This window comes from Sturnus vulgaris, chromosome 30 (assembly GCF_052056855.1).
Source record: "Sturnus vulgaris isolate bStuVul1 chromosome 30, bStuVul1.hap1, whole genome shotgun sequence".
In the NCBI taxonomy this organism is placed as follows: domain Eukaryota; kingdom Metazoa; phylum Chordata; class Aves; order Passeriformes; family Sturnidae; genus Sturnus; species Sturnus vulgaris.
Window position 1 is genome coordinate 5,959,656 of NC_142272.1, and position 71,743 is coordinate 6,031,398.

Consider the following 71,743-nt stretch of genomic DNA (forward strand, 5'->3'; position numbering starts at 1 on the left):
ATCCCTCCTCCAACGTTCTGTATATCCAAGGATTGTTCCCATATGAAACTTGCCAGGACAGACAGCTTTGGCTGGCCTTGGCCTCTTGGGGGCCACCTCTCATCTGCCTTTGAAACACTTTGGGGCTGTGCTTTTCTTCCCATGGAAAAAAATCTTTCCAGTCCAGGCATCCAAGGCAAATATTGGGAATTCATCTCCAAAATTCTATCTATCTAACTATAGCTCCAAGACAAAATCTGCCTGGACTGACAAGTCTAACTTCCCTTGGCTTCCTGAGGGCCACTCTCAGCTGCATTGAAACACAGGGGCTGTGCTTTCCTTCTTATGGAAAAGAACTATCCTTCTCTTCCAGGTAGCCATGGTAAAAATTAGAATTTGGCCTCAAAAATTCCGTCTATTGAAGGATTGCTCCCAGACAAATGCAGCCCAGACAAACAGGTCTGGCTGACCTTGGCATCTGGTGAACGCCTTTCATCTTTCACTTCTGGGATTCTGTGGTTTCCTTCCCACAGAAAAGAACCGTACCTCTTGTCCAGGTGCCCATGGACTCAAGCACTTGACCACTGTATAGGGACAAAGAAGCTCAGTGGAGTGGAGACTGAGGACAGCAGAGGAGAGCCCTGGGAGGGACTGAAGATCAGTTTCAGAGATGGTGGATCCTTTTGACATAGAGGAAAAGAGTCACAGAAAGAAAGAATTAATGCCAAGTGCAGCTAGGGTGGTCCAGAGTTGACACAAGGAGAAAGGAATTTCTCTCCCAGGGCAGGGCTGGGGTGCAGCACATCCCCCAGAAGGAATCTGGAGTAGCCCAAGGCTTTGTGTGTCCAGGCAGAGGCAGGCAGGAGGCAGAGCTGTCAGCAAAGGAAGGGGCCAGCGAGGTGGGGCAGCCGGGGGATGACGACAGCCTGCAGGGACAGAGGCGCAGGGCATGGACACCGTAGGACAGCCTGGGCTGCAGAGGGCACAGGGATGGGCAGCAGCTGAAAGGCCCTGACACAGCCAACTCCTGCAGCACTTGGGCCATGCAGGCTGGCCCTGGGCCTGAGGCCAGCAGGGGACAAGTGAGCCTTGCTGTGCTGGGGCCTCATTGCCTCCTTGTCCCTGCTCAGCAGCCTGGCAGGGGCCGCCCCATGGTGCTGCCCTTGGCATTGCACATGCCCAGAGCCCAGTGGCCCGGGAAGAGCCCTGAGCAATGAGGGAGGGACAGGATGTGCCTTGCCAGGGGCTGGGGCTCAGCCCTTGGCCCTTTGCATTCCTGAAACACATCCAGGTGTGCTCAGCATCAGAGACACCTTTCCCTTGTTTGTCCCCACCTGTCATCAGTGCCTCCAGTGTTCTGCTCTAACTGGAACCTAGGAACATTTTCTCAGTCATATCCCTCAGTGGGACCCATTAAAACTTCAAGAAACTTTGGAGTTTGAATATGACTGAATTCTTGAGAAGTTTTCCTTCAGCTCCCTCTCAGGTACTGATGTCCAGGGACTCAGCAGTGTTGGAAAATCCCAGCTCTACAGAGATGGGGAAACTGAGAGGCACTTTTTAAAAAAGATTTTTTTTCCATTATCAGTCTCCTTGAAGGGTGAAACATAAGAGAGTAAAACTCCATGCCACGCCATCAAAACCCAAGTGTTTTCTTGGTTACAACACCTTAGAAATGCTTTTCAGCCTATTAGCTTTTGCCACACAATGGTGGAAATAATTCTAACATCAATCACCAAGTATTCTACCCCATGTGCTCTTGTCACAATGCATCTTTCATGTTCTAATTCTCCAAAATATCTGATATTTTTGCAAGGCCATTGTTTGAAACTTGTTTCTAGTTCAATCTGTCTCTCAGCAATGTCTTCTCTATTCCAGGGCCATTCTGAGTCAGCACACCTTATCTCAGAGTTTGCATCCAGATGTACAAGACTGTGTGAGCTTTCAGTCAGGCTTTGAGAATCCTTTACAAATCCAATTCTCACAAATATCAATCACAGAAAGCTGCAATCACCTGTGCTCTAAAGACAACAGTAATAAAATACACCCTTGAAAATAGGAATAGAAATATCTAAGACGGTCTTTTTCTTATTTCTCCATAACTTGAGTTTAAAAACTTCTGAATGAACTGGACCAGACGGAAATCAAGGCAGAACCCTGGTTTGAATTTCAAGAATTCAGTCATAATCAAACTCTAAATTTTCTGATTCTGTTCATGTGTCCCACTGAGGGACACAACTGAGCAAGTGTCCCCAGGTTCCAGTGAGAGCAGGAAATTGGAGGCAGAGATGACAGGTGGTGTGGGAAATGCAGGCACAGGGAGCTCTCAGGGCCTTGTGCATACAGGCTCAGAGATTGAGATGGATCCAAGGTTTGACCTAAGACCTTGGAGAAATCTTGGTCAATCTGAGCATTCAAAGTAAAATAGATATAAAACAAGAATATAAGTTTTTAGTTTAAGTAGAACTATGTTTTAAGCAAACAGAAATATGCATTATGTAAGCAAAGCAGTATGTTAAGTAAGATAGTAAAAGATTGTAAAGCTTTGCAATAGAACCTGCAATAAAGTTAATTAGAAGTTTAAGATAGATCAATGTAGGTTTGTGAAGTGTTATAGGATTGGTTGAAAAATGACACATTACTGCAAAGCCATGAGAAGGAAAGCAATCAATGATTGGTGTAAAAGGATGCTGCCAAACTTCACAGAAGAATTTGATTGGCTCAAAAACGAACATAAGGCATTGTAACTAAGAATGAGGAGGCTTCTGATAGTTTGGTGTTGGATGTAACAGCTTTAATGTCTGACCCTTCTATGAGACTGACACCATGAGGCCATAAACCATCTTTGACAACGTCTCTCAGTTGCCCCATCTCTTGTAATATCAATCTCCCAATGCACATTTTCTTGACATCAGACATGACTAATGAAATCAATAGGGACTTATGGACACCAGGTCTATCCCATTAAAAGTCAATAGGGATTTAGGAACAGCTGGTTTATCCATTAATGTCAGTGGGGATTTTTCTGAAATTTGGTCCTAAAATGGGAAAATTTGGGTCAACTTGGGGAAAATCTTGGGCTGAATTCTGGGAATTTCTGCTCCAGGATTGCAGTGCTGATGCTGTGGTAGCCCTGGATGAATTCCTGGAGGCCTGTCCCAAATCCCTGATCCCTCACCTGCTGTCCATGTTGGAGCTGTGCCTCCAGGTAAGCCCAAAAATGTCCATTTTCAGCCTGAAATCTGGGAATTTTGAACTCAAAATTGTGATTTTTAGCACCAAAAATGTTGGACATCAGCTCTGCCCACTCAAGTGAAAAGGGATCCAAGGACACCAGGTCTACCCATTGATAGGGCTTGATTGGGAAGAGTTACTGTTTAAACTGGGTGCACTGGGAAGGGCTAAGGGAGGACACTGGGGTGACTGGGAGCACTGAAGCAAAAGTGGGACCACTGGGAGGGATTTGTAGAGATAAATGGAGATAAACAGGACCCCAGAGCAAACTCTTTGAAATCAATAGGAATTTAGGGACAGCAGGTCTACCCTTTAAAGGCAATGGTGTTTAGGGGTACCAGGTCTATCCAGTCAAAGCAATGAGGATGTTTGAGACACTCGTTTTGGGAGGTCCCAGGAGTTTTTGTTGATCCAGGTGTCCAAGGGGTACCCAGGTATATCCAGGTGATTTCTGGGGATACCGAGGTGATTTTTGGGGATAACCAGGTGTACCCAGGTGATTTTTGAGTGGGATCCAGGTGATTTTGGGCAGTATCCAGGTGTATCCAGCTAATTTTTGGGGATATCCAGGTTATTTTTGGGGCACCCAAGTGCCCTGACTCACACTGACAGGCCAGGAGAAGATGATGGCCACCGTCCTCCCAGTCGACATGGACACAGATGACTCTTGGCAGTTGTGGAGCTATCAGGGGCACCCCAGCATTCAGGGGTACCCCAAAACTCCAGGTGAGGACATCAGGGGTGGGAGGGAGCCCTGAGTTACCTCAGGAGAGGATGCAGTGCAGGTACAGCCAGGTGCTTTGGTGCATGGGGTTGGTGAAGATGGTATTCTGCAGCAGCTCCAGCTCTGGGGTGGGCAAAAGGGGCACCCCAAAATCTCAGGGGGACACCAGGGGAAACCCCAATATCTCAGTGGGGGCACCCAGGTATACAGGGGTTTAGATCTACCCATTAAAGTCAATGGGGATTTAGGAACACCGGGTCTACCCATTCAACCCAACAGAACCCACCAGCTCCCACTTCAGACGAGGGAGGGGCTGGGAAATTTCGGGGATCCCACAAAATTGTTGGAGATTTTTTGGGGAATCCCTCTCCTTCCTTCAGCCTTTCAGGGGACGGTGCCCTTGCTGTAGTTCCTGGTGGGCATCAGCAGCCACAGGAAGTGTTGCCAGGCTTAGAAGTTGCAGCTCAGCAAGGTCCTGGTGAAGGCCATCTCGGCCTTGAGGTCCTGCCTGGATGCAAGTGCCTACCAGTGTTCCCAGGTGTGGACTGGGAAGGCACCAGTATAAACCAGTAAGCACTTGGAGCCACTCCCGAGCTCCTGAGGCCTGTGGCAGCAGCTCCCAGTATAAACCTGTAAGGTCTCATGCACCCAAACCCATTCCCAGTGTAGTCTAGGGGCTCCTAGTGTGGTCCTGGGGCTCCCAGGTTTATACTGGGAGGGCACCAGTATAAACCAGTAAATACTACGAGCCACCCCTGAGCCCCTGAGCCCATAGCAGCAGCTCCCAGTATAAACCAGTAAGGCCAGCACAACCTGAAGTCACTCCCAGTAGGTCCCAAGCCTCATCCCAGTATAAATCAGTAAGGCCAGCATCCCCAGAAGTTGCTCCCAGTGGAGTGCCAAGCATCCCCAAGCCCCCTTCCAGTATGAGGTAGTACACCTCAGTTTAATTCAGTAAAATCCAGAATATCCCAGTATAACCCTGTATAAACCACTACAACCCAGTCACCCCCAGAAGCACATCCCAGTACAACCCAGTATAACCCAGTCACCCCCAGCACCCCATCCAGATATAAACCAGTATAACTCACAGTTGGCCAGCGGGTCCTCCAAGCCAGCAGGGGGCACTCACACACCCCGGTTCCCTTTCCCAGTAGAACCCAGTACAAATCAGTAACACCCCCAGCACCTCATCTGAGTATAACCCAGTGTAACCCAGTCACTCCCAGTACGACATCCCAGTATAACCCAGTACAGACCAGTAACCCCCCAGAACCTCATCCCAGTACAAACCAGTATAACCCAGTACAACCAGTACACACAGCGCTAGGTCTTCCCGGACACTCACACATTCTCTCCCAGTATAACCCAGTGACCCCAGCTCCATCCCAGTACCCCCTGGACCACATCCCAACACAAACCAGTACAAACCAGTACAACCCACTCATAGTTGCAGGGGTCGGCCACCAAAAGGTGCTCGCACAGTGCCAGGTCCTCCCGGCCAGCAGGGGGCGCTGCAGCATGGCCGAGCACCCAGCCCTGGTGGTGCCACACCCCGTAGGATTTGGGGCTCACCCCCAGGCACTGCCCAATGAATGACAGCTCCAACAGCACCCTGAAACCTGTATAAACCAGTCTGGACCAGTATGGGCCAGTAGAAGTGGTAAAAAACAGTAAAAAACAGTAAACAACAGTGTAATGCAAACCAGTAGTAACCAGTACAAACCAGTATGTACAAGAAAAAAACAGTATGGACCACGATAAACCAGGAAAATAGGTAAAAACCAGTACAAACCAGTGAAAGCCCTTGTCTGTGTCAGGAGCCAAGCTGGCTGGGCCCGGTAACAAACCTGCTGCCCAAAGTCAGTAGAAATGTTACGACCCATTGCAAAGACATTAACACCCATCCCTGCACCCACCAAATGATTTGTAAAGACATGAGCACACATCTTTCCTCTCACATTGATGGTTCCTGTGCTGCTGACAGTCTTTTAAACCCAGCCTTCAGCCTGAGCTCTCTGCTGTTGCAGTTCCATGCACAGAGGTTGTTGTCTCTCAGCCCTTCCATGGGCAGGCCGGTGTTCAGCCATCTCCAGGACAGCAGGGCCCCAGCCCACGTCACTGTGCCCTTGGAAGACAAAAACCATCACTCCAAATGTCCCCTTCTCCTTCTTCCCAGGCATTTGGGCCTGCCAGTGGGGTTTGCTGCTGGGTGCCATAGGGAAAAGGAGACCCCTGTGACACTGTGGGGCACATGGAACCAAATATCCATTGTGACACTCCAGAACCAAGGAAACCCCTGTGACACTGTGGGACACCTTGGAACCAAAAGTCCATTGGGAGACACCTGGGCCATGTGGAGCCAAGGAACCATTGTGACACTGGGGAAACTCATGGCACCAAGGGGCCTCTGTGACATTGTGGGGCCTCATGGAACCTGTGAGCCATTGTGACACTGCATGGCCTTGTGGAACCAAGGAGACCACGGTGACACTGTGGGGCCACATGGAACCAAGGGTCAGTTGTGACACTTTGGAACTAAGGAGCTCATTGTTGAGTACAGCACTTCATGGAACCAAAAGTCCATTGCGACAGATCAAGGCCTCATAAACTCATGAAGAACACTGTGACTCCGTGGGACCCAATGGACCCAAGTCTCCATTGTGTCAGGGAGGCAAGGAGCCTTTGTGACACTGCAAGGCCTCAGGAAACCAGGGAGTCCAAAGGTCTGAAATAATCTTTGCAGGGTTCTACCTTGGGAAAGGGGAACCTCCTTGGTGGCACCTTGGGCAGGGTACACACCTGAGGAGTGTGTCTTTTTGCAGTGGGGAAACTTAGGACTTTTAGATTGCTGCTAAAAAAAACAGGAAAACCCCTTTTTTCCAGAGTGCAGGCAGTTCTCCAAGCAAAGCAGGTCCTAGGTGAGTGAGGACAGACAGGATGGGGTTGGGGAATGTGGAGCAAGGTTGTCCACACTGGCTCAGACCTCAAGGCACAGCTTCTGTGAGCAGGCCAGACCTCCTGAGGAGAGACCCTGCATCAATATCAATCACAGAATGCTGCAATCACCTCTGCTCTAAAGAGAATAGCAATGAAATACACCCTTCAGAATAGGAATGTGTATTTCTTAGAATCTCTTGGAAATATTTCTCCATAATTGGATTTGAAAATCTTCCTAATGAATGGCACCAGACCAGAGGGAAATCAAGGCAGAGCCATGGTTTGTCAGGAATTGCTTGATCCCAATCAGCACCATGATGCATTTGGTGCTGAGGCCTTGAACCTCAGGGCCTGAGAGGAGATTGCACAAACCTTTCCAGGAGTCCAAGTCAGAAGAAAAATCCAAAGTGTCTCAAAGCATTAATGGGTCTCACTGAGGTCCATCCCCAACACAGGCTCCTCATGGACTCCTTGGAGGAGAGAACTGGAGGCCAGGATTGCCCAAAAACCTCTCAGAGACTCAGAGAGGAAAGGAAAATCCAAAATACATTTAAAACCTTGAGTATCTCAAAGTATTAGTGAGTCTCACTGAATGTCAAAACAAAGCTCTCACGGGACTAATTAAAGTAGATAATTGGGGGCATCACTGCATAAACTACTAAAATAATTGGTGTAAAAAGGGAAACACCAAGTACCTTAAAAAATTAACCCTGAGTATCTTGAAAGATTAATGAACCCCATTGAGTGTTGTTACTGACAAAGGCTCTCGAGAGACTAATTAAAGCAGATAATTGGAGGCCAGGATTGCACAAAGCTCTCAGAGACTCCAAGGCAAAAGCAAAACCCAATGTCCTTGGAAAAACCTGCAGTCCCTGGGAGCATGAAGGAGCCCCCCAGAGCCATTCCTGACCAAGGCTCCCCAGGGACTCATCCCAGCAGATCCCTGAGGCCACTGGGATGTGGGGGGATGCTGAGGGCAGGACAAGGGGTGCCAGTGGCCAGCCTTGCTGGGGCTGTGTCAGGAGGCCCCAGTGGCTCAGGACAAGGTGTCTCCTCCCAGCCCTTGGTGGCACAGACCCTGCTGTGCCCCAGGGCACCAAGACTTGGCTTCTCTTTGTCCCCACCTGTCATCTCTGCCTCCAATTTCCTGCTCTGACTGGAACCTGGGGACACTTTCTCAGTTGTGTCCCTCAGTGGGACTCATTAAATCTTCAAGAAACTTTGGAGTTTGGTTCTGACTATAATTTCTTGAGAAGTTTCTTCAGCTCTCTCTCAGGGATTGATGTTCAGGGCCTCAGCACAAACCCCAAGAGGGTCATTAAAATCCTTGTGCTGTGTCTGTGCTGATGAGCTGGGCTGGGCTCCTAGCACAGAAGACGATCCTGGCAAACAAGAAGAGCTTCAAAAACACATTTCTCTTGATGAGCAGCTCTTCTCCCAGCCTAACAGGGCTGGGGCACTGCCTGCAGCCACCCCAGCCACAGCACAGAGGCACAGAGAGCTTCAATCAGTCAGGGCTGGGAAGATGCTCACAAGTGCCTGGGGCAGAATCACTCCCAGCCCTTGACACAGGAAGCCTCTGGCTGCAGGATAATGCAGCTGCAGCTCCTGCACTGATCTCCTAAAGCTGCAACATCCCAGTGCCTGCAGACTGTGTGAGTACATTCTCTGATGATCTCTTGTGTAGAGCAGCCAGGGGTGCCCAGGGCTGTGGTGCAGAGCAGGGTCCTGCAGCCCAGGGCGCTGTGCTGGGGCAGGGACTCTGCTGCCTGCCAGGGACAGCTCTCAGCCAGCCCTGGGAGCTGCTCCCAGCACTGGGGGACAAGGAGTGGGTGGAAGGAGACAGCTGGTAAGGCTTGGGAAAAAAAGTGTTCTGCTTATGGGGTGAGGATGCTGCATTGTTCAGGACTGCTCCCAGCATAACATTTAACTCCAGAATAGTTCTAGGTAGATTACACAGAGAGCACAGTGAGGCAGGGGCTGCATAAGGGAAAATCCAGATTCTGTAATTTACTGCTCTGGGTTGCCTAGAATGGAAATTGCATATAGATATTAATCTCTTCAGGGTGGGAAAAATAGAAAATCTTTTTCTGGAATATTAATAAACAGGCATTGACAGAAATCAGCACAGGGTCCCTCACAGGCAGCATCAGTGTCACTTTTCCAGCCTCCTCAGGGTTACTATGATCTTACCATCAGAGCCTGCAGAGGCAGAGCCGACCCTAGGCAGTGCCCTGTGCTGGGAGGGGTCTGCAGGGCAGAGCTGAGCCCCCAGGGCTGGGCTGGGCTCTGGCAGCACTGGCAGGGCCCAGCCCTGGGCACAGGGAAGCAGCTGCTGGCAGGGACAGCTCCAGGCAGCAGAGCCCTGGCCAGGCAGTGGGGGGAAAGTGCCACCAAGCTGGGCTGGGATATTTCAAGTCCTCTCCAAACTGAACTATTCCATTATTACTTTTCTTACAGATCGCCATGGCAAGACAAAACAAATGTCCAACAGCAGCTCCATCAGCCACTTCCTCCTGCTGCCATTGGCAGACACGCGGCAGCTGCAGCTCCTGCACTTCTGCCTCTTCCTGGCCATCTCCCTGGCTGCCCTCCTGGCCAACGGCCTCATCATCAGCGCCGTAGCCTGCGGCCACCACCTGCACACCCCCATGTTCTTCTTCCTGCTCAACCTGGCCCTCAGCGACCTGGGCTCCATCTGCACCACTGTCCCCAAAGCCATGCACAATTCCCTCTGGGACACCAGACACATCTCCTATGAAGGATGTGCTGCACAAGCCTTTTTCTTTCTGTTCTTCATCTCAGCAGAGTATTTCTTCCTGACCATCATGTCCTACGACCGCTACGTGTCCATCTGCAAACCCCTGCACTACGGGACCCTCCTGGGCAGCAGAGCTTGTGCCCACATGGCAGCAGCTGCCTGGGCCAGTGCCTTTCTCTATTCACTGCTGCACACGGCCAATACATTTTCTCTGCCCCTGTGCCAGGGCAATGCCCTGGGGGGATTCTTCTGTGAAATCCCACCCATCCTCAAGCTCTCCTGCTCCAAATCCTATCTCAGGGAACTGCGGATCATTGCTGTTAGTGTCTGTTTGGTATTTGGTTGTTTTGTGTTCATTGTTTTCTCCTATGTGCAGATCTTCAGGGCTGTGCTGAGGATCCCCTCTGAGCAGGGAAGGCACAAAGCCTTTTCCACCTGCCTCCCTCACCTGGCTGTGGTCTCCCTGTTTGTAAGCACTGCAGTGTTTGCCTACGTGAAGCCCCCCTCCATCTCCTCCCCATCTCTGGATCTGGCAGTGTCAGTTCTGTACTCAGTGGTGCCTCCAACCCTAAACCCCCTCATCTACAGCCTGAGAAACCAGGAGCTCAAGGCGGCAATGTGGAGAATGATAACTGGATGTTTTCAGGAAAATTAAACTGCTTTCCAATTTCTGCATATCGCTTGTAATAAACGTTGCCTCTGCTTCTTGTTGGTTTACTTGTTGGTTTGTTCTTTTCTTTCCTTTGTTTTAGCATTTCAATAAAGTCTACAAAGAAATGTCATTGCTTGTGCCGAAATTTCAATTTGCTTTTCTCCATCCCTTCTGTGACCCGTAGACTGTGTAAATGAGGGGCTGTGCTCCTGGTAACTCAAAAGAAACGAAAGAATCTCTCTGTCTGCAAAGTTTTCTCCAGACATGCCCCTTCTGTTCCCTTCTCTAGAGCTGCAGCAGCAATGTCTGTGTGCAGAGCTGGGGCAGATCAGTGCTGGCACAGCAGCTGTGCCCAGCAGCAGCAGCTTTTGGTGTTGCCAGTGCTGCTCCCGTGCCACTGCCCCGCTGCCCTCCTGGCCCTCGTGTTGCTGCAGGGCCTGAGTGCTCTCAGGGCCGGGCACAGCCCTGGGGGTGGCAGTGCTGGGGCTGCAGCAGGGACAGGCCATGGGCACTGCTGGGGCAGCGCTGACGCCTCAGGGCAGAGCCTGGGGGCTCCAGGCTCCTTGGCCAGGCTCTCTCCACAACACTTGGCCAGCCCAATGCTGAGCACAGAAAAGCCCCGGGAGCAGCCCCAGGCTGGCCGTGGGCAGGCTGGGGGCAAACAGCATGGCTGGTGCTCTGCAAGCTCCCTGCAAAGGTGAGACCCTGGCAAGGAGCAGCAGAGCAGGGGCTGATCCATCCCCACTGTGCTGGACACCCCAGGGCAGCGTCCCAGAGCGTCCTCATGCACCTGCCAACAACATCCCCCCTCTGCAGCCCTGGCCTCTCCCCCAGCTCACACAGGAGCCGCATCCTTGCAGGCACACACACGGCAGCACTGGCTCAGGAGCCCCTGTTTGCATTGCACACAGCAGGCTCAGCACCCCCATGGTGCTGCTGTGGGGACATGGAGCTGAGTGAGCACAAATGCCATCAGCCCCTGGGGCCAGCAAGGGCTGGGGGACGGCAGGGAAACCACTCAGCTTTGTTGTGGCCTCTGAAATCAGCCAGAAAGTTTGTTCCCATGGGCTGTGAGTTTCCTGTCCCACTGCAGACATTGTTGCTCAGAGCCAGGGCTGCCTGCCAGGCGCCCTCAAAATGCCCTGAGTATTTCCTTGCCTTCACCTTTGCTTTCTTTCCTCTTTCTTGATCCAGATTTTTTCCTCTTTCCCATCCCTGTCCCCTCCCTTGTAAACAGCCCATCCCTGATTGCCATTTGCTCTCTGGCCCCACTCCCCATTTCAATTCCTGAGCTGGCTCCATGGGAACATCCCTTGGAGAGCAGGATCATCCTCCAAGTGCTTCAGGGATTGTCTGCAGGCTCCTGCAGTTCCTCGTGCTGCTCCCTTGCCAGAGGCACCACAGGCCAGGGGGGCACATCTGGGCTGCTGTGTCTGGGTGTGGGGCTCCCTGTTCTGGGCAATAAGGAAGGGCTGGAGAGGCTCTGCAGGACTGACAGGATGGGCTTTGGGGCTGTGTGGAGAAGCTGAGGGACCTGGGCTGCTGGAGCTTGTGAAGAGGAGGCCCAGGGCTCATCCTGCAACTGCTCCATGGTTGGTTTCAGAGAATCACAGAATCAGCAAAGCTGGAAAAGACCTTGGAGATCATCAAGTCTGATGATCTGACCACCCCAATGAGCACATGCACTGACCACCCTCACTAACCTCACCAATTGGCCATTCCCCAATGACCACAATCTCTGACTACAACCACTGACCACACTCCAATTAAAACCCAACTGACCCCATCCACTGACCACAAACCCTCACCACACCCCCACTGACCACCTGCATCAACCACATTCACTTTCCACACCCACTGATCACACTCACAGACCACCTCCACTGACTACACCCCAATGGCCACCGGACCACTTCCACTGACACCTTCCCACTGACACCTTCCCACTGACACCTTCCCACTGACACCTCACACTGACTAGCCACCTGACATTACCTGACCACACCCATTCACCACAGCCAGTGACCACACCCCCCTGACCACACCCACTGCGAAGACACCAATGCCCACACCCCCCGGCCACATCCAACTGACCACCCAAGTGACCACACCCACTGATCAAACCCACTGACCACTCGATATGGCCACACCCATTGACCACACCCCACTGACCACAACCACTTACCACACCCAGTGCCCACACCAACTGACCACACCAAGTGACCATGCAACTGACCATTGCTGATTATATCACAACTGATCATCTCACAACTGACCACACCCACGGACCACAACCCACTGAATTCTCCCACTGACCACACCCACTGCCCACTCCTGACCACAATCCACTGACCACTCAACTGAACAAAGTGACTGAGCACCTGAGTGGCCGTACCCTGACTGATCACATGCCACTGACCACACCAACTTACCACCCCTTTACTGACCACATCCACTGCCCAGACACCAATGCCCACACTGCCACTGACCACAGCCACTGATCACCTCCCACTGACCACCCTGTCCTGGTTTGAAAGACAGCTGTCTACTAGGGAAAGCAGGGCCTTCCCTTGAAATGGAGAAAGTAAATCCCTCCCTCTGAATTAGTATCATTTTGAAATGAAGGGGCTGTCAGGCAAAGATATGGGGATAGGAATAACAGTTCTTTACTAATATATATATAACAAGGCAAAACAAAACAACAACTATGAAATTAACAACAAACAGAACAGGAACCCAGTAACAGTTCTCTGTTCTCTTGGCTGCTGACTTTTCCCCTCTGGTGCAGTTACCCTCCCAGCTGGCAGTGAGCTCTGGCAGGTTCCTGGTGAACAGGGGCAGATCCTGCACAGCTGCAGAGGCACTGGGGTGATGGTGGCTGTGTCCCAGATGGGAAGGGTGGAGGAGAGGCTGTGCTCACGAATCCTTGGAGCAGTGTCAGTCCCAGTGCCCCAACAGGATGCTTGGAGATAGCAAACTGAAGCAGGAGAGCGTCCTAGCAGGGGTGTGGGGTCCAACACCAGAAGAGGCAGCTCCTGGCGTTGGGATAGCAGGGTGAGGTTTTCCAGTGGCCTTTCTCCTCCAATAGCCAAAGCAAGCGAGTGCCAGCAACAGCCCCCCACCCTCCTTTACCCTCTTCTCATCTCACACTGTTCCCCCCCCTCCACCCCTGCCCTCCAAGAGAAACTCCTAAAGAAACCAGGGAGTCTTTCCCTCCCCCATCTCAAAGTCTCAAGGACCTAGCCAGCAGTGATCCTTAGCATATCAGTGGGAAAAAATTCCACAGGCAGAGAGGGAAGGGAAAAAACAACTCCCAACACCTCTTTACCCATGGGTTCTTCTGTTCTGGGGGTCTCTGTGGTGGTCCCTGGTGGTCGTGGACCCCTATGTTCCAGTCGGCCCGGCTGAGTTGACAGGACATTGAAGCTGGTGAACTTCTGTGGAAGGAGCAGAAACCCTAACAGAGCCTCCTTGCAAAGCTATCCCTTAGATAAGAAATTGCTTACTTAGAATGACTAATACTAGAAATATTTCCCCCCTTTGCAAACCTCACTTTATCTCCCTGTGATATAATTGGTCCATTTTCAATCCCCTTAGCAATTGGTCCCTTTTCTCTAAAATCCCTAAGTAGTTGGTCCGTTTTACAATCCCCTAAATTATTGGTCTGTATTCAAGACACCCTGACCCTACAAAAGCCCCCGTTAGTACCTTGTCCATTGAATTGCTGCCTGGGACCCCTTCGTGGAAGAAATAAAGTGTCTGTGGAATCTCCCTGCAGCTTCCTCGGTCTCCTTCCTCTGCTGGCCAAAGGTACTTTGGAAGCAAGGCTCAAATCACAACATGGGCTGAAGGCCTGGACTCCAGGCATTGCTTGCATCCTCGTACCTCGTGGCTGAAATCTGCCTGAGACACCAGGAAAGGCTGTTCCTTGTGGGACATCTTATCCGGGCACGTTGTGGCAGCTCGGGGCCCAAACCCCAAAGCCCCGACAGCTACAAACTTCCAGTTCCCCTTCTTATACAACAGGCATTGTGCAGTTTCCAGAGGCCAAGGGTTCTGGAGAATAAGGGTTGTGTCAGCTCACTTGTGTGGGCAATTTATCATCTGGTAACATGAGGTCACAGAGTGGGCTATGACATCACAGAGTGGGCTATGTGAGGTCACTGAGCAGCTATGGCATAGAGCAGACAATGACATCACAGAGCAGGCTGTGACATCACTGGGCTGCTTTGTGACATCACAGCAGGGCTGTGTGACATCACAGCAGGGCTGTGTGAGATCACTGGGTTGGTCACTCTGCCCCAGCCCCCCCTCACAGTTTCCCCAGACAAGTCCAATGCTGTTCATGCCCAGCAGGGTCCCCTGTCCCCCGGGATCCCCCTGCTCCACCTGGAGCCACAGCCTCCCCCAAGGATGTTCCACAAATCAACCCCAGAGCCTGACACGGGGACAAGGGGCCAGGGCTGTGTGACCAGGACATCAAGGCCGTGGATTATCCAGGTCACTGGGGCCTGGTTTGGGTTGCCCAGGGCAGGAAAGATGTCTGGCAGCTGGAGCAGGGTGAGGGAAGGGCCTCCAAGGTGGGGCTGGAGCCCTTTGGCTGTGAGGAGAGGCTGAGGGAGCTGGGCTTGTCCAGCCTGGAGCAGGGAAGGCTGAGGGGCTCCTCATGCCAGCCTGGCAGTGCCACCCAGGAGCTGATGGAGAACACAGAGCCAGGCTCTGCACTGGGGGGTCTGGAGGGGACAAAAGTCAATGGGTGGAAGGGGAATGAGGGGAGATCAGACAGGACATGTGGAAAAACTTTGTTCCCATGGGCTCAGACAGGTTCTGAGATGCTGCCCCATCCCTGGCTTTGGGATTTTCCAATCCACACCAAATCAAGGCTTGAACCACTTGGTCTGATCCAGTTTCTGACAGGTTTGGCTGCAGACTTGCTGAGGTCCCTTCCAACCTCAGCTCCCTGATGATCCCAGGACAATGCTGCTCCCGATTTTGGAATGGGCTGGAGCAGATGTTTATAGGACAGGAGCCCTCTGGGACTGTAGGGGACCTGCAGCTTGCAAGGTGCACGAGCACATCTCATTAGCTGGGGCATTTGAGTACTTTAAGAAATGTCAAAATTTCCCACCAAAAGAGAAGAGAAATTTCCTGGATGTGTACTGATTGCAGGACAAGAAATACTGATCTTCCCCTGTACCTGTGTTACCAATACACTGTCTATTATTTCATGTCCCTCTTCATTTGGGTGTTTCCACCTCTCCTGTTTAAATGGCCATGTCTAAGGACATCTCTTCCCTAGACCAGCTGGCCTTGCCAGCTCCTATGGCCTTGCCATTGCTCCCAGATTTCCTCCTCCCATTGTTCTCTGGTCATTCCACATTAGTCAACATCTTAATTGTGTCTACATCTATCACAGAATCACCCTTTCTAATGTCTGTGTCTAAAACTGTTCCTGTATGAAAATCCCTTGTTCATGGTGGATACATCAGATACTGCTTTGACATTGCACAGAGCTGAGGGAAGAATTTTGAAGTTTACTGAATTTTATCATTTGTATTTTTTTTATGTTGGCCAAGAAGAGAAACCTTCTGTGCCTCTGAGTCTCACCACTTGCTGACCCCCAAAGGACACAAACCTGATGAGTTGTGGTTCCCACTGCAGTGCTGGCACTTGCACCTCCCTCCATCCCCACAGCAGAGCTCCCTTGTCCTACAAAGTCCCTGGCAATGCAGGGATGAGGGAAACAGGACAGGCTGTGGGGATCAGGGGCAGGGCACAGCCAGGGATTTGGGGTGGTTGTGAGCCCAGGGCAGGTCCCAGCCCTTGGCCTTGGTGAACCTCATCCAATTGTCCTGGGCCCACGGCTCCAGCCTGTCCAGATCCCTCTGCAGAGCTTCCTGCCCTGCAGCACAGCCACACTCCCACCCAGCTTGGCCTCACCTGGACACTGACTGAGGGTGCCATCCATGGCCTTGTCCACATCAGCAATAAAGAGATTTCACTGCCCTGGCCCCAATCCTGAGCCCTGGGGACACCCCTGGATGTGACTCCATTGCCCAGCACTCCTTGGCCTGGATTTCTGTTTTTTATGGAGCTGTGCCTGCCTTTGGTTTTTGCTCGCAAGAAATGAACATCCCTCTGTGTCTCAGGCAGCTCCTTCTCCAAGGAAAGCAGGTGGGAGTTGGTGCCAAGGAGCTGAAAGCTGCAGGCACAGCCTGGAGGGGAGGGAGCTCAGATTTGCACAAGGCTGCTCTGAGTGCCAGGGGTTGGATGGGGGAAATGGTGGGGTGGGGGTAGGGACAGAGTGTGATTGATTGTCACCCATAAAGGGTCTTGACTTTCATATTTTTTCAGACTGCATTAGGAGGTTCTTGGGATCAATATCAACTAGAGATTGCTGGTATCAGTGTATAGACTAGAAAAGAATCAACAGGAAAATAAAAGATATTCTGTCATTCTTTTTAAAATGTAATGGATTCATTTCCAGTGTGGAATGTGGCTATGAAAGCCCTGCCTGGGCTGTGCCAAGCACGACAGACAAGCCCTGACCCCATCTCTTGGGAACGTGGACCCGTGGCCTCACAGGATGCTCGTGGCTGTCCCCAAGCATTGGAGTCTGGGGTGGGAATGGTGAGGGCAGGAGAGCAGCAGGAGCCCTCCAGAGCTCTGTGGGGTGGGAGAGGAGGTCACCAGCCCTGGGGCTGGAAGGAAATGGTGTCTTCTCATGGGCCTCAGTGGGAGGGACAGCAGCCACAGCCAGGGGACACAAATCTCATTGCTGCTGGCAGGGGGGTCCCAGCCCCCCAAGGCCTTTGGTCACCCCAGTGCAGCTCTCCGAGCCTGGCCTAGGCCTGTGCTGGTTGCCTGACAGACTATACCTGATGCCTTTAGTTTTAAGTGTTCCTATTCTCCTTGGATGTGCTTTTCTGATGTGCTAGGGTAATGAAGACAAAACAGTCCTATTCTAGTTAAGAACTCAAGGACAGTTTCTCCAAACTTCAGGCCCTAAGCACAAACAACATGGAAATGTGGAGGGTGGGTTCATGCAAATGAACCAAAACCTATAAAAGTGTAAGATTTTGTGACCAATTCCTCCTTTCCTTCCATCTCGGAGTCATCCAGGCAGGGGTCACGACTGTGGCACTTGTATTGCTGGGGTGTGGCTTTTGGAGGCCTTTCGTGGCCTCACAATAAATACCCATTTTATTCCCTTTAACTCTGTGTGTAGCCTCTGTTCCAGCCCCTCAAGGCATCAGAGCTGGCGACCCAGAGGGGACAGTGAAGGCATCTGGAAAACCCCCTGGACTGAAGTTCTGCCAGCAGCCCCGGAAAGGCCCAGCAGAGCTCCAGAGGTATCAGAGCCAAGAACCCTGGGGACAGAGGCATGTGAGTGACCGAGTAAAATGGTATTCTGTTTAGCATCTGGGTTAGGTGCTAGGAGGGTTTGTGGATTATAATTTTGTAAATTGTAACTTTGTTTGGGGAACCTTAGAGTTCCAAGTAGAATTGTTTTGCTCTTTATCCCTCTTCTTAAAGAGCAGGTTTAAATTGCAGCATCTAGAGCCAGAAGGCGGCGTAGCATTTGTGCTGTGACTCTGAGAGTTGTGAGTTCTACCCCGACTCTCTGTTTGTGTCTCTTTGTCGGAGAAGGGAGACGCGGACACCAATTCGGTCATCAGCAAAGTCTCGTTTATTGATACGCAGAGTGGCGATTAAATACAGTGCTTAATTAGCTCATGCATAGTGCAAAATCTGAGCTCATCATTGGTCTAGCTGTGCGGCTTAGCTAAGCACTTCGGCATTCATGTTTTTCTCAATTCTGCGTGTCTTCCTTATCTCAAGGACACTGTATCCGTGAGACTGAGGCCCACTTTGCTAGCTTTACTAAGTTGATCTGACTATGGCCTTTTTCTTCCAGCTATTCCTGCACCAGGCTCTCTACACTTCCCCCGTTTTCTTTTTGAGCTAGAAGAGTGGCATGCCAAGCTTTGCTGACAGTCTTTTGAATAAAATTTTGTAAGCAAGTTATCAAGCAAGGTAGCAGTAAAGCTAAGCACAAGAATATATCTAACACCATAATAGCATACTTAATAATGGTTCGAATCCATCTTCCAAGACCTAGGCTTTTTAACCACTCGTCAATGCCCCAACCATCTTCTTCTTTTAGGTTGTGTAATTTCTGCTGCATGTTTTGTATCTTTTTGTGGATGGACTCAGAGTGGTTAGATAAATTCATGCAGCACATTCCCTTGAACTCCTTGCAACCATACTGGCAACCTTACTAGGCAGGTTTTAAAAGGATTTTGTACTCCCCCTAGACTTAAGCAGATTGATTCTTGCTTTGTTATGTTAGCGAATGTTACCCATACGTTCTCCTGAGGCGCATGCTGCATTGAAAAAGATTTTGTGCGAGCAAAGTTAGCAAGCATAAGCAGTGCAATGATCATCATTTTGATTTCTTTGGCGGCCTATTCTTTTTACGCCCTGTATTGCTCCCTGTTATCTGTAGTTGTTTCACCTCTTCTATACTTTGATTTAATACTTCCTCTGGGTCTGTACCGGGCTTAATTGGTCCTACCTGAGGCCAAGGCAGGTGTGGGACTTTATGTCTGCATCTTGCAGCGATTTGCATAGATGTGCTGCCTCTTAATCCAGTTGGTAAATTAAACACTGTTTTCTGTTCCACCCACGAGCAGTCCCCACAGCCCCCGCACTTTAGGGCTACCTAGGCTTTACACCATGACCCCCCACACGCACAACAAGGACGGCTGCTGAGAGGCTGTTCTTCTTGGTGGGCGTGGCTCTCAATCCAATCAGCCCAATTCGGTGGTGGCTGCCTTAGCGCCTCACGGGCAGCGCTGTTATAGCGTCCCAACTTATCCATTCTAGTACCCGTGTCTCCCGCGTTTTCTTTTGTAGCTGTGTGAGTGCACCGAGTAGGTGGTTGGCAGTACTCTAGATGGTAAGATCGATGGGTGAGGAGATATCTCGGCGGGAGACAAACCTCTCATCGATGCAGCGTATAATACCCTTGAGGGCTTCATGTTGTTGTGGGGTCACGGTTACGGGTGCGGTTGGGTCAGTTCCTTTAAGTAGTGGCCTGAGGGAGTCTAACAAGGAGTTGGGTATCCCAACAATCGGCTTGAGCCATTGCAGATCTCCTAGCAGTCGCTGTGCCTCATTTAGAGTGGTGATTTTTGTTGCAAGCTGGAGCTTCTGCGGCCGTACGATTTGGTTTGTAATAGACCACCCTAAGTACTTCCATGGTGTGGATTGCTGTATTTTTTCTTGAGCTATTATGAGGGATGCCTTTGCTAGGGCACTTTGAATTTCCTGCATCTGAGTGTCTGTAAATGCTGATTCTTGAGCAAAGAGGATATCATCTATATAATGATAAATAATTGTGTTGGGCCACTGTATCCTCAATGGTTGTAATGCGGCATCAACATACAGTTGGCACAGGGTAGGCGAGTTTTTCATTCCTTGTGGAAGAACAGTCCATTCATACCGTTTATCAGGTTCTTCTCTGTTTATTGCTGGTAGGGTGAACGCAAATCTTTTAGTATCTTGAGGGTGTAAGGCAATAGTGAAGAAGCAGTCCTTTAGATCAATGATTAGAAGAGGCCAATGCTGTGGGAGCATTGCTGGGTTGGGGAGGCCTGGCTGTAATGCCCCCATTGCCTCCATCTGATTATTTACTGCTCTTAAATCATGTAGAAGACGATATTTTCCTGACTTCTTTTTGATCACAAAAATTGGCGTGTTCCATGGGCTTGTCGAGAGTTTCAAATGTCCTTGTTGGAATTGTTCTTTTACTAGTTGATGTGCTTGTATTAGACTTTCCCTTTTTAGAGGCCATTGCTTAACTATTACCGGTTCATTGGTAGTCCAGGTGATTGGGATTGGGAAAGTCCAAGCAATGGCAATTACCCCAAAGGGTGCTCGTTGGATAAAACGACCTCCATCTGAGCCAAGATGTCCCTTCCAATCAAGCAATGTACCGATGGTGGTAACGCAACTACGGACAACACAGTCACCAAATCTTGCCCATCTATAGTGACCCTTACTGGAGGTGTTTTTCTAGCGAGGGTGAATCCTCCGACGCCTGTGACGGTATCCGTGGTTTGCAGTGATGGCCAGTTGTGGGGCCATTTTTCTGGAGAGACAATGCTGGTATCTGCCCCAGTGTCTAGGAGTCGCATTATTTCTATTGTCTCTCCTGCATAGGTTAGTTTCACCTCCTTTTTGGGTCTGGTATGGAGATCCATTGTGAGCATAGCAATACCTGATGATCCGAATCCTTGGTCTCCACGTGGGGTTTGTCTTTGTGGTTGAACACCCCGGCTCAACTGTGGAAGTGGAATAAATTGAGCAATACGCTGACCTGCCTCAATTGTCAGAGGAGGAAAAGGAGTATAAACCATTATTTGTATTTCTCCCGTGTAGTCTGCATCGATGACACTTGGTAGCACAAACAGTCCTACAATGGAGCTCGACGAGCGTCCCACTATTAGTCCTCCATGAGCTTGTCCTTTGATATTTATCGGGCCATAAACTCCCGTTGGGACTTTGACGGAGCGAGCTGTCATCAAAGATGTTTTTACTGCGGCTGCCAGGTCGAGTCCTAGGCTCCCTGCTGTGGCTGGTTGTAGACAGGAGATGGCGCTGGTGTCACGGCGGCTACTTGTGACCGGGGCCAATATGGTGGCGGCCGCCGGGGGCTGATCGGCGGCGCCTGTCGGGCCGCGCCGCATCCACCCGCATCTGTAGCAGCGCGTCGAGGGAGGCCGGTGGTCGTTTGATGTGGCTGGGGCCGCCGTAGAGGCACGGAGCGGAGCAAGAGCGGCTAACACCTGTGATTGTGTGGACTCGGCTTGTTTCTGCAGTCCCAAGCCTAATTCTTTTAGTGTATTAACCAAGAAAACCTGCGCCCCTGTCATATACTCTGGGACTCCTGCCTTTTCAATAGCAGCAGCAGCCTTATCTACAAAGTCCCTAAAGGATTTATTTCTTCCCTGTTTTATCCCCATATACATGGGTATGCCTGAGTTATCTTTGACCTGATTGATGGCACTCCTTACTAGACGCATGGCTTCCCTAACCTTGTCGGGTCCCGAAATCATTTGAGCTTCTGTCCTGCGGTATTGACCCAATCCCATCAGTTCGTCTATGGTAATTCCAGCTAACGGATCTCCCGGGCCCCTCTGTGTTGCAACTGACTCCTGAACAAGAGCTTGCCAGTGGGCGTTGAATAGCAACTGCTGATGTTGCGTGAAAATCAGTTTCACTATACTTCTCATATCATTTGGCAACAGCAGGTATGTATCGAACAAGAAATCTAGCATCTGCTTAGCTGGCTCACTCTGGAAACCAAACTGACTCACTGTCTGTCTTAGCTGGGCTAGCAGCTTCCAGTCGGGAGGCGAATACGCTCCCACTTGGACGGCTTGTCCCTGTTGATTTATTCCCTGTGTATACGTGACGGGGAAAACCCAGGTTTTCGCTGCGTCAACAGCGCTCTCGTCCCCAGTCTCCAAGCCGTGTCTGGCTAGCATACTCCACGCCTCCCCCCGCCGTCTTGCCATCTCCTCCCACAGGTCGCTTTCCGCCCTAGGGACCGGAGCTGGCTCCACGGTGGGCTTAGGGGCGGTAGGCTCAGACTGGCAAGGGGATTTTTCGCCGCCGGTCTGGGGCCCTTCGCTGTCGGAAGGCGGGGTTACTCCGCCTTCTGCAATTGTCTCCGCCGCCGCGGCGGAATCCTCCTCAAGCTCTTTTAAGGGGGGTGCCGAGGGCCAAGCGCAGCTGGCCATGTCTGTCATTCCTGCCGCCTCCCCAGAGATAGGTATTTCTACTCTGGTCGTGCTGGGTGCTCGGGGCTCATTATCACCATACTGAGCATTCCTTTTATATGCCTCTACTGCCTCCCGAGCCGCCCTTCTCTCTGCTTGCTGCTTTAGCAGCGCGTTGTGAACTACCCGCCAGATCTTCCCCAGCTTTTTTGCTGTTTTATCATCCTCTAATACCGCCTCCCACAGTGCATCCCCTAACTTACGCCACTCATTTAAATCATGCACGGTGTGAGGATTAGAGAATAAACCTTTAGCATAACCCCAGACTAACAACCCCGGTATGTCCTTCCTGGGATTAATCTCTTTTAACCCTAACTTATCTATATGTGCTATAAATAAATCATATGCTGCTTGCCTGTCCATTTTTTGTCGTCAGCGCTGTTGCAACTCTCCGGCTTCGGCAGCACGTATGGCCCAGGACCACCTTTATGGCTCCTGGGGGTGTCTTCCCTACGTCGTTTGACACCGACCCGGTTGCAGCAGGCCCCAACTCTACTTCACCGACCGTGGCGCGTTCTCCCCCGTTTTCTGAAACTGTTTTCTTTTCAGCGACGGAGGCACGTCGGGGTTCACCATTTGTCGGAGAAGGGAGACGCGGACACCAATTCGGTCATCAGCAAAGTCTCGTTTATTGATACGCAGAGTGGCGATTAAATACAGTGCTTAATTAGCTCATGCATAGTGCAAAATCTGAGCTCATCATTGGTCTAGCTGTGCGGCTTAGCTAAGCACTTCGGCATTCATGTTTTTCCCAATTCTGCGTGCCTTCCCTATCTCAAGGACACTGTATCCGTGAGACTGAGGCCCACTTTGCTAGCTTCACTAAGTTGATCTGACTATGGCCTTTTTCTTCCAGCTATTCCTGCACCAGGCTCTCTACAAACCTCAATTATACTAAAACACTTACTCTCAAATTTTATCCATCCCAAATTATACAACTGTAATACTTTACTTGGATGGTATTTAGTTTCAATAATTTTTGTAATCATCTTTAATACTTCTGATTGTATTCATTTATAATTGTTACTATTAAAAATTTGTTGTTACTTTTAATTTTTGTTGTTTGTTTAATTAGAAAAATAGAAAACCATTCATAACATTTGTATATTCTTAAATATATGCACTTTGATTGTTTCATCTCCAATACTTTAATTGTCATCTCCAATACTTTGATTGTATTCATTTTGTTACTATTTAAAAATTTACTATTAAATTTAATCTTGTTGCTTGATAAATTGGAAAAAATAGAACATCATTCATAACACCAGGTAAGCAGTGATGGTCGAATAAACGTCCTTATCCCAATTCACAAACTCTGCGGAGACAGTCAGTCTCACAGATAACCGTCTGGTCCTTGTAGATAACCACCAGTGAAATCTGGAAGTCTGCTCCTTGAGATTGGCAGCACTGATCAAACAAAGGCAGGAAGGGCTATCGGGAAGACTGATATTGCAAGCTGGTATCCATGCAGCTTACTTGGAAAACATAACATAGCATAATATAACAAGGTGATTTTAAACAGAACTATTTCATCATATCATTTCTTTTATCTAGTGTCCATGCTTCACTTCAGAGCTTAGTATTCTGGTTTATACAAGCCCCAATGCTTTTGTGATTAACACGGATCTTTTATCGATGGTCCCAGGATGGAGGCAGAGGGGATGGAGCCGGCTGGGGTGGAGAAGGATGCCCCGAGAGTGGAGGGGGATGGGGATGGAGGCGGGGGAGATGAGGGTGGATCCAGGGCAAGGCGGGCACGGCCCGGGAGCGGATCCTGGCGGCGGCTCCTCCTCCCGGGGCAGCGCGGGCGGATGATCCTGGGGAGCGGCCGCGGGGTGCGGGACGGGACCGGGAGAACGGGGGGATAGCGGGAAACGGGGGGGATAGCGGGGAACGGGGGGGATAGCGGGGAACGGGGGGATAGCGGGGAACGGGGGGGATAACGGGGAACGGGGGGATAACGGGGAACGGGGGGATAGCGGGGATTGGGTGGGATAGCGGGGATTGGGGGGATAGCGGGGATTGGGGGGGATAGCGGGGATTGGGGGGGATAGCGGGGAACGGGGGGGATAGCGGGGATTGGGGGGATAGCGGGGAACGGGGGGGATAGCGGGGAACGGGGGGGATAGCGGGGAACGGGGGGGATAGCGGGGAACGGGGGGGATAGCGGGGAACGGGGGGATAGCGGGGAACGGGGGGGATCCTCTGTGTGGGTGCCGGTGCCGGGGCTGTGGAAGGAAGGGGAGGAGGAGGAGGAGGAGGCGCTGGCCGGCCCGGGATGAGCGCTGGCATGTATTATCTGAGGCGAGCTGATGTCTCTCACCGCTTTAGCTCTAGAATTACTCTGAGGCCCGGCCATCCCTCCCTCCCTCCCTCCCTCCCTCCGGCAGCGCAGCTTTTGCCCGCGGTGCCATCGAGTCCCCGGGCCGGGCTCTGAGCCCGGAGCTCTGCTCAGGCCGGCCCTAAAGCCGCAATGTTTTGTGCTTCCCGCAGGTGTGTGCTTAAAGCCGGGACATTCCAGGCCCGGTGTCTGATGCCGCGTTTTGGAGAGTGCCCAGAGCTGCAGGTGCCAGTGGCACAGGTGAGGTTTGGGGTGACCCAGGCGCTCCCAAGGCTTTGGATGTGCAGCCCCTGGGAAGGCTCCCTGTGCCTGTGCTGGGCTCCTGTCAGCTCCCCAGGCATGGGTTTGTGGGCAGGGAAAGGAAAGGAGCCAGGGCCTCGTGTTCATCTGGGTCCTTTTGTATCTAAAGTCCAGATTTGGCTTCTGCTGCTCTATTTTCTACTGCAATTTAAACATTCTGTTTTTAATAAAACTATTTTTGGTGTCGTTTTCGTGTCCCTGGAGACACAATGGTCATCGTGTGGGGAGGAGGGAGAGCTCAGGAAGGAGAAAGGATGGGGGAAAGGTGCTTGCAATTTTACTTCTCAATGTCCTCTGATTTTTTGGGCAATAACTTCAGGTCATTCTCCTCCATGGAGTGTGTTTGGCCAGTGATCAGGGAGAGGTTTCTTCCCGTTCTTATCCCAGGGCAGGAGCCTTTCAGCGTGGGCTCTGTGCCACTGGGTGGCCTCGTGGTTTTCTGTCTCTTGTGATCGCTGTGTGCATCTCCAGGGAGGCAAACGAGGCCATGCTGAGCCTCGAGATGCAAAATGTTCCCATTTGCCACGGAAATGTTCGTGTTGGGCAGGCTGGGAACATCTCAGCATGTCCAGGGCCGGTGAGGGATGGGGTCCAGCACTCCAAGTGACGCTGGGACCAGAACCACAAGGACCATTTGGAGCCACACTTGAGCCTGGGGATGACCTTGACCTCAGCCTGACGCTGCTTCACCCCAGGGCAGGAGAGCCACCATCAGCTTTTATTACCCACCCATAAAAGCTTCACCTTTGAACCTCCCCAAATCCCATCTGGGACCCCCCCCCAGGGGACCCCCCCAAACTCTGGGACCCCCCTCCAGCCCCCTCAGCCACGCTGTGGCCGCAGCTTCATCTCAGTGAAGGGGATGGAGACGTTGAAGCCTTTCCAGGGGAACCAGTGGATGCCCTGTGGGGAGCTGGGGGGTCAGAACCCTTGGAGAGTTCCAGAGACCCCCATAAATCCCCATAGAGACCCCACAGACGCTCCCCAGATTCCTATGGGCACTCATGGACCCTTAGGGATCCCCATAGACACCCCAGAGACCACAGAGATCCCCACAGGCCCTACAGGACCACACAGGCCCTATAGATCCCACAGACCCTTTTTCCACAGGGCCCTATGGAACCCTATGGACTCCCACAGACCCCTATGGACCCTCAGAGAGCCCCATGGACCCTCCCAAAGATTCCCTCATACACCCCCACACCCCTCCATAGTCCTATAGCCCACCCTAGACCTCCCCTAGCCCCCATAAAATACCAAAGCCCCTTGCAAAGACCCCCAGAGCCCCTCCATATCCCCCAAAATCTCCTGCAGACTCCCCCAAATCTTCTCCAGACCCCACAAATCCCCCGCATAGCTCCCCATACCCCCTTAAATCCCCTCTAGATCCCCCCGAATTCCCCCCCAGACCCCTCCAATTCCCCACCCCGTGCCCCCCCCGGCCCAGGTGGGTACCTGGTGGTCCCGGGGGTCCCGTAGAGCCCGTTCAGGTTGGCACAGTGGCAGTTTCGGTACCACCAGGCTCCCCCGGAGGCCGCGGGGTGGGGGGGGTGGTGGGGGCGGCCCGAGGGGTCCCGAGGGTCCCGGGAGTCCCGGTCCCGTGTGGAGAAGGGGCTGCCCGAGTGGTAGGAGAGGGCATCTCCTGTGGGGGGACATGTCAGGGACCCCCAAACTCAGCAGGAGCCACCAAAACCCACCCGAAACCCCAATACCCCCAGGGACCCCAAAACCCACCAGAGATTCTCAAAACCCACCAGGGACCCCAAAACCCACCAGGGACCCCACAGACCCCTGTCAGCCAGTGAACCCCAAAACCCCCAAGGATCCCAAATCCCAGCAGGACCTCACAAAATTCCCCAACACCCCAGGGACCCCCAAACCCACCAGGAACCACCAAAACTCATCAGAAACCCCAAAATACCCCAAGGACCCCAAAACTTATCAGCCCCCCCCAAATCCACCAGAAACCCCAAAACCACCAGGGACCTCCAGGGACCCCAAAACCCACCAGCGACCCCACAGTCCTCTGCCATCCAGTGAACCCCCAAACCCCCCATGGATCCCAAATCCCATCAGGACTCCCAAAAATTCCACCCCAAACCCCCCCGGACCCCCCCCGGCCCCGGCGGTGCCGCTGAACGCTCCCACGCGGAGCCGGTACCGCTCCTGGGCGCTGCCCACGGCCAAGTCGCGATAGATCGCCAAGGCCGAGTCGCGACCGGCCCGCAGCTCCACGCGCAGCTCCGTGGGGGTCGCGGCCGTCGGCTCGTGCAGCGCCTCGTTCCCTGCACCCCAAAAATCCTCCGGTACCCCCAGGACTCCTGCGGGGTCCCCTCGAGTTCCCCCGTCCCCCCCAATGCTCTCCCTGAAATAATGGAGACCCCCAAACATCTGGGGACCCCAAAAATGCCCCATTAACTCCTGGAGACCCCCCAAATCCTTCCCGGAACCCAAAACCGGATCTGAATGTTGGGGGACCCCAGAAGTGTCCCCTGATCTCCTGGAGACCCCCCAAATCCTTCCCGGACCCCAAAACCGGATTTGAATGTTTGGGGACCCCAGAAGTGTCCCCTGATCTTCTGGAGACCCCCCCAAATCCTTCGCGGACCCCAAAACCAGATCTGAATATTTGGGGGACCCCCCCTAGATCCTACGAGTTCCCCTCTCAGACCCCTGGGTATCCCCCAAATTTTGGGGTCCCACCGAGTACCCCCTGCTGCCGCCCCAGGGCTCTCCTCAAAGTTCCCCCAAACCCTGGCAGTGCCTCCCAGTCCCCCCAGATATTTTTATAGGTCCCCCCCAAAATCCCCATGGCCCCCCCGGCCGAGCCAGAATTCGCCGCTGACGTTGCCGAAGCCGCGGGCGTACGAGTCCCACCCCCTCCAAAAACCCCAAAACCCCTCTGATCCCCCAAACCCCAATTTCCATCCCATAAACCCTAGAGAACCCCTCCAGTCCCTCCCAGTGCCCCCCAGTCCCCTCCCAGTGCCTTTCCAGCACCCCTCAACCTCTCCAATGCCCTCCAACACCCCCTGCGGGACCCCCCCAATTACCCCAAACCCCCTCATTTCCCCCCCATAAACCCTGTAGAGCCCCCCACCCCCTCCCAGTATCCCAAAGTTCCCTCTCAGTGCCCCCCAGCACCCCTCAACCTCCCCAACACCCCCTGCAGGACCCCCAATTGCCCCCAAACCCCCTCAGGACCCCCAATTGCCCCCAAACCCCCTAATTTCCCCCCCAAAACCGCCATAAATCCTCCTCTAAACCCCTGTAGGACCCCCCAGCATTGCTCCCAGTGCTCCCAGTGCTCCCAGTCGCACCAGGCAGCCGCCGCCGTCCGTGTCCATGTCACAGAAGACGCGGAGGGGCCGGGCCGGGTCCCCCCCGAGGAAGATGAGGGTGTCCCGGGAGGGTCCCGGCCCGTTCCGCTGCTCCTCGGCGCAGTCCCGGGGATGGGGGTGCGGGAGTGGGGCTGGGGGGAGCATTGGGGTCACCTCAGACACCCCAAAAAGTTTCTGGGAATTCAGGGGTGACCCCTCCCCAAAATGACACAGGCACCCCCCAATGCCTCCATTCGAAATTTGGGGGTCTGGGTGACACCCCCAGGATCTGAGACCCCCTCAGATGATCCATGGCTGGAGCTGTCCCCCCAAAAGACACAGATCTCCCAAAAAAGCACCCAGGGGTACAGCTGTCCCCCCTCAAAGGACACAGACGCCCCAAAAAGCGCCCCAAATAACCCCCAAATGACTCCATAACCCCCAAATAACCCCAAATAAGCCCAAGTAATCCCAAATTAACCCCCCAAACCTCCCCAAAAACCCAAATAACCCCAAATAACCCCCAAATACCCCCCACTTCCCCCAGTAACCCTACCCCCATTTTGGGGGGTCCAGGTGCCCCTCCCTCCCCCATAGCTCCCCCCACTCACGAGTGTCAAAGGAGGCCTCCAGGGGGCACTTTTGGGGTGTCCCCCTCGGCCCCACAGCCGCACCCCATAGCGCCCCGCGGGCTCCAGCCCCCAGAGCTGCTGCGATGTCGCCTCGGGGGGCAGCCACAGGGTCTGGGGGGGCACGGGGGGTTTTGGGGTACCCCAATGGGGACAGCGGGGTCCCCAGGAATGGTATTGGGGTCTCAAAGGAATAATTGGGGTCCCCCAAAGCTGTATTGGGGTGCCATTACCAAAGGAGGGTAATGGGATACCCCGAGGTGTTATTGGGGTTCCCAGGGGGGTATTGGGGTCCCCCAGAGCTGTATTGGGGTTCCCAGAGGGTCACTGGGGTCCCTCAAGGAGATATTGGGGTGCCATTACCAAAGGAGGGTAATGGGATACCCCGAGGTGTTATTGGGGTTCCCAGGGGGGTATTGGGGTCCCCCAGAGCTGTATTGGGGTTCCCAGAGGGTCACTGGGGTCCCTCAAGGAGATATTGGGGTGCCATTACCAAAGGAGGGTAATGGGATACCCCGAGGTGTTATTGGGGTTCCCAGGGGGGTATTGGGGTCCCCCAGAGCTGTATTGGGGTTCTCAGAGGGTCACTGGGGTCCCTCAAGGAGATATTGGGGTGCCATTACCAAAGGAGGGTAATGGGATACCCCGAGGTGTTACTGGGGTCCCAAGCAGATATTGGGGGACACCCGGGGGTTTTTAGGTTCCTTTTGGGGGGTCGTTACCTGCTGGGGCCCCCGGGGGGGCCGTACTCCAGCTCGTAACCATCGGGGGGGCGCGGGGGGGGTCCCAGTGCAGCCGGGCACTGTGGGGTCACAGTGAGCCCACCCACAGGGTCCCTGGGCCACCTGGGGAAGGACACACTGCTGACATCTACAGCAGCCCCAAATCCCCTTCTGATACCCCAAAAATCACTGTGGTCACCCCAAACCCCCCACCCCCACACCCCAAACCCTCCCATGGGCCCCCCAGCCCTGCCCTCACACCGTGCCCGATGGACATGGCCCAACTCCCCCAAATTTTCCCCCAAAGACCCCCCCCAGTCACCCTCAGCCCCCAATTTCCCCCAATGCCTGCCAGACCTGTTCCCTCCAGGACCTCCCAGTCCCCTGAGTTCTTCCCAGTTTCCCCCAGTCCTCTCCAGTCCCCAACTCCACCCCAATTCCCCCCTGACTCAGTTTCCCCTCATTCTCCAATTTCCCCCTCCCCATTCCCAGTTCGCCTCGATCTCCACCAGTCCCTTCAGTCCCCAGTTCCCTCCAGTTCCTCCCAGTTACCCCCAGGTCTCAGAGCCCTCAGTTGCCATCGGTTCACCCCAGTCTCCTGTTTCTCCCAGTTCTCCAAACCTCCCAGTTATCCCCAGTTCCTCCAGTTCCCCCAGTCCCCAGTTCCCTCCAGTTCCTCACAGGCCCAGTTCCCCCAGTTTCCCAAACCCCCCAGTTGTCCCCAATTCCTCCAGTTCCCCCAGTTCTCCTGCCAGTTGCTCCCAGTGCTACATTGCCCCTAATCTCCAGTTCCCCCCAGTCCTCTGGCTACCCCCAGCTCCCACTTTTGCCCAGTTCTCCCAAGTACCCTCAGCCCCAGTTGCTCCCAGTCCCCCTCTAATCCCACTGTTCTCCCTGGTCCCTGAGCTGTCCCAATCCCCCCAAAACTGTTCCCAGTCACCCCAATAACGACTCCCTCATATTCCTCCAGTTTCCACAAGTCCCTCTCAGTTCACCCCCAGTACCCCCCAAATCCTCCCCAGTGCCCAGTTTCCCCCAGTCTTTGCCAGTCCTCAGCTCCACCCCAGTTTGCCCCAGTTCCATGCAGTTTCAGCCAGGCCCCACATGACCCCAGACCCCATTTCCAACTGGTCCCCCTTAGCTTTTCCCAGTTCCTCCCAGTCCCCAGGTGATCAGAGTCCCTCCAGGAGTTACACTCCCCCAAATCTCCACTCCCCTCCAATCCCTGCTCTCACTTTCCCCTGAATCCCCAAGTCCTCAGTGCCCTCCGAGCTGCCCCTGGGCCCCACTCCCAGCCCTGTCCCCACTCCAGCTCCATTCCCAGAGGGGTCCTGGGGGAATCCCCGCAGCCCCTCACCAGTGGTGGCCTCACTGGAGACGTGGTCGCTCCTTTTGCCTCCCCTCAGCCCATAGAGGTGGAAGCGGTACCGGCGGGACGGGGACAGCCCCGGCACCGTCACCGAGCGGGACTCGCCATCGATGGGCAGGGCCTGGGGCTGGCCCTGGGCATCCCGGTACTGCAGCACAAAGGAGTCAAAGGAGCCCTCAGGGATGTTCCACTGCAGCTGCACAGAGTTGGGGCTGGCACTGGAGACCTTCAGCTCTCCCAGCACTGCCTGTGTCAAGGGGGCCTCAGATGGAGGGGCCTCAGTTTGGGGATGTGCAGTTTGGAGAACGTCAGCTCTGGGGGCCTCAGCTGAGGTGTCCATTGAGGGTGAGGGCAGATCCTCGGGGTCAGCTGCAGCAACAACAGAGAGGGGACACTGACGGGTGTGGGCATTGGTATGTCCATCCATTTGTCCATCCATCATCCACCCAACTATCCATTATCCATCATGCACCATCTCCTCCCAGTCCCTTCTCACCATTCCCTCCTCACCCATCACTGAGCACCCAATGACCCCAGCCCATCCAATCAACCACTGACTCTTCCATGGACTTACTGACCAGCATCTGCCATCATCCACCACCTTCATCATCATCATAATCAACATTATCCATCATCCTGATTTCTCCAATATCCACCATCATCCATCATCCACCCATGCATTCATCCATCATTCATTCATCTGTCCATCTATCATCCATCCATCCATCCATCCATCCATCCATCCATCCATCATCCATCCATCCATCATCCATCCATCATCCATCCATCCATCATCCATCATCCATCCATCCATCCATCCATCCATCCATCCATCCATCCTTCCATCATCCATCCATCCATCCATCATCCATCCATCATCCATCATCCCTTCATGCATTCCTCCATCATGCATTCATCCATCATTCATTCATCTGTCCATCCATCATCCATCCATCCATCCATCCATCATCCATCCATCATCCATCATCCATCCATCCATCCATCCATCCATCCATCCTTCCTCCATCCACTGTCCATCCACTGCCATTCCATTGTCCATCCATCATCCATTGTTCATCCATCTTCCACCACCCATCATCATCATCCATCTGTCTTGGGGTGACTGTATGATGCCTGTATCCCCAAATCGTCTGTTCTGTTGGTGTTGAATATTAAATTCTGGAACTTTAAGCCTGGTTCCAGGAGTGAAGGGGGGGAAAGAAGAAGTGCAGAGTTTGTTATCAGAGACTGCACTGGCTCCCCCACATTCCTGCTCACAGACTGTGTTGTCTGCAGTGGACAGAGAGAGAGAGAGAGCTCTCCTTTGCTCTTGGTTAGTTTTTTGGCTAGCTGAGGCAGAGAAACTCCCTGGATTGGTTTTTTGGTTTTTGGGTTTTTTTTTCCTTTTTATTTTTTCCTGGAACTGTTTGAACTGGCTCTGGACTGAAAACCCAGAAGAGCACTGGGAGCTCACACCTGTGGCCCACCAGGCCTGGCCTGGGCATTCCCCAGCACAGGAGGGACTGAGAACAGACTGAGTGAGCTGGGCAGCCACGGAAAGAACTCTTCTAAATCTGCCATCTCCTCGGAACGGCGAGAGGTTTTGCTGTTTGATATTGTTCATTGTTGTGCTGGGAGGTGTGTTGCCTGTTGAATAAACAGTTTTCTTTTTTTCCACTTCTCTCCAATTTTTTTCGTTTTTCCTAGAGGGACCTCATTCAGAGGTTTCCTCCCAGATTTGTCCTAAACCAGGACAGGGGGAAATGAAACAAAATTTTGGGCTTTTTCCCACCAAAAATTGGGAATTTTCAGCCCTGACATTGGCACTTTTAACCCTAAACGTTTTGGACATCAGGTCTACACATTACAATGAATTGAGGTTTTCTTGGAAGTCTTTAAAATCAATGGAGATTTTTAGGAAGACCAGGTCTAGCCAAATAAATGCAACAGGGATTTAGGGACACCAGGTCTACCCTATTGAAGTGAAAAAGGGTTTTGGAACACCAAGTCAATGGGCATTTTGCAGAAATTTGGGGCTAAAATGGGGAAATTTGGGTAAATTTGAGGGAAATATTGGGCTGAATTCTGGGAATTTCTGCTTAAGGATTGCAGTGCTGACGCTCTGGAAGTCTTGGATGAATTCCTGGAAACCAATCCGGAATCCTTGATCCAATATCTGTGGCCTGGGGGGGAGCTCTTGCCTCCAGATAAGCCGAAAAATCTCAGTTTTCAGCCCAAAGTGTGGGAATTCTGAGTCTAAAAGTGGGATTTTTAGCACCAAGAATTTTGAGACATCGGGTTTACACACTGAAATCAATGTGGATTTAGGGCCACCAGGTCTACCCATTCAACCCAGCAGAGCCCAGCACCTTCCACTTTAGGCAAGGAGGGACTGGAAAATTTTGGGAATGCCGTGAAATTGTGGGAATTTTTCCAGTGAATCCCTCACCTTCCTTCAGCCTTTCAGGGGGCAGCATCCCAGCCTCGCCCTTCCCAGAGCTCCTGGTGGGCACCAGCAGACGGTGGTGCCAGATGGAGAAGTTGGAGATGGCACAGCTCAGCAGGGCTCTGGCAAAGGTCAGCTTGGCCTCGGGGTCCTGCCTGACTGCCAGCTCCCACTGGTGTTCCCAGGCCTGGACTGGGAGGGCACCAGTATAAACCAGTAAGCACTGGGAGCCACCCTCGAGCTCCTGAGGCCTGTGGCAGCAGCTCCCAGAATAAACCAGTAAGGGTAAATGCACCTGCTCTCAGTGTGATCTAGAGGCTCTCAGTGTGGTCTGGGGGCTCCCAGGTTTATACTGGGAGGGCACCAGTATAAACCTGTAATGCTTCATGCACCCAAACCCACTTCCAGTGCAGACTAGAGGCCCCCAGTGCAGTCTCAGGGTTCCCAGGTTTATACTGGGGGAGCACCAGTGGAAACCAATAAGCACTTGAAGTCACCCCCGAGCCCCTGAGGTCCATGGTGGCAGTTCCCAGTATAAACCAGTAAGGCCAGCACAACCTTTAGTCACTCCCAGTAGGTCCCAAGCTCCATCCCAGTATAAACCACTAAGGCCAGCATCCCTAAATACCACTCCCATTATAAACCAGTAAGGCCAGCACCCTCAGAAGTTGCTACCAGTGGTTACTAAGTGTCCCCAAGACCCCTCCCAGTATAACCCAGTAAAATCCAAAATACCCCAGTATAACTCAGTACAAACCAGTATAACCCAGTCACCCCCAGGACCACATCCCAGTATAAACTAGTATAACCCAGTATAAACCAGTGACCTCGAGCACCCCATCCCAGTATAAAACAGTTCAGCCCAGTAACCCCAGTAACTCCCAGCAACCCCCGCACCCCATCACAATATAAACCAGTATAACCCAGTATAAGTAACAGTTGGCCACCAAGTCCTCCCGGCCAGCAGGGGGCGCCATGGTGCAGCCCAGCACCCAGCCCTGGTGGTGCCACTCCCCATAGGATTTGGGATTCACCCCCAGGCACTGCTCCATGAACAAAAGCTCCAATGGCACCCTGAAACCTGTATCAACCAGTATAAACCAGTATGGACCAGTGTAAGTTATAAAAACCAGTAATAAACAGTAAAATCCAGTGTAAGGCAAACCGGTAGAGACCAGTAAAAAGCAGTATGGACCACTGCAAACCAGTATAAGTGGTAAAAACCAGTACAAAGCAGTGAAAACCAGCATAAACCAGTGAAAAATAAGGCAAACCAGTATAGGCCAGTGTAGCCAACATAAACCAGTATGAACCAGTACAAACCAGCAAAACCATTAAAACCAGGAACAACCAGTAAAAACCAGTATAAATCAATAAAAATCAGTATAAGGCAAACCAGTATAGACCAGGATAGCCCCGCATAAAGCAGTAAAAACCAGTACAGACCAGTATGAAGCAGAACAGACCAGTCAGGGCTCTCCCACTCCCTCCCAGTCCCTCTTTAACCCTTCCCAGTGCCCTCCCAGTATAAACCAGTAGAAACAGTTATAAACCAGTATAAACCAGTAACCACAGACTCCCTTTTAACCTTTTTTACCCCCTCTAGACCTCTCCCAGTGCCCTCCAGTCCCAACCAGTGCCCTTCCGGCCCCTCCCAGTCAAAACCAGTATAAACCAGTACAAACCAGTATAAACCAGTACACACCAGTCCCCTCCCAGTGCTCCCAGTGCTCGTCTCTGCAGGCTCAAGCAGGTGACCACGTCGGGATTGGCCGCCAGGACTGACCCTGTGAGGGACAGCACCTGGGAGGGCAGCACCCCCTGCTAGCCAAGTGAATCCCAGTATAAACCAGTATGAACCAGTATAGACCAGTATGAACCAGTATAAATCAGTAAATCCCAGTTTCTTCCCAGTAACTTCCAGTTCCAATAAGAGATAACACCTGGGCGTGAGGTGCTCCCTGCTGGTCAGGTAACTCCCAATTCAAACCAGTATAAACCAATATGAACCAGTATAGACCCAGTAAATCCCAGTGCCCTCCCAACCCCTTCCCAATCCATCCCAGTATATCCCAATAACCCTCCCATGGACTTCTCAGTTCATCCCAGTAACTCCCACTGACCTCCCAGTATGGCCCAGTCACCCTCCCAGTTCAAACCAGTAACTCCCAGTTCAAACCAGTTCCCTCCCATTAACCCCCAAGTTCAAACCAGTGACTCTCCAGTATAAACCAGTAAAGCCCAGTGACCTCCCAGGGTCCTCCCAGTATAAACCTGTATAAATCAGTGACCTCCCAGTCCCCCCAATCCCCTCCCAGTTTGTCCCAGTCCATCTCAATCTCTCCCAGTACACACTAGTCCCAAAACAGCTAAAAAACCAGTATAAACCAGTACAAACCAGTATAAGCCACTACAAAAATCACCCTTCAAGCCAGAGTTCTCCCTCTTCTTAACCCTTGAATCCCATCCCAGTTCCTCCCAATCCCCCCCAGTCCCCTTCCAGTACAAACCAGTACCCCCAGTAAGGCGTCCGTGGCCTCCCAGTACTGCCTCAGTTTCTCCTCCCGCTGCCGGTGCAGGGCTGGTTCCATGAGTTTCCATTCCATCAGGATGATCTCCTGCATTCCATGAGGCCCTGCAGTGTCACTGGGGAGCCTTTGTTCCATGTGTTCCCATTGTGACACAATGGTCTCCAGCGCTCTGTGAGGCTGAGCCCTGAAACCATGGACACTTGGTTCCATGAGATTCCCTGTTGTCACTGCCAGGAGAATCCACAAACACCAGAGGTTTATGTCCAAAAAGGAGACAGAGCAGTCCTTCAACTTTATTTGAATAAAGGGAGAGAGTTCACCAGGGCACAATCCCCTGGGGTTTTGTCTCTCCAGGTTTCAGAGGGTGCAGCCTCCTTTTATCCTGAACTCCCCGGCTGCACGTTGCCCTCTTCCTTTCCCCACTGGTCGAGGCACTAGGAAGGTAAAGCCTTGCTGAACATCCTGCCCCATATCCCCCCTTGAACCTGGAATTTCCCCCCAAAGTTCAGGAGTTCAGCCTTGTGCAGAGCCTTGTCTGTGTCAGGAGCCAAGCTGGCTGGGCCCAGTAACAAACCTGCTGCCCAAAGTCAGTAGAAATGTTACAACCCATTTCAAAGACCTTAACACCCATCCCTGCACCCACCAAATGATTTGGAAAGACACGAGCACACATCTTTCCTCTCACATTGATGGTTCCTGTGCTGCTGACAGTCTTTTAAACCCAGCCTTCAGCCTGAGCTCTCTGCTGTTGTAGTTCCATGCACAGAGGTTGTTGTCTCTCAGCCCTTCCATGGGCAGGCCGGTGTTCAGCCATCTCCAGGACAGCAGGGCCCCAGCCCACGTCACTGTGCCCTGGGGAGACAAAAACCATCACTCCAAATGTCCCCTTCTCCTTCTTCCCAGGCATTTGGGCCTGCCAGTGGGGTTTGCTGCTGGGTGCTACAGGAAAAAGGAGACCCCTGTGACACTGTGGGGCCCCATGGAACCAAGAGTCCATTGTGAGACACCTGGGCCACGTGGAGCCAAGGAACCATTGGCACACTGAGGAAACTCATGGGACCAAGGGTCCATTGTGAAACTTTGGAACTACAGAGACCATTGTTGAGACTATGGAACCTCGAGGAACCAAAAGTCCATGCGACAGTACAGAACCTCACAGAACCAAGACTGCATGGTGGCACAGCAAGGCCTCGTAGAACCAATGAATCCAAAGGTCTAAAGCAGTTCTTGCATGGTTCTGCCTCGGGGAAGGGGAACTTCAATGGTGGAAGCTTGGGCTGGCACACAGTAATCAAAGGTGTCTGTTTTCAATGAGGAAATTCAGGAGTTTTATATTGAAAAAAAAAGGAAAAACATCTATTTTCCTGAGTGCAGCCAGTTCTCCAAGCTAAGCAGGTCCCAGGTGAGTGAGGAGAGACAGGATGGGGTTGGGCAATGTGGAGCAAGGCTGTCCACACGGGGTCAGACCTCAAGGCACAGCTTCTGTGAGCAGGCCAGACCTCCTGAGGAGAGACCCTGCATCAATATCAATCACAGAATGCTGCAATCACCTCTGCTCTAAAGAGAACAGTAATAAAATACATCCATTGAAATAGGAACGGATATTTCTAAGAAGCTCTTTGACATAAATCTCCATGACTGGAGTTGAAAACCTTCTCCTGAACTGCACCAGACCAGAGGGAAATCAAGGCAGAGCCATGGTTTGTCAGGGCTTGATTGATCCCAGACATGCCCATGGTGCATTTGAAGCTGAGCCTACGAACCTCAGGGCCTGAGAGGAGATTGCACAAACCCTTCCAAGAATCAAAGTCAAAAGGGAAGCCCAAAGTGTCTTGAGGTATTAATGGGCCCATCCCCAACACAGGCTCCTCATGGACTGCTTAGAGGAGAGAATGGGAGGCCATGATTGCCAAAAACCTTTCAGAGGGTCAGAGAAGAAAGGAAAAAGGAAAATACTTTAAAAAAACTGAACTACCCTGAAGCATTAATGATCCCCACTCAGTGTTTGAACTGACAAAGCCTCTCAAGAGACTAATTAAAGCAGATAATTGGAGGCCATGATTACACAAAGCTCTCAGAGACTCCAAGGCAAAAGCAAAACCCAAAGTCCTTGGAAAAACCTGCAGTCCCTGGGAGCATGAAGGAGCCCCCCAGGGCCATTCCTGACCAAGGCTCCCCAGGGACTCGTCCCAGCAGATCCCTGAGGCCACTGGGATGTGGGGGGATGCTGAGGGCAGGACAAGGGGTGCCAGTGGCCAGCCTTGCTGGGGCTGTGCCAGGAGGCCCCAGTGGCTCAGGACAAGGTGTCTCCTCCCAGCCCTTGGTGGCAGAGACACTGCTGTGCCCCAGAACACCAGGAATTGGCTTCTCTTTGTCCCCACTTGTCATCACTGCCTCCAATTTCCTGCTCTAACTGGAACCTGGGGACACTTTCTCAGCTGTGTCCCTCAGTGGGACCCATTAAAACTTCAGGAAATTTTGGAGTTTCATTCTGACTTGGAGTTCTTGAGAGGTTTCTTCAGCTCTCTCTCAGGGATTGATGTTCAGGGCCTCAGCACAAGCCTCGAGAGGGTCATTAAAGTCCTTGTGCTGTGTCTGTGCTGATGAGCTGGGCCGGGCTCCTGGCACAGAAGGCAACCTGGCAACCCAGAAGAGCTTCAAAAACACATTTCTCTTCATGAGCAGCTCTTCTCCCAGCTCAGCAGGACTGGGGCACTGCCTGCAGCCACCCCGGGCACAGCACAGAGGCACAGAGAGCTTCAATCAGTCAGGGCTGGGAAGATGGTCACAAGTGACTGGGGCAGAATCACTCCCAGCCCTTGACACAGGAAGCCTCTGGCTGCAGGACAATGCAGCTGCAGCTCCTGCAGTGATCTCCTAAAGCTGCAGCATCCCAATGCCTGCAGACTGTGTGAGTACATTCTCTGATGATCTCTTGTGTAGAGCAGCCAGGGGTGCCCAGGGCTGTCGTGCAGAGCAGGGTCCTGTAGCCCAGGGCGCTGTGCTGGGGCAGGGACTCTGCTGCCTGCCAGGGACAGCTCTCAGCCAGCCCTGGGAGCTGCTCCCAGCACTGGGGGACAAGGTCTGGGTGGAAGGAGACAGCTGGTAAGGCTTGGAAGTGTTCTCCTTGTGTGGTGAGGATGCTGCATTGTTCAGGACTGCTGCTCCCAGCATGACATTTAAATCTAGAACATTTCCAAACAGATTATACAGGGAGCACAGTGAGGCAGGGGCTGCATAAAAAGGAAAATCGTGATTTTATAATCTACTGCTCTGTGTTTTGTAGGTGATAAAATTGCATATAGATTTTCATCTCTCAGTTCAGGCTGGGAAAAAAAAATGTTGATCTCGGATCTTAATAAAGCAGTCAGTGACAGAAATCAGCACAGGGTTCCTCACAGGCAACACCAGTGTCATTTTTCCAGCCTCCTCAGGGTTGCTGTGATGTTGCCATCAGATCCTGCAGAGGCAGAGCTGGCCCTGGGCAGTGCCCTGTGCTGGGAGGGGTCTGCAGGGCAGAGCTGAGCCCCCAGGGCTGGGCTGGGCTCTGGCAGCACTGGCAGGGCCCAGCCCTGGGCACAGGGAAGCAGCTGCTGGCAGGGACAGCTCCAGGCAGCAGAGCCCTGGGCAGGCAGTGTGGGGAAAGTGCCACCAAGCTGGGCTGGGATATTTCAAGTCTTCTCCAAACTGAATTATTCTATGATTATTTATTTTACAGATTCCCATGGCAAGACACAGGAAATGTCCAACAGCAGCTCCATCAGCCACTTCCTCCTGCTGCCATTGGCAGACACGCGGCAGCTGCAGCTCCTGCACTTCTGCCTCTTCCTGGCCATCTCCCTGGCTGCCCTCCTGGCCAACGGCCTCATCATCAGCGCCGTAGCCTGCGGCCACCACCTGCACACCCCCATGTTCTTCTTCCTGCTCAACCTGGCCCTCAGCGACCTGGGCTGCATCTGCACCACTGTCCCCAAAGCCATGCACAATTCCCTCTGGGACACCAGACACATCTCCTACACAGGATGTGCTGCACAACTATTTTCTTTCGCTTTTTTTATTTCAGCAGAGTATTTCCTCCTGACCATCATGAGCTACGACCGCTACGTGTCCATCTGCAAACCCCTGCACTATGGGACCCTCCTGGGCAGCAGAGCTTGTGCCCACATGGCAGCAGCTGCCTGGGCCAGTGCCTTTCTCTATTCACTGCTGCACACAGTCAATACATTTTCCCTGCCCCTGTGCCATGGCAATGCCCTGGGCCAGTTCTTCTGTGAAATCCCCTCAATCCTCAAGCTCTCCTGCTCCAAATCCTATCTCAGGGAAATTGGGATCATTGCTGTTAGTGCCTGTTTATGGTTTGGCTGTTTTGTGTTCATGGTTTTCTCCTATGTGCAGATCTTCAGGGCTGTGCTGAGGATCCCCTCTGAGCAGGGATGGCACAAAGCCTTTTCCACCTGCCTCCCTCACTTGGCCGTGGTCTGTTTATCAGCACTGCCATATTTGCTAACCTGAAGCCCCCCTCCGTCTCCTCCCCATCCCTGGATCTGTCCCTATCATTTCTTTACTCAGTGGTGCCTCCAGCCCTGAACCCCCTCATCTACAGCCTGAGGAGCCAGGAACTCAAGGATGGCCTGAAGAAAATTATCATGAATGCTGTTCAGAAGCAATAAACTGTTCTTTTTCTGCATTGCTGTTGTTGTGTTACATTTACACTCACTCTGTGTCCTGTATTTTTTTGCTGCTCACACAGGTGTTACACTACTGAGAATTCATTTGCACAGAAGTCTTTGACTGTAGGATTTTAAATTCATTGTTTGCCCTTCTAGCACACCCAGAGACTCTGTAACCTGGGAGCTATTCTACTTAACTGCTTACACAAAATAAAGAACTCTGTATTACCGTGTTCCCCTGACATTATTGTTCCCTGGCTTCTTTGGAGCTGCAGGGTTGGTGCCTCTGGGCAGAGCTGAGGCAAAAAGGGAATTCCAGTGCTCCTCCCTGCAGGCAGTCCCAGGGCTTCTGCTCCACAACCTCCCCATCCTTCATTTCCACACTCCCCTTCAGAGCCCTGTGTTGGTTTAAGGCCTCAGGGCTCTCTCAGCTCAGTCCCAGTCCTGCTGTGTGACTGTCCAGGGACTGCAGGCAGGGACAGGCCATGGGCACTGCTGGGACAGAGCTGGGCTCTGCAGCAGCATTTCCATCATGCAGGGGCATCTCCCCAGTGCAGGGCCTGAAAGCTTCAATCTCCTTCCCACTTTGCTCTCAAGGATGTTCCCAACACAGAGCCCTGGAGAGGAGAGCAGCAGTGACCAGCACAAGTGTGGCAGTGTTCAGGGTGGGGCTGTCCCAGCAGTGCCCTGGCAAAGCCAGCGCTGCTCCCAGCAGTGGCCTCTCACCCCAGGGCACAGAGGTTGTTCTTCTCTGCGTGGAGGGACATGAAGTGACCGGGTCAGGAGTCTGTGTTTGCAGTTCAGGGACATTCCACAGCTCTGAACATCCTGTGTGTGTGTGAGGGGACATAAACCCAGTGACACAAACACCTGCAGCTGTTCCTGGAGTTTCCAGAGAATAACATCCCCTGGGAACCCCTGGATGCAGGGCTGGGATGAGCTCCTGTGCCCAGAGCTCCTTGTGTCCATCCCTCTGGCCGTGGGGCACCTCGGGCAGGGGCAGGGCAGGGTGACACCCACAGGGCTGAGGTCCCTGCCAGGCTCTGGCAGTGGCAGCAGAGCCCAGGGAGCCCCTGCCCGTGTTGCAATGAACTGTGTGTGTGTGTGCCAGGGAAGGACTCGTGTCCCTGGACACCCCTGGGGCTTTGAGCAGGGCATGAGCCCAGCTCAGGGCTGGGCACCTGACAGAGCCCTGACATTGCTGGGTGTGCCCATAAGAGCAGAGTTGGGCAAGATGACTGTGGTTAAACCTCTCTGGGGATCAAGTGACAGCCAAGTGTTTCTGTCACTGTCCCTCCTTACTCAAAAAAACAGGAGAAAATAATGTGAAAAGATTGTGGGTCACCTTAAAAAGAGATTAATGTTAGGGGGACTAAAAAGCAAAGGCCAGATGCAGAAGCAAGGAAGATGATGGAGAGACAAGATTTCAACACATGTAGTGGTTGCTTTGGAAGACAAATGTATTAATATAGCCAATGCAGAGACCCTCTTGTCACCCACATTTCCCTACTGATCAGGAAATCCCATGGAATGGAAGATCCCTTGTGTCAGTCCAGCCCAGCTGTCCCATCCCATCCCATCCCATCCCATCCCATCCCATCCCATCCCATCCCATCCCATCCCTGTGTCCCCAGGATCACTTGCCCACCCCCAGGACATTGGTTGGGGGGTTGCAGAGATGCCTCATGTGGGGCCAGCCCTGCTCAGGAGCAGCCAAAGCCTCGGGCTGGGACCAAACCCACTCCAGCCACGAGAGCCAAGCACTGCAGGACAGGGGCTGCTCTGGGCAAAGGGAACTCCATCCCAGCCACATCCAGGCCAAGGGGGCTCAGGGGGCTCTTCCCACCTCTGCTATTCCACCATTCAATGAATCTTTGCCTTGGAGAGCTCTTTGAAGGCAGAATTGGCAGAGAGACAGAAGCAGAGCTATCAAATGCACCAGCACAAACACAGCAGCTCCAGTGAGGAATGAACCCTCCCAGGGCAGTGCTGTGGCAGGAGAAGCAGCCAGGAGGAGGAGGATGAGCTCAGTGCATGTGTGTGTGTCCCAAGGCACAGAGGGTGAGGGTGGGCAGAGGTCAGGGCAGGGCTGGCAATGGCAGGGCAGAGGCAGGGGCAGCAAGATGGGAGTGTGCAGCCTGCAGGGACACAGCAGCAGCTGTGGGACAGTGCAGGACAAGCTGGGCTGGACATGGCCAAGGGCCCTGGTAGTGCTGGCAGTGCCCAGGAGAAGCCAAGTCTTGGTGCCCTGGGGCACAGCAGGGTCTGTGCCACTGTCTTGGTTTGAAAGACAGGTATTTGCTAAGGAAAGGCAAGAGCCCCTTTCCTGAGATGCAGAGAGCAACCCCCTCCCTTCTAATTATTTTTGTTTCAAATCAGAGGCCTTCAGGCAGGAGATATGGGGATAGGAATAACAGTTCTTTACTGATATCTAACAAGGCAGACAACAACAACAGCTATAAAAATTGACAACAGAACAGAACAGTATAGCTCAGTTCCAGTCCCTTTTGGCCGCAGGCCGTCTCCCTGTGCTCAGTTACCGGTGCTGGGGGCAGGGCAGGTCCCGCGCAGTTGAAGAGGGCTGGGTGATGGCGGCAGCGGCCCAGGGGTGAGAGGGATGGGGAAGCGACTCCCCCCTCACGGTGTTGGTCGTGGTGCTCGGCAGAGGGTCCGGAGATAGTAGGGTGAGGTGGGAGAGCAGCAGAGCGATGTCCAACGGCAGGGAGCGTGAATCTCAGTGCTGGGATGGCAGGGGAGATGCCAGATTGGAGCCCGGGCCATCCTCCCACTCCACGAGCCAAGCGAGAGAGAGTCCCAGCCCGCCCAGATCCCCCATCCCACCTTTCCTTTTCTGGTCTTGCTCCCTCCCCTTCCACCCACCCCTCTTCGAGAGAACATTACCTTTTGAAGGTGTAACCAAAAATACTTAGCATAACAATGGGAGAAATTCCACAGAAAGAAAAGGGAGCAATTCAATCCCCAACAACCACCAAGGGCTGGGAGGAGACACCTTGTCCTGAGCCACTGGGGCCTCCTGGCACAGCCCTAGCAAGGCTGGCCACTGGCACCCCTTGTCCTGCCCTCAGCATCCCCCCACATCCCAGTGGCCTCAGGGATCTGCTGGGACGAATCCCTGGGGAGCCTTGGTCAGGAATGGCCCTGGGGGGCTCCTTCATGCTCCCAGGGACTGCAGGTTTTTCTGAGCACTTTGGGTTTTGCTTTTGCCTTGGAGTCTCTGAGATCTTTGTGCAATCCTGGCCTCCAATTCTGTCCTCCAAGGAGTCCAGGAGGAGCCTGTGTTGGTGGTGGACCTCAGTGGGACTGACACTGAAACTCCATGAAAAACAGAAACCCTCCAACAACATCTTCTCAGTGTTAGAGGATTTAGGCATTACTTTCTTCTGGCCAGGATGTTTTTGTGCCCAGCATGTGCAATAGAAATCATTCCACCCACACATGTCTGGCTTGTGCAGTGAAAATCATTCCATCACACATGGTTCTTTACTAGGCTTTTCACATACTTATACAGACAAAACCCAGAGAAATTCATGTTTCATTGAAGAAATTAATTGATCCTAAATTGCACAGTCCTTAGTATTCAATGTCCTGTTGGTTATTGACCCCTTTGCCTTTGATGTGAATTAGGCCCTCATTTGATTCTCTTAGCAATCTTTTCCCAGACCAGGTGTGTCCAACCACACTGGGAGTGATGTTCATTGATGTTTGTTTATCTCCTGTGTATCTTCTGACTACTCCCAATCTGTAGATTGACGAGAAACTTCCATTCCCCTCCTGCTGGGCAAAGGCAAACAAACCCCTAACTGAAGTTACATTAAAAAATTAAAATGAGGATTATTTGCAGCAATTCCCTTGTGTCCTGGAGCATCACAATGCTCTCCTTGGCTCCACAAGGTCGAGAAGTGTCACATCAACCTCTAGTTCCACAAAGTCCTGCAGTGTCACAGTTGCCTTTTGTCCCACAAGGCCCCACAGTGTCACAATTGTCCCTTGGTTCCATGAAGCCCTGCAGTGTCACAAAGGTCTCTATAAATCCATGAGGCCCCACAGTGTCACAATGGCCCTGCGGTTCCATATGTCCCACAATGTGACATGAATCCTTAATTCCATGGCATCCTGTATTCTGTGTCACAATGGTCTCCTTGGTTCCATGGTACCACAACTGTCCCTTGGTCCCACGAGGCCCCACAGTGTCACAATGGCCCCTTGATCCCATAACACTGTGTAGTGTCCCAGTGGTCTCCATGATTCCATACTTCCCTGCAGTGTCACAATGGACTGTTGGTTCAATAAAGCTCCACAGTGTCACCATTGCCCCTTGGTTCCATGGAGCCCCACAGTGTCACTGTGCTCCCCTTGGTTCCAGCAGGCCTTGGTTTCAAAATGCTCTCCATGGTTTCATGAGTACCCTGCGTCACAATAGACTCTTGGTTCTGTGAAGTTCCTCACTGTCACAAAGGTCCCTTGGTTTCATGAGGTTTGGTAGAATCACAATTCACTCCTTGGTTCCATGAGGCCCTGCTGTGTCACAATGCCCATGGTTCCATCAGTTTCCACAGTGTCACCACGGTCTCCTTGGATCCACAGGATCTCAATGTTCTCCTTGACACCATCCCACCCCAATGTCACAATGGATTTTTGGTACCATGAGGTTCCACAGTGTCACAAGGGTCTTCTTGGTTTCATGAGGATACAAACCTTTGCATAAACATCGAGCAACGCCTGCTTAACACTCCTAGGAACATCTGTCTGTATTCAGAAAATGGGAAAAAAGTGAGAAAGGCACCAGCAGCTTCCATCTACAACAGAGATCATGGGAAGGGACAGGGACAGAGAATTCAGCTGAAAGACTCAGAGAATTCACAGAATCACAGGGTTGGAAGAGTCCTTCAAGATCATCAAGTCCAACCCCTGCCTTAACACCTCAACTAGACCATGGCACTGAGTGCCATAACCATGTTTTTAATAACATCCAGGGATGATGTCTCCACCAACCTCTGGCAGATCATTGCAGTACTTCATCACCCTTTCTTTAAAAAATACTTTCCTAATATCCAACCTATGGTGCAGCTTAAGACTGTGTCCTCTCATTCTGTCATTGCTGCCTGAAGAAGGAGACCAAATCCCACCAGACTAAAACCACTTTCCAGGGAGTTGTCATATGGTCACCCTGAGCCCTCCTCTTCTCCAGGATAAACATCCCCAGCTCCCTTAGCCCCTCCTCACAGGAATTGTGTTCCGCACCCCTCACCAGACTTGTTGCTCTTCTCTGGACACACTCCAGACTTTCCATGTCCTTCCTAAATTGGGGACCCAGAACTGGACACAGCACTCGAGGTGCTGCCCAACCAGTGCTGAGCACAGGGGAACAATCACTGCCCTGCTCCTGCTGGCCACACCATTCCTGATCCAGGCCAGGAGCCATTGGCCTGCTTGGCCACCTGGGCACACTGCTGGCTCATGTCCAGCCTGCTGTCCATCTGTGCCCCCAGGTCCCTTTCTGCCTGGCTGCTGTCCAGCCACTCTGTCCCCAGCCTGGAGCACTGCAGGGGTTGTTGTGGCCAAAGTGAAGGCCCCGGCACTTGGTCTTGTTAAACCTCACCTTGTTGGATTTGGGCCCTGGATCCAGCCTGTCCAGGTCCCTCTGCGGAGCTCTCCTACCCTCCAGCACATCCACACTCACACCCAGCTTGGTGCCATCTGCACATTTGCTGATGCTGCACTCAATGCCCTCATCCAGATCATCAATGCAGATATTGAAATCCACGCTGGCTGCCTCTGATCCCTCAGCCATCCTGGAGGTGCCCTGTGATGGCACTCAAGGTGATCTGTTCCATCACCTCACCAGGCACCCAGGTCAGGCTGACAGGCCTGCACTTCCCCACATCCTCCTTCCAGCCCTTCTTGGGCATGGGCTCACATTGGCACCTCCAGTCCTCTGGCACCTCCCTGCTGAGCCAGCACTGATGAGAAATGATGGAGAGCAGCTTGGGGAGCTCATCCAGCAGCTCCCTCATCCCCCTAGGATGGATCCCATCTGTTCCCAGAGACACCTGTGAGCATCTGAGTGGCTCAGCAGGTCCCCAGCTGCTTCCTCCTGGATTACAGGGGGTCTGTTCTGCTCCCTGTCCCCATCTACCAGCTCAGGTAAGCACTTGTCCTGAGGACAACCTGACTGACTTTTTGTTGAAAACTGAGGCAAAGAAAGGGTTAAGTATCCCAGTCTTTTCCTCATCTTTGGCAACAATATCCCACCAAAAAAAGAATGGATTTTCTACTTGTTCCTCATTTTGCCTGTAATGTTTTAATAAAATAATTTCTGATATCTTCTGCAGAAGTGGCCAGGTTATGTCCTAATTGAGGTTTCACTTCTCTTATTTTTTTTTCACTTCTCTAATTCTCTCATTGGCATGATTAAAAAAAAATCTTTAAACCCTTCCTGAGTTGTCTACCTCTCTGTGCAAAGCCTCTTTTTTTCCCTGAGTGCTTGGAAAAAGCTCCATGCTCAGCCAAGCCAGTCAGTTTTCTTGCTACCTCACTGATCACTTTTTGGCACAGATGGACAGGCTGCGCCTTCAAGATTTCTTTCTTGTAGTGTGTCCATTCTTTCTGGAATCCTTTGTTTGAAAATGTGCTTTCCCATAAGAAAACCAGTACCTGATTTAGTACTGTCAAAACCAGCATCCTGAATAAACTGAAATCTGCTGTGACTCAAGTGTAGAAGTTTTGTTGAGGCCCCTCCTCCTTTCACAGAATATTTAAAAACTCAATAATTTTATGGTCACTGTAGCCCAAACAGCCTCTGACCACCACATCTCCACCAGCCCTTCTCTCTTTGTGAACAGCAGGAGACAGAGCTTTCCTGGGCAGTGGGAAGAGAAGGAAACCTCCCCAAAGTGCAGCCTGGAAGGTTCAGCCTGGAGGTGAGGAAACAGAAAAGTCCCTCCCAGGGCAGAATGTTGGTGCCCGAGGTGTCCCAGCGTGAGGCTGGGCCAGGCCATGGCTCTGTGTGCCAGGAGCCGGCAGCGCTGGGTGCAGGGAGCCCAGGGAGGGCACAGCAATGCTGGGCTGAGAAATGCTGGGGGGGACAGCGAGATGGGCGTGTGCAGCCGGCCAGGGCACAGGAGCAGCACGCACAGGGGGCACAGCCTGCAGGAGAGATGGCCAAGGGCTGGGCAGGGCTGGCAGGGCCAGAGGCACCCAGGCCTTTGTGCCCTGGGCTCGGGCAGGGCCTCTGCAGCCCCACAGAAGGAACTTTCCTGGCAGGGGCTGCACTTTGCTTCTGCCTCGGCCCTCCCTCAGGAGGCTGCCAGGGCTTGCAGCTTGATGACATTTGTCCTTGCTGCCCCTGCCATCCCAGTGCCCCAGGAACAGCCCCGAGCCACCTGTGAGGGACAGGCCCTGCTGGCCCAGGCCTGGGCTCAGGCCTTGGCCTTTCTGCTTCCTCCACCCAGCCCAGGCCTTGCTCAGCATTGCAGTTCCCTGCTCACAGCCTCGGGCTCCTGCAATCCTGGCCTCAAGGATCTGCTCTCACCAGTCCCTGGGGAGCCTTTGGCACTCCCTGCCCTCAGTGGGGCCAGTGATGCTCCAAGGGACTTGGAGTTTTGCTTCTGACTCCTGGAGCAGCTTCTTCAACCTTCTCTCAGTGCCTGAGGGTCCTGGGCTCAGCCCCAAATCCACCCTGGGGATCATTGAAATACAGAAAGTCCTCAGGAGCACCTTGTCTTCTTCCAGTTGTCTTCAAGTTATGAGGGATTGTGCAGCTGCTTGGAGTCAATTTGGAGTTTTGTTAATGAGGAAGGATTTCAATGTACACCTCATGACTTTTGTGTTTTTAATCACATGAGGTTTTTTTATTTTTCATTTTAGAGGAGAGCTGACTGAAGCATTTCCCACGTGATCTTGATGCTGAATGTCTCCTTAGGAGGTCTGGGCACCCAGAAGTACGAGCCCCTTGAGGGCTGACCCTGTTTGGAGAACCTGCTCCTCACCCCCAACCTCAGTGTGTCTCACATCACCCACCTGGGACTGACATGCCAAAAAAAAGATTATTAATTTATAAAATGAAAATAATATCTTTTTCATAATAATTCTATTCTATATTTTTCTTATCTTAATTTTCTATTTATGTAAAAAAATCCATATATGTTTGGCAACCAAAATTTTTTTTGGTCATTGACTTTGGTCATAAGTAACACAATTCCCTTCATTAATAAGTGACCACTATTGGCTATGGATTTCTCCAGCTTTATGATTATTAGTCCTATTTTTAGTAACATTGCCATATTTTTAATAATTTTCTTAGTTTGTATAAAAGGGACCCATTTGGGATTCACTGAGACATTTCTGGGGTACATTTGAGACAGTTTTGGGTCTGGAGAGGGAATTTAGACAGAACTTTAGTGTCTGGAGGAAACTTGGGGCACCTGAGTGTGCACTAGGAGGGGCACTGAGGGATTGTGATGGACACTTTGGAGCCCTGGGAAGCTCTTGGGGGTCCAGGAGAGCACTTGGGAGGTCAGGGAGGGGAATCTGGGGCCATTCGGGGTCCAGGCGGGCACTTGTGGGGCTCTAACGGGGCTCTCCGGGGTGCAGGGGATGATGGGAGTTGTAGGCGTGGGTATAATATGGTTTGATAGAGCAGTGGAGCTTCATGGGAGTTGTAGGCACAGCTACAATGGCTCTCAGTGGGGTGCGGTGCATGATGGGAGATGAAGTCACTGCTGCAATAGCACTCTATGGCAACTGCGAAGCATCATGGGAGCTGTAGTCCCGGAAGTGCCTCGGACAAAATGAGAAAACTCCTCTTTGCCAGACCTCCTGAGGAGAGACCCTGGATCAACATCAATCACAGAATGCTGCAATCACCTCTGCTCTAAAGAGAACAGTAATAAAATACACCCTTGAAAATAGGAATGGATATTTCTAAGAAGCTCTTTGAAATATTTCTCCATATCTGGAGTTGAAAACCTTCCTAATGAACTGCACCAGACCAGAGGGAAATCAAGGCAGAGCCATGGTTTCTCAGGACTTGCTTGATCCCAATAAGCCCCTGTGTGCATTTGGTGCTGCCAAGGAGCTCCAAATAATATTTTGGAAATATTGGCTCTCTCTCTGCAGTGCTGCCTTTGCCAGGAGCCCAGCCCAGACACAGCAGCACAGACACAGCACAAGGACTTTAATGACCCTCTCGAGGTTGGGGCTGAGTCCCTGAACATCAGTCCCTGAGAGGGAGTTGAAGAAACCTCTCAAGAATTCCAAGTCAGATTCAAACTCCAAAGTTTCTCTTAATTTTAGTGAGTCCCACTGATAAACATGGAGGAGAAAGTTTCCCAAGGGTTGAATTAGAGCAGAAATTTGATGACAATGATGTCAGGTTGGAAAAAATACGGTAAAAGAGGAAAAGAAACATCTGAAGAATTCAAAGTCAGATTCGAAATCCAAAGTTTCCTGACGTTCTAATGGGTCCCATTGAGGGACATGACAAATAAAGTGTCCCCAGGTGCAGGTTTATTGCTTTTATGTTACATTTTTAAAGTATCAGTTTTTTCTTTTTATGATATAATATTTAAGTGGGCTTATTGTTTTCATATTACCTTTTTTTTGTCTGGATTTTTCCTTTTTCTGAATGACACAGAGAGACAGGACTTCTGAGTTGCTTTAGAAAGTTTGTTTTAATTTTTTCATTTTCTATCTAGTCACAAAGGGTAAATTTGTCTTACAGATGTTCACAGCATGCCTTAGAAGTCACAGGACTTATGGTTACAAGGCCTTTAAAGTATATATTAAGCAATAAAACCCTGTCTATAGAGATATTTAAATTTCTAGTTCAATACTAAGATATTTCATCCTATTGACTGATGATACAGAGTGGAATTTCTCTAGTCAATTATATCCCGACACACAAACTTAACATTGCTGCACTCCACAACTTCTTGTTCCGTTTCTAAGTACCTTTATTTCTTCTGTATCTTAAATTCTAAAGCTAAACCGATCACAACTGTGTTTAATTCTAAGCTTTGGCTTACAGACCCAATGTTCTGAAAATTCCTTGTACTTTGAATTCCAACACAGCAGTGAATGGACTTTGCTCTGGATGTTGCCTGCAGCCTCCATCAGCTCCAGCTGAGCTTTGCCTTTCCTAAACATATGAACATATGCTCAGGGCAGATTTCTGAATTCCTCCTCTGGACTTTGTCCTCACTTCCACCTCCTGGTCGTTGTGCTGTGGCTCATGCCTGTCATTTGTCCCTGAGGCAGCACAGCCCCCCTGGCCAGCACAGGCCCCACATCCCCTCATCAGACACAGTACAGCACAGGGAGTGTTTTGGGTGGGCAAATGTTCCCCACCAGAGTGTCCGCTCCACACCTCAGTGTCCAGTCCCAGCACCCACATCCCGTGCCAGGGTTCACAGAGAGCCCTGCTCTGGGGTCTGCCAAGGGCTGGGTGAGGAGGGAGCCCGGGCAGGGCTGATGCTGCCCCTAGAGCAGTGCTGAAATGGGCAGGAGGAAGGAGATAAGCACAGAACAAATAGACCAAGAAAGTGGGGAGAGTGCCCAGGTCTGGAAGTGGCTGATGGAAGTGGCTGGAGGGATGCTCAAAACCCTGGGGCACCTTCTCACACTGGCCATGCCACCAAGGCCACAGACCAAGCTCCTCAGTGCTGCACATGCCTGTCTGAGATCCCTGCCAGGGGACTGGCACAGCAGCACACACCTGCTGGAACGGGTCCTGGCCCTGCAGAGTCACACAGCTCAGCTGACACGAGTGGGTTTTATCTCCTGGGATCTCTCCTTGGTTCCATGGGGCTTCAGAGTTTCACAATGTTCTCCTTGCTTCTGCAGTGTCACAGTGGCTCCTTGCTGCCATGAGGCTCTGCAGGGTCACAATGGCCCTTTGGTTCCCCACAGTGTCACAATGATTCCATGGGGCCTTGCAATGCAACAATGGCCTCTTGGTTCCACAAAGCCCTGCTGCTTCACACCGGCCCCTTGGCACCATGCGGCCCAGCAGTGCCACAGTGATGTCCTTGGTTCCCTGGGGTCCCCACAGTGTCACAATGGCTCCTGGGATCTGTGGTGCCCTGCAGTGTCACAGTGGTCTCCATGGTTCCACAAAGCCCCACAGTGTCACCATGGTCTCCAGAGGAAGGAAACCACAGAGCCCCAGTGTTTCAGGGTCTGATGGACTGTAGTCACCAGAGGCCAAAGCCAGATAGACCTGTCTGTCCTGCCAGGTTTGTCTGAGAGGAACCTTTGGATATTCAAAATTTTGAATGTTTAATCCCAATTTCAGCCCTTCCAGCCTGGAGGAGAAGGCCAGTTCTTTTCCATAGAAAGGAAAGCACACAGCCCCAGTGTTTGGAAGGCAGGTGAGAGCCAGCCCTCAGGAGGCCAAGGTCAGCCAGACCTGTCTCTAATGTCAGCTTTTGTGTAGGAACAATCTTTGGATCTAGGGCTTTTGGAGGTGAAATCCTGTTTTTGGCCATGGGTGCCGGGAGAAAAGGATGGTTCTTTTCCACAGGAAGGAAAGCACAGAGTCCCAGTGCTTCAGGGGCTGATGAGCAGTAGCCACCAGAGCCCACACGTGCCAGACCCATTTGTCCTGGTAGCTTTTTTCTGAGACCAATCCTTGGTTACATAGAATTTTGGAGGCAGAATCCCAATTGCAGCCATGAGCACCTGGAGAAGAAGGATGGCTCTTTCCTATAGGAAGGAAAGCACAGAGCTCTAATGTCACAGGGCAGATTAGAGGCGAACACAGGAGGCCAAGGTCAGCCAGAGCTGTATGTCCTGGAAGCTTTTGTCTGGGAGAAACCCTTACATATAGGGAATTTTGGAGGAAAAGTACCAATTTTGGCCATGGGTGCCATGCGTGCAGGAGGGATGGTTCTTTTCCACAGGAAGGAAAGCACAGAGCCCAGTGTTTGAAGGCTGGTGAGAGCTGGCCCTTGGGAACAGAAGGTCAGCCAGGCTTGTTGGTAATGGCAGGTTTTGTCTGGGAGAAATCCCTGGATATTGGGAATTTTGGAGGCAGAATCCTGTTTTGGCTATGGATGCCTGGATGAGAAGGACAGTTATTTTCCATTTGAAGGAAAGCATAGAGCCCCAGTATTTCAGGGGCACAGGAGAAGAGAATTTCAACATGCCAAGGGCAGTTGGACCATCAGGCCAAGCCAACATGTAGGAGTGTGTGATGGGCTTTGCACCTCTGATTAGTGGTTTGTCATCAGTCTTGTCTGTTTCTATTCAGAGTCAAAATTATTAGAAAGGCAATTGAGACGGTTCCTTGTGTTTGGACTTGGATGTTTATTATATCTTATCAGAGAATTACAGAAAGCACCTCTAGCTCCTTGCTAGAAGTAGGAAAAATGGCTCTCTGCTGAGCCTGTTTCAAGGCCTTTTAAAGTTAAACAAACCAATACAAGTTTAACACCTATAGTATTTATACTTTTGACCCAATAATAGATTCCCATGACCCTTAGAGTGATTTTTGACTGACTAATCCAAAGATTACTACCTAAGTTCCATGAAGAAGGAAGAAGAAGAAAATGAACAAGAGAAAGACACCACCCAAAATTCTCCATCTTTTCCCATAACTACCACTGTACTATAAAAATCTCAAATTTAAAACCCATCAGCCAGTGAAAATACACACATCTAATCCACTTATACATTTGTGATTTCTAACTCATTATTTATATTTACAAGTCTTCTTCAAGGTTTCAGGTCCAATGCAGTGTTTTTCAGGGTGTCTGTGCCTGGAAGCACAGAAAGCTCAAAAACTCCAGATTTCTGGGATCCAACACCAACAGACCTGTTACCTGTTCCCTTGAATCCATGTGGCCCTGCAGTGTCACAATGGTTCTGTTATATTGGATCCTTGGTTCCATGAGGCCCAGCTGTGTCACACTGACCCCTTGTTTCCATGGGGTTCCACAGTGTCACAATGGTCCCTTGTTTCCATGAGCCCTTGCAGTGTCACAGGGGTCTCCTTGGTGCCACAGTATCCCAACGGACCCTTGGTTCCATGGGGACTCACAGTATCAGAAGGGTCTCCTTGGTTCCATGAGGCCCTGCAGAGCCCCTTGATTCAACAAGGCCTCAAAGTGTCACCATGGCCTCTAGGATTCCATGAGGCCCCACAGTGTCACAATGGACTCCTTGGTTCAATGGTGCCACACAGTGACATAATCACCCCTTGGCCTGATGAGACCCACAGTGCCAAAATGGTTCCATGGGGCCCTGTAGTGTCACAATGGCCCCCTGGTTCAATGTAGCCTTTAGTGTCACAATGGTCTCCATCATTCCATAAGGCCTTGCAGTGTCACAATGGACCTTTGCTTCCATGATACCCCATAGTGTCACAATGGTATTCTTGGTTCCACAATGTCATCCCTTCATCCCATGGAGACCCACACTGTTCATTGTAGTGCCTTTGATTCCATGAGGCCCTGCCATGCTGTAATGGCCCCTTGGTTCCAGTGGGTCCCACAGTGTTAGAAGGGTCTCTTCTGTTCCATGACGCCCCACAATGTCACTGTGGTCCCCTTGGTTCTATGCAGCCCCACAGTGTCACCATGGACCCTTAGTTCCATGAGATTCCATAATATAACATGGTCACCTTGTTTCCGTGAGGTTCTGAAGTGTCACAATGGGCCCATGGCTCCACGAGGCCAGGCTGTGTCAGAATGACCCCTTGGTTCCAAAAGCTTTCTTAGTTTCACAATGGTCTCCTTGGATCTGCAGTGTCACAATGGCCCCTTTGTTCCATCAGTTTGCACAGTGTCACACCAGACTCCTTGGTTCAGTTAGGCCTTGCCATGACATAATCTACAGAATATCAGAATAAGACTCCTGAACAGTAATTTGCTATTTAAGAGAGCATCATTTTTTCAGCCCTGAGGTCTAGTGAAGGATAACTCCTAATCATACATGGGCATGTAATTCCACCAGTGTGTTGCTTATGAACAGTCAATAAATGTGTACTACAATTTACCCATTTCCATAAAACCCACCCCATGTTCCCAGGTTCAGTCATTGTTTTCTCTGTCACTGCACTTTTGAGCCAGATTTCTTCTCTTCCAGCAATCCTTACTGGCAAAGCAGCACCTGCAAGGCTACTTTTTGTGCTAAAAGTTCACCAGCACAGTAAAAATTGAATTAAACCTATAGATGTCAAGGCCAAGGCTCTGTGTGTGCAGGCAGAGGCAGGCAGGAGGCAGAGCTGTCAGCAAAGGAAGGGGCCAGCGAGGTGGGGCAGCCGGGGGATGACGACAGCCTGCAGGGACAGAGGCGCAGGGCATGGACACCGTAGGACAGCCTGGGCTGCAGAGGCCACAGGGATGGGCAGCAGCTGAAAGGCCCTGACACAGCCAACTCCTGCAGCACTTGGGCCATGCAGGCTGGCCCTGGGCCTGAGGCCAGCAGGGGACAAGTGAGCCTTGCTGTGCTGGGGCCTCATTGCCTCCTTGTCCCTGCTCAGCAGCCTGGCAGGGGCCGCCCCATGGTGCTGCCCTTGGCATTGCACATGCCCAGAGCCCAGTGGCCCGGGAAGAGCCCTGAGCAATGAGGGAGGGACAGGATCTGCCTTGCCAGGGGCTGGGGCTCAGCCCTTGGCCCTTTGCATTCCTGAAACACATCCAGGTTTGCTCAGCATCACAGACACCTTTCCCTTGTTTGTCCCCACCTGTCATCAGTGCCTCCAGTGTTCTGCTCTAACTGGAACCTGGGTGTTGGAATTCAAAATGCAAGGAATTCTCAGAACATTGAGACTGAGAGCCAAAGATTAGAATTAAACATAGTTAAATAGAGATAGGTTCAACTTTATATATTAAGATATAGAAAAAGTAAAGTTAGATACAAAGGTAACAAGAAGTTTTAGAGTGTAGTAATATAAGTTTGTGTCATGATATAATTGGCTAAGAAAGTTCACACTGCAGTATGAGTCAATAAGAAGAAACTTCTTACTATTGAATTAGAAACAAAAATAATGCTGTTGACAGTGTTTTATAGGTTAATAAATCCTTAAAAGACCTTGTAACCATAAGTCTTTTGACTTCTAAGCCATGCTGTGAACATCTGTAGGACAAACTTACCCTTTCTGCCTGTATAGAAAAAAAATAAACTACAATTTCTAAAGCAGTTCAGAAGTCCTGTCTATCTGCTTCATTCAGAAAAATATAAAAGTCTTCTAAAATAAAAAAGGTAGCATAAAAACAGTAAGCCTACACTTTAAAAATATAATAAAAATAAACCCACATGTTAAAAATATAATGTATAAAAAATAAATCCGCACCTGGATACAACTTCTCAGGAATGTCCCTTACTGGGATCCATTAGAACTTCATCAAACTTTGGACTTTGGAACTGACTTTGAATTCTTCAGATGTTTCTTTTCCTTATTTACTCTATTTTTGTCTGACACCATTGTCATCAATTTTCTGGTCTAATACAACCCTTGGGAAATCTTCTCCTTCATGTTTATCAATGAGACTCACTAAAAGTAGCAGAAACTTTGGAGTTTGAATCTGACTTGGAATTCTTGAGAGGTTTCTTCAACTCCCTCTCAGGGACTGATGTTCAGGGACTCAGCCCCAACCTCGAGAGGGTCATTAAAGTCCTTGTGCTGTGCCTGTGCTGCTGAGCTGGGCTGGGCTCCTGGCAAGGACAGAGCTGAAGAGAATGAGCCAATATTTCCAAAATATTATTTGGAGCTCCTTGGCAGCACCAAATGCACCACGGGGTTCATTTGGATCAAGCAAGTCCTGAGAAACCTGCCTTGATTTCCCTCTGGTCTGGTGCCATTCATTAGGAAGGTTTTCAACTCCAGATATGGAGAAGTATTTCAAAGAGCTTCTTAGAAATGTTATGAATGGTTTTCTATTTTTCCAATTAAACAAACAACAAAGATTAAAAGTAACAACAAATTTTTAGTAGTAACAATTATAAATGAATACAATCAGAAGTATTAAAGATGATTACAAAAAATTATTGAAACTAAATACCATCCAAGTAAAGTATTACAGTTGTATAATTTGGGATGGATAAAATTTGAGAGTAAGTGTTTTAGTATAATTGAGGTTCATATAAAGCATAAGCAAAACCGACCGGGGGTACGGGGAGTGGCTCCCATTCCTCTCGTACCAAAGCATCCAGGCTAACAATCCCACTTATTGACTGTAGGCTACAGAAGGTTCTAGAAAGCTCCTCCTAGTTTCTATTCCTAAAATCTCCGTAACTATACTGCACGGCGCATGCTCTACTAATGGGTTAGGGGGTCTCTCATCCTTTTGAGGGTCTTATTTCCGATGAAGGCTCATCATCTTCATCAGTGACCGAGGTGTGACCTGCAGGTAGCGCAGGCGCCCTGTGTGACTGAGCAGATGTTTTCCATAACATGACTTTAATTAAGTCCCATGCTTGGAATCATTCCATTTTTGCCCATTTCAAGGTTGAAGCTCTATTTCTAGATGCCGCTTATCAGACCTACGTCCTTCTACTATTCTTATCTGACTTTCTTCCAACCTTCTTCTTCGACTCCCAACATCTGTAAGATGTCTTTTATCCTGTCTCACCCATCTCCCCCCCTGTCACTCAGTAACAATAGTCTTCTATTGATCTAAATACAATTTTGTTAATATAGTTACAATTTAATTAGCACGAATCACATTTATCACAATTCCCCCATTTCTTTTTTTTTAAAATAATTTTGATTCGTGCTTTAGAAGGTTGTTACTTGGTATTGTCTATGTTCCTTCATACTAGCCTCCATTTTTTCTAACATTTTTCGTGCGGTCTCCAGCTTTTCACACTCCTTCTCAAATTTGATTAACATTTCTCGTGCCAGGGTATTCTCTTTGCATTTAGTCACCACTTTTTCGACCTCTTTCCCTTGAGTGGGATTAGATTGCGCTTTCAGTACCATTAAGGGGTTTATTTTTCCTTTTGCTGTTAATTCTGGATCTATGGGCATGGCTGTAAGTTGCATTCCTTGAATTACTGAGTGTATTAGTCTGATTAGACATGGTATCATGCAAGGCAGAAACAATAGACCTAAAACAGAACACAATAGCATGAATCCTATTTTTTTCCACCACACACCCCCAAAAAGATTATCCCCCCAGTCAGCTTTCAGGATAGAATTCCATTTTTGAACTGGTACATGTGCCACTCTTTTAATTTTGTCAGCAAGTTTGGTGATGGCTTCCCCGTGGTCATCTATTTCCACACAACACTCAGATTCATTAAACCTCCCACAAACTCCTCCTTCTTCTGCCAACAGATAGTCTAGGGCAATTCTGTTTTGATATACAAATGCTCGCATTTGTGAATGCTGTTTGGCCAACAACTTTAAAGCGTCTGCTGTGTGGTTTGAGACGACTTCCACTAGGGCCTGGAGCCTTATCAACCGGTTTAATAGGTAAATTGGAGTTCTGTATCCCCAAGACCCATCCTGAGCCCAAGTAGCAGGTTCATAGTATGCTATAATTCTTTCTGCAGGCCATTCTTCATCTTTCCATTTTTGGTTTCCTCCCGCCATCGTAAAGTCGAGATTTAATTTTCTTTTTTTTTCTTCCTAAGGTTTCATAAAGTGGTGTTCCTAGTATCTTGCCTTTAGACCTTGGTATGACAAAGAAGGAGGGTCGTATAATTCCTAAGGTACAAGTTCCCTCCCATTTTCGGGGTAGTTCACTGTATGCTTGTTGCCCACAAATCCAATATATTCCATCAGGGGCTTTCCATCTTTCTTTTGTATTTTCTGGTTGTTCCCAATAAGATTTCAAGTCTTTTATGGATTGGTAGGGCTTAGCTCCAGAACTGTTATGCCAGCACAAATTAGTTTTATTATTCCACTTGCAATTCATTTCTTTTGCTATTCCCCAATATCCAGTAGGACTCTTGGGTCGCCAGGTCTTTGTGTTATTGTTTGAATTTACTACTAAAGTAGATAGGCAAGGAGTATATCCTACCACTTCAGTGTATTTTCTCCCTTCCCCAGTTATACAAATTGTTCCAATGACTTGATGACTCAGGACCCAGCCTTCAGGCCGTTTTTCGGGTCTTAGAAATCATCCAGTTCTTCTAATTCTTTCCTTCTGATTATTTCCCTATCCTTCATTGTTTCTTTTTGTTTTCCAATTAGTTTTTTCTTTGGCCCTTTTCCTTTTTCATCCTTTTCAAAACACAAAAAATGTTCGTATCTAGGACAGAGTTGATTATCATTAGGGTAAGGAGCTCACCCCCTGAATCCCAAATTCTTTCTTACCCAATACAATTTTGAACTTTTCACACAAATTTCTAAGAAGCTGTTATGATCATAACAAGCTGCACTAATATATGGGTGTGCCACAAATACTGATTCCATCTTATTCTTGACCCACATGGATTGATTGCATTTGTCACAGGGATCAGGAAGGATTCGTGTCTTTATTTCTGCTTCTTGAGTGGTTTGTTGTCTTGTAATTTGTTCCTGCATGGCCTGTTCTTTTCCATTCCATGCAGTCTTACGGTTCTGGCCAGCTGCTAGGGGTATTATTGTAAGCACCATGAAAAGAATCCTCAGGAATTTTAACTTTCTACCTGTCTCAAGGCCCCTTGGGTTGCAGCCAAGGGCTGAGATGTCCATCTTCTCGGTAGCAAAGTTTTTATCCTGGGATTTGTTTTTCTTTGGTACCCTTGGCCTCATAAGGTTCGCACGATCTATTTTAACTTTTTCTGTTCCAAAGATGGCACAAAATATTTATAGTTCTGCAGCACTGCCTTATCTCTTTCCCTAGATTGATTAGCTAATAATTTTTTTTTTTTTTCCCCAATTTAGTAAAGCTCCGGAGATATGCCAACCACAACAAAATTACACTATTTCAATTAAATAGTTCCTCTTTTTGGTTTTCTAAACCTTCTTTTCCACCAATAGATATACTCGCCATGCCAATTTGCTGGTGAGACGTATTTACTACGTGGCACATAGACTTCTTCTCCACAGCAACTGTCAGTTATGATACTCTGGTTTATAATATTTTGGATTGCTTGTTCTTTAGCCTGCACAAAAGTTAATATGGCAAGGAGTAGTTGGTCCTGATTCTCTATTAGTTGAATTGCGGCATAAAAGGTCCCGTTTTCATGTCTTAATGGTTTCCCATAGAAGTCACTAAAAAATCCTTCTGTTGTTAGCTGATCATGCATACGCTCCGAACAACTGAAACAAAGCAATTGTCTCTCTTTTTCTTTTGCCCTAGTTACTCTCCACCATGAATTAAAACAGCAAGTGCAAAGAATACAAATCCATGGGCGGCATTCTAAGCCATGAGTACAACATTGCCAATATTCTAATTGTTTTTGGGCCTCCTCAATAATAGGTGTTACCAGTCTCTTTCTCTTGAGTTGCAGTTCTTAAAATAAATCGGTTAACATTGGTGGGCGGAAAGTCCGGAGAAACTTTTCAATTTGTCTGGGATTTTCCCACTGATCAAGGAGGCGTCTGATTCTTTTCCATCGGCGCTGTTCAGCTTCTGAACTTAATGGGGTTGCAGTTGGCAGCCAATCCAGGATGTCTAGACTTTAACAATATACTGTCTCAAAGCAATTTTAATTGATATTCTAAGCAATAACAACATACAATAATATCTTTCTCTTATATATATATATATATCTCTATCACACCTCCCTTTTGGTCCCCAAATACAATGACTTTATGCCAGTTTCTTATTAATACTGCTTTGTGGTGTCAAGTTTTCCTTTCCGCCTAATCATGAAGTTATTACAATTAATCAGTTTTCAAATTCCCTTTTTAATTTGATTTTTAGGTCTCCTGGTGCTGAAATAATTTTCCATCCTTTGTTTTGTATTGGTCCTTTTACTCTTGAAGCATGAGTCCAGCCTTTTTCTGCTGTTCGGACTGCTGCTTCTGTGGTTAAAAGAACCAGAAATGGTCCCTCCCACCGAGGTTCTAAACTTTCTCCTTTCCAGCATTTTATCAATACATATTGTCCTGGTCTGATGGAATGTATTGGAAAATCGAGAGGAGTGGTTTGTGCTAAAATGCCTTTCTCTCTTAATTCCCTTAAATTGTTTGCGATGGTTGTAAGATACCCTTGAATGGTTTTGTCCCCGACCAGGGAGGGATCCATTGTCATGCCTTGGGGGTAAGGCAATCCATATAACATCTCATATGGTGAGATCCCAGTTTCAGAGTGGGGCTTGGTTCTTATATTTAACAGAGCTAAAGGAAGGCATCTGGTCCATGGTAATTTAGTTTCTATCACTAATTTAGTTAGTTGTTGTTTAATAGTTTGATTCATCCTTTCAACACGTCCAGAACTTTCAGGATGCCATGGGGTATGGTATTCCCAGGTAATTCCTAGTGATTGGCTTAAATTGTTAATTATTCTCGAGGTAAAATGAGTGCCCAGATCTGAATCAATAACTTGTACTAATCCAAATCATGGAATAATGTGCTCCATCAGAATTTTGGCTACTGTTTGAGCTGTGGCTTGCGCTGCAGGAAATGCTTCTACCCACTGAGTCAACTGATCTACTATAACCAGCAGATATTTCCACCTGCCTACTTTAGGTAATTCAGTAAAGTCAACTTGGATCTTTTCGAATGGCCGATAGGCTGTCCGACGACCTCCAGAGGGAGGACTCCTCAACACTTTTTTGTTCACTTTCTGACATGTGAGACATCCTTGAGTGATTTGTTTCCCAATTTCAAATATTCCTATATACCCATAAAATTTTAAAAAGTAGTCATAAAGTGCCCCTGTGCCCCAGTGAGTTCTTCGATGTAAGTTGTCCAGGATCTCTTGGGCTATGGGTTTTGGGACTACTTTTCCACCATCAGGTAGAATCCATTCTCCTGCCTTCAGGGATGGCCCTAGCTTCTTTATAGCTTCTACCTCTGTTAAAGAAAAGTATGGTGTTTCAGTTTGTGTTTCTATCTCTTTAAAAGTCATAATTACACTGTTGTTTTCCCTTAGGGCAGCCCTTTTTGCTGCATCATCAGCCAAATTATTTCCTCTTGTTTTAATGTCTCTCCCCCTCTGGTGTCTTTTTACATGTATAACTGCTATCTTTTTTGGACCTTTTAAAGCTTCAAGTGTTTTACTTACTAAACCTTAGTGTATTAATACTTTTCCTTGGGTGTTTCTTTCCAGATCTGTCCAAAGGTATGCACAATCCCAAAAGCATACTTCGAATCCGTGTATATGGTTGCCTCTTGATCATTTAATAACAACAATGCACGGAGTAATGCATAAAGTCCACAGGCTTGTGCTGACCAGGATGCGCTAAGGGGACCAGATTTTTTTACTTCTAATTATTTTCACTAATTATAGCATACCCAGATTTTCTTTTCCCATTTACCACACGAGATGATCCATCAATAAATAATTTTTGCCCTGTCCAGAGTTCCTGTTCCCTTAAATCTGGACGTATTTTTGTTTGTAATTCTATGACCTCTATGCAATCAGGTATTAATTTTTCCCCTGGGTCCCCATACAGAAACTGCGCTGGGCTTTGTATGTTTGCCACTCTCAACTCTAATTCTGGAGAGGTTATCAAGATACCCCCATATTTTAATATTAGACTATCTGTTAACCATTTTTCAGCCTTTTGAGCAAGAATTCCTCTCATGTTATGGGGAGTGTATACTTCCAGTGGTGCCCCAAAAGTTATTTTTCGAGCCTCTTCTACTAACAATGCTGTTGCTACCAGAGCTTGTAAACATGTTGGCCAGCCCTTGGAACGGATTGAGCAACTTAGAATAATATCACACTGGCTTTCTGCTTCCTGCCCAATCCTGAGTCACTACTCCGTAAGCTCTTTGATAGGTTGTATTAATAAATAATTGAAATGGCCTGTCTAAATCAGGAAGTCTTAAGACAGGAGCTTGCAGCAGGACCTCTTTAACTTGCTCAAAATTTTCCTGATCCTTTTCAGTCCATTTTAAGTGATTTGTAGTCAATTTTTCATATAGGAATTTTACTTTTCCACTAAATCCCTCTATTCACTGCCTACAATAACCCAGAAGAGCCAAGAACTGTCTAATTTCTCTTTTAGACTTCGGGGGTCCCATATTCAATATTCCTGAAACCCTTTCAGGGTCTAATTTTTTTCTTCCTCTGCGGATCCAATGACCTAAATAACGTACTTCTGACTCCACAAATTGTAACTTTGACCTGGATATTTTTAGCCCATTTCTCCTTAAAAATTTAAAAGCTGTACAGTCCCTTTCCTAGTGTCTTCTTCAGTTTCTCCAGCTAATAACAAATCATCTACATACTGTAACAACTTAATCCCTTTTGGTAACTCAAAAGACTTCAAGAGATCTTCTAATGCTCCCCAAAAAGGTTTGGTGACTCAGTGAAACCTTGGGGCATTACCATCCACCTAAGCTGTTCTCTTCTGCCTGTGTCTGGGTCCTTCCACTCAAAGGCAAAATAGTCCTGGCTACTCTCATCCAGAGGACAAGTCCAAAAAGCATCTGTTAAATCCACTACATTATACCAAGTATAATGAGGGGCCAATTGGCTTAGTAAAGTATATGGATTGGCCACCACTGGAAAACGAGTAATGGTGCTTTGACTGACTGCCCTGAGATCCTGAACTGGTCGGTAACTGCCATCAGGCTTCTTTACAGGCACAATGGGGCTGTTATGTGCTGACATGCAAGGTTCTGATATCCCCTGGTGTCTCTAATTCTCAATTATTGCTTTCAATCCCCTCCGACTCTCTAGTGATATTGGATATTGTCTTACTCGAATGGGGATTTCTGGATTCTGTATTTCAATGCTTAGGGGCTGAATGTTTAATTTTCCCACTTCTCTGGAATACCACACTGTGTCACTAATTTCCTGATTATCTTTTTCAGTTAAAGAATAAATTTTAAGTTGTCCTTCACAGGGCTTTATTTGAATTCCCAGGGCTATGATTAAATCCCTTCCTAATAAGTTGTTATCTGCCTCTGGTATTAGTAATAAATCATTCAACCCGAATCTCATATCAGATTCTATTTGTACATCTTTAATTACGGGAACCTGAAAAACTTCCCCTTTAACCCCTACTACTGGGACATGCTCGGAGCTAACACTACAATCTTGAGGCAGTTTTCTTACTGTGGACCTAGAAGCCCCTGTATCTACTAAAAATGTGATTTCTTCACCTTGAGGACCTACTTTTAATTTTATCAAGGGCTCTTTTGATGTTTTGGTCCCATTAAATAAATGAACCCCTGACCCCTCTAATCCTCTCTAAACATCTTTTCATCCTTCTGCCTGTTTTTGCAGACTTTCAGCACATGTCCTTTTTGGTGACAATAGAAACAGATAGGACCTGTACTCCTGGAAACAGGACAAGAATTCTGTAAATGTCCTCTTTTGTGACAAGAAAAGCACATAGGTCTAGTGTCCTCTGAAGGAGGTCCTGATCTTTTTATCCTCTCCTACTAGGTTCTTTGTGTTTGTGGTTGCTTGTGTTTCTTTAACTACTGCCACTAGGATCCTGGCTTTTGTTTTCTGTTTTTCTTCATCTCGTCCAACATACACTTTTTGTGCTTCCCTTAACAACTCCTGAAGCCCCCTATCCTGCCAATCTTCCAATTTCTCCAGCTTCTTCCTGATGTCCCCCCAGGACTTGGCTACAAATTGTGTTTTTAACAGAACCTGCCCTGCTGGTGTATCAGGGTCTATGCCTGAGTACAATTGCAAATCCTTTCTTAGTCTCTCCAGCCATTCTGCTGGGCACTCATCTTTCCCTTGGTGCTCACTCAGAGATTTCCCTATGTTTTGTCCCCTGGGCACTGCTCCCTGAATTCCTTGGATAATCATCCACCTGAAATCCCTCATATTTTGCCTGTGTTCTGTCTCCTGATTATTCCAGTTTGGATCTGCCATAGGCCATTTCTGATCTCCCTGGTCTGGCCCCTGATGATCTCTATTCCAAGCCCGTATTCCTGACTGTCTAATCATTTCTCTCTCTTCCACTGTAAACAAGATTCCTAAAATCACTCAGATGTAAATATTCAGCCCGAAAAACTGATCTAGTCTCTCTGCTACTCCAATAGGATTTTTTAGAATCCTGCCCATTTCTTTCTTAAATTCCCTAAAGTCCCTAGTATTCTGGGGAACACTCACGTAACCAATAGGTCCCTGTCCTGGGACCAGATTTGCCATTGGAACCTCTCTAAGAGGGTATAATCTATCCTCCCTTCCTGCTCCCTCGTCCTCTTTGTCACTTTCTTCCTCCTGTCCCCTTCTGCCTCTAGTTCTGTGTGCTACTGGCTCGTCCTGAATAGGGGGTGCATCAGGGATCAGGGGCTGGACAGGCTGGCCAGGCTGTCTGTATGGGGGTGGGAGGTGATCTAACGGGTCCCATGGCTTTAGCCAGTCCCTTCTTGCTGCCTGTCCTTTAGTTTGCAAAGGGTATAACGAATAACCTTCTTTTTCCTGCCTTTGAACTCTAATTTACCCCCCACACACACTTTTTGGAAGCCACAAAGCAGCATATTCACTTTCCTCCTGATTAAAACGTTGTTTTGAACTCATATATAGATTTAAAACCTGACAAATCCAATTCTCAAATGATCCAAACTCTGGCCAGTACAAATTATTTGCGCAAATCTTTTCTTTAGTCCACTCAAACATACAGTACTGTATAATTTTCTGCTTACTTTTTTTTTTTTTTTTTTTTTTTTTTTTTTTTTTTTTTTTTTTGGGATTCCCTTGTACCTTAGAATTGTAACACTATCCCCAGGGGGCTGTCCTAAGGAATCTCACTCCCTCACTCCCCTTTCTTGGAAACCTCCTCTCGGTTCCCAGGCACACTGGGTTCTTGTGAATTTTTCTCACACTTCACAACCCCTGGGTCAGAGATTTTACTTTTCCTCTGACCCATCTCTGGCAGCAACATCTCCCTTGCTCTCTCTCACTCGTTCTGCGGTTCAACTCCTTCGCTTAATATACCAATCTCACTTCTTTTGCCAACCACTTGTTTCCCACCTAATTCCTTCTTTTCCTTTTATTCTCTCCCCAAATTCTCTTTCTGGCCACTCTCCACAATCCTTCTTAATCACGTAGTGAAACTTTCATCTATTATCCTCCCAACAGATAGTTGAACCTGACTCGTTCACTCCCTTCTTAAATCACTTCTCCGAGCATCAGCTCCCTTCGCACAGACTTTTCCTGTGAGTTCTCAGGCTGGGACTTTCCCTCATGGTCCCTCCGGGGGTATTCACTTGCTTTCCCCATTCAGACCTTCCTCACACACAAGCACACAGCCGCCCTCTTTACCCAACCCCGTGGTGCTCACACAGCCCCGTTTTCACACAGGGCTCTTGTGCACAAGACGTTTTACGGGCACCTTTCCCTTTCTGCCGACGTTCCCACAGGAGCCTTCTTCTGGCACACCTCCTTGTAGCGAGCTTCTTTGGCTTATGCTTTATTTTAATTTGGAACTCCTTCTCCAAGAGAGCCTGATCTAGCCTCAGGACCACCTTAACAACTGGTGGGGAGCTCCTTCCCAAAAGTAGCCACTCTTCACTTGGACTGGAGTTCCCGGGTTTCGGCACCAAGTTGTTATGAATGATGTTCTATTTTTCCAATTTATCAAGCGACAAGATCAAATTTAATAGTAACAAAATGAATACAATCAAAGTATTGGAGATGACAATTAAAGTATTGGAGATGAAACAATCAAAGTGCATATATTTAAGAATATACAAAATTTGGCAGTAAGTAATTCAGTATAATTGAGGTTCATATAAAGCACAAGCAAAACTGACCGGGGGTACGGGGAGTGGCTCCCATTCCTCTCGTACCAAAGCATCCAGGCTAACAATCCCACTTATTGACTGTAGGCTACAGAAGTTTCCAGAAAACTCCTCCTAGTTTCTATTCCTAAAATCTCCATCACTGTGTGTACGGTGCATGCTCTACTAATGGGTTAGGGGGTCTCTCATACTTTTGAGGGTCTTATTTCCGATGAAGGCTCATCGTCTTCATCAGTGACCGAGGTGTGACCTGCAGGTAGCGCAGGCGCCCTGTGTGACTGAGCAGATGTTTTCCATAACAAGACTTTAATTGAGTCCCATGCTTGGAATCATTCCATTTTTGCCCATTTCAAGGTCAAAACTTTCTATTCCTAGATGCTGCTTATCAGACCTACGTCCTTCTACTATTCTTGTTTGACTTACTTCCAACCTCCTTCTTCGACTCCCAACATCTGGGAGATGTCCTTTGCCCTGTCTCACCCATCTCCCCCCTCACTCTGTAACAATTGTCTTCCATTGATCTAAATACAATTTTGTTAATATAGTTACAACTTAATTAGCACGAATCACATTTATCACAGTGATAAAGAAATTCCTCCACAATCATTTAATCTCTCTTTGGGCTGACACCACCATCTTTGCTCAGCCCAGCTCCAGAGCAGCAACACATGCAAACACGACACAATTATTTGTGGGCTAGGGAAGGACAGCCACGTGCAAACAATCTCTGTACCAAAGTACCCCTCAAGTCTTGTGCTCAGTTTTGAACCTCTTGCTGCAAGAAAGGCATCAAGGGGCTGGAGTGTGTCCAGGGAAGGACAATGGAGCTGGGGAAGGGTCTGGAGAACAAGTCTGATGAGGAGCAGCTGAGGGAGCTGGGGAGATTCAGCCTGAAGAAAAGGAGCTCAAGGGGGACCTTCTCACTCTCCACAACTCCCTGACAGGAGGGTGGAGCCAGGTGGGGTGAGTGTCTTTCCCAGGTAACAAGTAACAGAGGAAATGGCCTCAAGCTGTATAACAGGTTTAGATTGGGCATTAGGTGAAATTTCTTTACTGAAAGGATAGTCAGGCATTGAAACACGCTGTCTAGGGCAGTGATCGAGTCACTACCCCTGGAGGTGTTCAAAAGGTGTGTGGGTGTGGCATTTTGAAACATGGTTTAGTGGTGGGCTTAATAGTGCTGGGGTAACAGTTGGACTCAATGATCTCAGACATATTTTCCAACCTGAACAATAATGTGATTCTAAGTTTTTGCTGAGCACGATGAGTGAGAAGGAGTGAGATGAGTATTCCACCAGGCAGGACGATACTGAGAGGAAGGACAGCCCCATCTTCTGGAAGCTGAGGTGATTGAAGCTCCTGCCCGATTTTGGCAAGAGATTCAAAGCAAGAAGCCTGCTTTGGGGTGGGTTTCTGCTGTAAACTCAGCAGCAAGGTGCCACTGGCATATGTGCTGTCCTCACCACGAGCTGGCCTGCTCGTGTCAGTAAGCTCTGAGCAAGCTCTGTATGAACTCACCGCCTGGCCCTAAAGGATTGGCAGAACAGGAAACTCTTTCAAAGGTGTCTAAGGACTTGATGTTGATGTTTGAATTTCCCTTTCATATTGCTGCAGCGTTTTTGTCCAGGCGCTTTATCCCTGCAGCACAAAGCTGTCATTTATTTGTAGTCAGAGATTTTGTGCTTTTGAAATTAAAGCCAAGGCGGACAGAAAATAAAAGTATTCCAAGACACTTTAATGCATTAGGCAAGTGTTAATTAGGGGAAGCTGAGTCTTTCCAGCCCTTGGGGGGAAGCATATCTTGTGTAAAAATAATTCAGAAAAGGGCAAAGCTGTTCTGCCTAGTGAGATTTTTGGTTCTCCACAGTTTGAGGAAAACACAAAATGTACTCATCAGTGGAAAAAGTTATAACACAGTGAGAATAACTTAGAAGGAGCTGATGGGGTCCAAGGCCAATGCAGAATGCGTGGCCACAGCTGGGAAAGCAGCATCCTTGCTCAGGCAGGCACACAAGCAAGAAAATGGGCTGAGAAAACATGGCAGGGTTATTGAGGGAGCTCCTGTGGTCACAGTCCTACCTGTGAAATGGCTTCTGCCTGCTCACGGCCTGTGATCACAGGAGCAAGCAGAGTGTTATCTCACCCTCTTCCCAGGAGCTTCTGGGAACCAGCTCCTGGAGCAGCAACTGGCAGTGATGGTTATTGAAAAATACACTCATGAAGCTGCATCTGGAGCTGGCCACATTTTCCTGCCAGTTTTCAGCAAATTGTGTACTTGGAAGAACTATGGAAAAAAATCTACCAAGAATCAGTGAATATGACTCCTTAGGTGAAACTGTCTCCCACTTATTATCCAGCTCAGCAAATGTTAATGCCCTATCCCTGAATTCAAATTCCCATCAGAGCCATTGTCTGTCCCCAGACAATGGCCTTCTTTGCCCTGGTAAACACAGAAAATGGGCATTTTCTCAGAGGATGTAAATTTGGCTTTTTAGACAACCTCTCCACACACACACACACACACACACACACACACACACTGACAAATCTTTCCAATAATCTGGGAAAGTATTATCAAACAAAACCTTTTCTGCTAAAGGGGAAACACTTTGCCCAAACCACTGAAATGCTAAGGGACAACACATTACTTTAATATTATCTTAAATGAAGAAAATTAGATGTCCTTGGATTTAATTTTACCAGTATACATACCTTCCACTGATTTTCTGACTTTATTTTAAAAGAGTGATTCATGCATTTAGCTTTTGGTTAATTTTAAACTTATTTTAGGAGTCATAATAAATCTCACTTTGGAAGAGCAGAATGATTAATTTCTCAACTACATTTTTGCTTTGAAGTGTCTGTTGGCAGTTAATAAAATAAGTCCTTTTACGTTTTCTTCAAAGTGACAAAACACAAATACACGTGGATGCTTTGGGCCAAAGGAGGGGGCTGAAAACCTGTCTGGCAGTGGGAATTTAGCTGAAAGGAGGAGGGGAGCTGCTGCCTCACCACTCTGAGGAAAAGTGCTGCATTTGTGCAGCCAAAACCGCTGCGTGTGGAGGCAATGGGAAATTTGGGACTGGATCTGCAGAGATCCTGATTTAGAGGGTGGAGTCTTGGGCAATGAACATTACATTTTGTTAGAAAACCACTCGTGTTTTCACAGCGCAGATTTCATAAACCTGATGTCTGTCTGACTGAAAGTTAAGTGCCTTACAGCCCTTCCCTCAGTGTTTGCTCAGTGGTGAATACTGCACTAGGCTCTGTGTCCAGCTCACAGCTGCTTTTGGAGTCTGTCTAGAAACACTCATGCCTCTGAGACATGGAGAAACGTGCAGGCTCAGAGGAGCAAACTGCCAGCTGGCAGAGCTGGGCAGCCACCCTTGGAAGCCATTGGTTCAGGCTGGCTGAGGATGAGCCTCAGGTGCTCAGCACTGAGGTTTTTTACAAAGACCGCAGTCAGAGCAGAATGCCGAACTCAGGTGCTGGTGCTCTGGACCACTGCAGTAGTGCAAAGGTCCTCCCACCCTTGGGGAAGCATTTCACCAGGAACATTGATGCTACCAAGCAATTTCCATGCTAAGTCAGCATCTGTGTTGCCATCATGGCACAGAAGAGGGGAGAAGGGAGAAAAAAATCAAAGCAGATTGGAATTGAGCAAGGGATACGCCATGGAAGGAGTTCTCTCTGGAAGATAAAATTCTCAAAACCAAAAATCTTTATTTTGCTAAAATATTTCACATTTCTTTCAGGGAGAGTCCTATTTTGCTGTTACACTTCAGTCACCCCTTTTCTTTGCAGTGTCCTAACTTGCAGTCTGATTGCTGGCTCTGCTTGTTTTCTTCCATTTTGCATCACCCCCACAAAAGAAAGGATCACCACACAAAAGAAACAGCTGAAGAGGGGAGTAGATAAAGTCAGCAAGTACTTTGTGAGCAATTCCCACCCTTTATTCATCGGTAGATGTGATTTGGGCTAGGCAAATGATTGGAAATATTTGTTTCCCTCTCCCCTGCTCAGGGTGCTTTAACAAGACGAGGAAACAACTAGAGACGGGGAAGATTGATGTTCTGGAGGGGGCAAGCACGTCTACAGCCATTCACTTGTTATGCTTCTCCAGGACCAGAGTGGAATACATAAACCTCTGGCTCCAGCTAGAGGCCACTCACGGCTGGGTTTCTAAGCTGAACAGAGCTCTCCTTAGGAAGTATCACTCTGCTCTGTTAAGGTGTGTGATACAATAGGCCCAATATCTCAAGAAGACCAGAGAATAGAGAAATTGCTTGCTTCCCAGAAAGTGGCTCAATATCTCTCGTCTGTGAGAAGCAGAGACTAAGTGTTTTTTCTCCTTTACTTCTGTGTGCACAAACTCTCAGCTTTTTCACGTTAGTCAACAGCTTTATCTCAGATTACTACTTGTTTTCCGTTGTATTTTCTCTCCACTGTCTCACTAGGAAGGGGAGTAATAGATGGCTTACTGAGCACCTGGCATTCAGACAAGGGGAACCCACTACACTCATCTTAAAAAAGGGTAGAAAAGAGCACTCTGGAAATGATCAACATGTCAGCCTCACTTCTGTGCCTGGGAAGACCACGGGACACATCCTCCTTGAAGCTGTGCTAAGGCACATGGAGAACAGGGAGGTGATTCTGGGCAGCCAAGGCTGAGTCCTGCCTGACCCGTCCAGTGGCCTGCTATGACAGAGCAAGTACATGAAGAGACAAGGCAAGGACTCCAGGTGTCATTTATCTGGACATCTGGATAGACTTTGGCATGATCCCCACAACATCCTCTCTAAATTGGAGAGAGATGGATTTGATGCCTGGACTGTTGGACGGATAAGAAATTGCATGCATGGTCACTTCAGAGGCCAACACATCAGAGTCAGGATGGACATGAGTGACCACTGGTGTCTCTAGAGGGTGTGTTCTGGGAGCAGTGTTTCTTAAAATCTTCATTAATGTCATAGACAAAGGGATCAAGGGCATCCTCAGCAGATTTCCTGACGTCAATGAGCAGAGAGGGGCAGTTGCACACCTGAAGGATAGAATGCCAACCAGAGAGATGTGGATGTACTTGAGGAGTAGAACCAAGGCGATCTTACTTGATTTAAAAAAATAAGTAGGGGTTGCTGCACCTGGGTAAGGGTAGGCCCCAGGATACACGCAGGTGCAGGGTGGTGCATGGGTAAAAAGAGGATGGGAGCTCCTGCCTGTCCGTGTCCTGTCTGCCTGTTGGGTCTGCCCCAGGGCAGTCAGGCTGTGACTGCAGCCATGTGTCCCCCTGTGGCTGTGGCCGGCACTGCTGTCCCTGCTGCCCTGCTGCCAGAGCCCTGTCCCTGGGCAGAGCCGTTCCCTCCCCAGCACAGCCCCGTGGGTGCTCCCTGCTGCGGCCTGGCCTGGCCCCAGAGCAGGGTCCCCCTGCGGGTGGCCCCGGGGTGGCCGCGTGTCCCCAGCCGGCCGTGCCTGGGCAGCTGCCTCAGCCGTGAG

General features: G+C 49.7%; 1 long non-coding RNA gene and 1 other non-coding gene across 2 annotated transcripts; both read left to right on the forward strand.

The window, feature by feature from the left end:
* Nucleotides 1–24,322: 24,322 nt before the first annotated feature.
* On the forward strand, nt 24,323–32,497 carry LOC148220906 (uncharacterized). The gene is made up of 2 exons (XR_015808787.1): nt 24,323–24,720; nt 32,276–32,497. It is a non-coding gene; the product is annotated as an uncharacterized LOC148220906 (long non-coding RNA).
* On the forward strand, nt 24,410–24,493 carry LOC148220907 (small nucleolar RNA SNORD45). The gene has a single exon (XR_015808832.1). It is a non-coding gene; the product is annotated as a small nucleolar RNA SNORD45 (small nucleolar RNA).
* Nucleotides 32,498–71,743: the final 39,246 nt, after the last annotated feature.